At 38.5% G+C, this 72,089-nt stretch overlaps 2 protein-coding genes and 1 non-coding gene across 5 annotated transcripts in view; 2 read left to right on the top strand and 1 right to left on the bottom strand.

Moving 5' to 3' along the window:
• Positions 1-3,161, top strand: part of LOC107776611 (uncharacterized) — a 4,334-nt gene extending 1,173 nt beyond the window's left edge. The window contains exons 1-3 of one of the 3 annotated variants that reach the window (XR_012708832.1): positions 1-606; positions 1,413-1,471; positions 2,797-3,161. The exon at positions 1-606 is cut by the window's left edge and continues 1,167 nt beyond it. Coding sequence is in view for 2 of the 3 variants with exons in the window: in XM_016596523.2 (XP_016452009.1) it covers positions 1-593 (593 nt within the window). In the remaining variant the exon portion in view is untranslated. Of the gene's footprint in view, positions 607-872; positions 1,117-1,149 lie in introns of those variants that run through there. The other 2 variants (XM_016596523.2, XM_075252138.1) reach the window with 2 other exon arrangements.
• An 18,828-nt stretch (positions 3,162-21,989) lies between these two features.
• LOC142180559 (small nucleolar RNA R71) lies at positions 21,990-22,096 on the bottom strand. Its single transcript, XR_012709176.1, has one exon. It is a non-coding gene; the product is annotated as a small nucleolar RNA R71 (small nucleolar RNA).
• Positions 22,097-36,934: 14,838 nt separating this feature from the next.
• On the top strand, positions 36,935-37,715 carry LOC107776612 (uncharacterized). The gene is made up of 3 exons (XM_016596524.2): positions 36,935-37,343; positions 37,437-37,572; positions 37,676-37,715. Exons 1-3 carry the CDS (start codon positions 36,935-36,937, stop codon positions 37,713-37,715), a joined length of 585 nt encoding a protein of 194 aa, XP_016452010.2.
• Positions 37,716-72,089: the final 34,374 nt, after the last annotated feature.

Below are 72,089 nucleotides of genomic sequence, written 5' to 3'. Positions count from 1 at the left end.
AAGATGAGGTAAGGAAGAACCCGATGAACTATGACGCTTGGTTTGATTATATTCGGTTGGAAGAAAGTGTAGGGAATAAAGAGAGGATTAGAGAGGTTTACGAGAGAGCCATTGCTAATGTTCCTCCTTCTGAAGTGAAACATTATTGGCAGCGATACATTTACTTATGGATTTATTATGCATTATACGAAGAGATTGACACACAGGACATGGAAAGGACCAGAGAAATCTACAGGGAGTGTCTCAAGTTGATTCCTCATCAGAAATTTTCATTCACGAAGATCTGGTTGTTGGCTGCCCAGTTTGAAATCCGGCAGTTAAGACTCAGGGAGGCACGGTTATTACTTGGAGAAGCAATTGGAAGGGCTCCTAAGGACAAGATATTTAAGAAGTATATTGAAATGGAACTCCAACTCGGTAACATAGACCGTTGTCGGAAGCTTTACGAGAAGTACTTAGAGTGGTCACCAGAAAATTGCAATGCTTGGAGCAAATTCATTGAGCTAGAGAGCTCTTTGCATGAGACTGATCGAGCCAGGGCTATCATTGAGCTTGCAGTTAACCGAGCTGCATCACTGGATTATGCTGCCTGAGCTATTAGGCTAGGTATTTGCATTATTCTGCCTGCTTGATATGTAATTGACTTCAACCCATGTTCTTACTTGGTCCTTGCTGGTGGGACTTTTCACGCAGTCATATTCTAACATTTTACCTTGCAGCACACTATTTTCCAAAGATGTATTGCGTTTAGCATAGCAAACGAAACCTTTAAATTTTGCATGTCCTGTTTCAAGTAAATTGAAAATGGTCCTTTGAGTCAAAATTTGTTTTAAAAAAATTAATAAGATAAGTAGTTTTATCAATGAAAATAGGTGAAGTTGACGGTTAGAAGACGGGGATAGTGATGAGAATGTTGGGTCAGCCTATAGCACCAAGGCTGGATATTTTGAACAAGCCTATCCTGGGTAAGTTAGTGGACCTGACTGCTTGGTCAGATCTTATAAATTTCTTTATCGTAATGTCGGATTGATCATGCATATACAGTATTTCCTCTGGTCATTTATTGTTTTTCATATGGGTTTCGATGTGAATTTCTTTAAACTGGCACTGTGGCTGTTGTAATGAGATTTTGCATGTTTTTTCGTTCAGATTAACTGCTTTTTGTGAGTATCTGATCGATGGTGATCTAGAACACAAGCTCAGGAAATCCGTGTGAGAAACATGCCCAAAAGATCAAGAAAAATGTAAAAGATTAGCTATTAAATACTGTCAACATGCTATCTCATGTCTACTATAGCATGGAGCACCGTTTATTTTGTATGTCTAAGTTCTAGCTTACGACATCTTGCTTGATGTTCTTGCTTATACATAATGTACTTCCATCTTCTGAATCACTCAGTCCTTATTCCCAGTTACTCTGTTGCACAATATGGAGGTTTTATGTTCTTCATTTGGTGGGAATACCTAGCAGGTATGAATGAACTTGCTCTTCTGATTCATTTTTCTGTGGATTTCTAGCGTGGAATGACCGATTGATGTTCTTTGCCCAATCACCATTTACCGTCCAATTCCTTCCTCCATATTCCTTTATCATTCTCCCCAGGTTCCTTCAACAAAAATATAAGATCCTAAAGCTACTTACATAATTAGTTGATCTCAGAGCTGATATATGTGAGTTACATATCGTCAGTTTTTCTGAGCGTCAATGTAATGTGAATTGACTATTAGTTGCATTGCGCTTAAGTTTGCGAGTTTTATATATTTTTCATTTAGTGGGAATACCTAGCAGGTAGGAATAAACAGGCCCTTCCGATTCCATTTTGTGGACTTTTTGTGTTGATACCTGATTTACTACAAATATTGAATGTAGAGTTAAGCAGTTGATGTTATCCTGCCTCCCAACCAGGGGTAGTTTGTTATTCGTCTTCCTAGTGTGCTGTGTTTGGGTTGTTTGGTGTGCTTATATGGTTGTGCCTTTTGTACTTTGGAGAAAATGAGTGAAATCTTTTCGACTATTCCCTGGAGTTTCCTCCAGTTCCTTGAACAACTATAAAGATCCCAAAACTACTTACATAATTAGTTGATTGGAGTGAATTCTTATCTTCCAAAAAAGAAGGTTGATCTGAGCACTTATTTAATGTGTATAACATATTGTCAGCTGTTTTCAGTACCGATATGATGTGTTTTGACTATTCGTTGCATTCTGCTAAGTCCCCGGTTTAAACCATGATTTTTATTTGATATAATTCGGCATGTGGAGTCATTCTGTGCTAGTTAGCATACCACTCCACTTTCTCTGGATGTTTGAGAAGTGCGTTCATTTTTCCCAATAAAAAGTCAGATTGGTAAATAGTGAAGAGTTTGTTGAGTATCTTTTGATAAGGAAGAGTTTGTTCGCGTATTAATTTGTGAATTCAGATTAACTGGAGCATCCTCTATATGCTACCTCTGGCATTATTTTGTTAATCTCAATCCATTGTCTATAATCTGCCTCAATTATACTTGTGGTTCCTCAATTAAAATTAATTGTATGCAAAAAGTATTAGTTTTTTGGTGTAAACGACGTTTAGTTGAGAGTGCGGATCAGTATTTATAGTTTTTGGATTCGTTAGGAAACTTGTAACTGAAGTTCTGCTGTTGTAGGTGTTTGGCTGCTCTTGATGTAACCTTTTATACCGTCTTGGTACCTTTATTAATAAAATGTTTACCTTATCAGCCAAAAAAAAAAAAAAAATTAATCGAAATGAGTGCCGTATTGCTTGTCTGCATGAAGTGAGAATGGTCACGTTCTTGCAGATTGTGAGCATTTAGCGTTCTATGTTCTGTTCGTGCCAAAAGAGGACGTATGTTCAACTGCTTGGGAAACTCTAATCACAAAGTCGCCTAGAGTATTTATAGTTTAGTTGCTGCCTCATGAACTTCACTTTTTCTGGATGCTATATCAGGTCTTTTTGGTTCGTTCGTTTCATGTATCTTATCACGTTGCTATATCAGGTCTTTTTGGCTCTTCTTTCTTTTTTTTTCTTCTTTTTCTTGTAATACTTAGCTGTTAGGGTTTCTTTATATATATATATACCGTACTATTGTGTGCTTTATGGCGGATATCATCTCATCAGTATGTAATGATAAATCATAAAGTGGAATATAATAGTTCTCTCAAATTTGGTGCTAGCTTGTTCGCATTCTGAATCTCCCTATTAAGGTGTTCAACATGACCATTAGCCAACTAATATCATTAATCTCATACATCATCCCAGAATAGGAAAATTTGGAGTCGGCACCATTGAACTTCCGCCTGTTTATGGAGGCTCCTTCTCTTTTGGATATAATGTTCTTTAGGCTTATTTTGAGAATCGGATTCTGACCTCGATATCAAAAAGTCAACTCCCCGGTCAAACTTCCCAAAAATTCAACTTTCGGCAATTCACGCCAAATTCCACTACGGACCTCCAAATAATTTTTCGGACACGTTCCTAAGTCCAAAATCACCATACGGAGCTATTGGAATCATCAGAATTAAATTCCGAGGTTGTTTACACATAAGTCGACATCCGATTACTTATTTAACTTAAGCTTTAAACCTTGAAACTAAGTATTCCAATTCATTCCAAAACCTCACCGGACCCGAACCAATTACCCAGACAATTCACACAACAGCTGTAAAGTACAATTTGAGCAGTAAAGGAGGAAGCAAGGTTGTAATACTCAAAATGACCGGTCGGATCGTTACAATAAGATATTTCAGAGACTTTTTAATACAACTTTCTGAATCATCTTTTTCTCCTTCTATGATGGGTTTCTTTCTTGAATTTTTTGCTAGTTTTGTTCCCATTATAATAAATGGAAGAGCTTGTTGAATTTTGAGGGATACGCCTAATTATATTCTTTATTGTGTAGGCGAAATATTTTTAAAGATAGTATCCTTAACATGCGTCAAGCTTTGATAAATCCTATTCTCCATAATAAAATATTTTTCCAACAAAACTGAGGTTGAAAGAGAGTTGGTAGTATAAAAGAATAGAAGAACAAAATAAAAGAAAAAATAAAATAAAAACAAAAGCATCACCGGAGAAAACCAAAAGAATAGAAAAAAGGAATAAAAATGTAAAGAAAAGAAAAAGAAAAACAAAAGTTTAAAGCAGGGAGAGGGCAGGAAAGCCTCATACGTGGGTCGTGAAAAGCAAAAGAAAATTAGCCTTTAATTAGGTTCGAACTTGGTCTCTCTAAAAGATAGACTTTAGTAGCCCTTTTACCAAAGCTCCAGCTAGTTAATTGTGCCTACAGGGTCCGCAGGCAATAGAGTGCTAGTCTTGAAAATATTTACATGTATATATAGAACTTTTTCCAAAGTTTCAGGGAGCCCAAATAACTGTCAAACCACACTGGGGCAGATGCACGCTTAACGAAGCGGTATCGTGATACCGCTTGATCGAAAAGTTTTGTTAAATATATGTATTAATACTGCGAGAAAACGGATAAGGGGAAAAAATGACATCACTTGACATGAATTATCTCTTGATGTGTTAGTTATGCGCTTGATTTTGCTTTAAAGGGTCAGAGGTTCGAACCTCAACTAATACAATTGTTTGCAAATATTTGAAAGAGCTTGTATGGTTAGAACTTGTAATGAAGTAGAATTAAACCCATGACATTTTCTAACTTGAAACTCAATAAAACCAATGGATTACGAATATTTCTTGTCTAAAAGCATGATAATTGAAATTATTATTTTCGTATTTTTATAAATTTTGACACCGCATACAAAAATTACAGCGTACACCCCTGACCACACACCCACATAATCCTATGTTCAGGAATGTCATAGAGCTCAAAGAGGAAGAATAGTTTGTTATAAAATGTTCGAAAGCATGTGAGGTTTGTCTCAATCGATGGAAAGCATGTGAGGTTTGTTATAAAATGTTGGAAAGGCCACTTTTGGAGCCTTTTAAGTCCTTGTCGTTTTAGGTGTTTAATTTAGAATACATACTTTTATATGTGTACAAATACATATATATATATATATATATATATATATATATATATATATATATTAAATGTATCTGTTTGTGAAAGAACATATCTTTTGAAAAGGTCTGATGGTTGCTCTATAAATACAAGTACTTCAAACAAAGTGGATATAAAAAGATCTCCAAATATATTCATGGCTTGTTGTATTATGAAATGGATTGCTTGTATTTTTCCAATTTGTATATGGACAATATCTTCTTTAAAGAAAATCATTCTCAAGCGTGAAGCCTTCTTCAAATTTCGTTTTCAATTATTATTTTTTATAACAAAAGAGACTTCATACACATCCTAAGCCATTCTCAGTGATTAGTTCCATCAAGGTCTGAAAATTGATTTTAGCTTTTATAGGTTTGTGGGTGGATATATGTTCAGCAGAGTTAAAAGGGTGGGTAAAAGTAGTGAACTCGAAGAATAAATTGGGGCTTGAAAAAAGGAGAGCTAGAAAACAAAGTGCCGAAGGAAAATTAAAGCCACGGCCGACATGGTAAGTAGAAAGAGTGAAAAGAGTTTGAGTATTAGGGGAGAGAGTGAAAAGAGCTCGAGTATTAGTGAACGGAGACTTAGCATCTGAGGACTGACCCATTTCAAAAATAATTTGAACTATTTGTGCACTGACCAAAATGGAGTGTGAGCTTGGAGTAGTTGTAGTAGGTGGTAGTGTACCGGTTCAGCCCTTTTTTGCAAAATTCCAACTTCCATTCGTCTCTCTCACCTCGTTGAGCTGAGTTTGGAAATTGTTTTCGTTCGTTTTCATGGATTCAAACCTCTTTCCCGTCTCTTCAACGAAAGATGAAAGTTGAATTCGCATGGCTTTCATCTCGTCCTGCAAGTCTTCTAATTTCGGATTCTTCAACGTAGCTACGATTTCTAATAGCTTAGGCGACTCTGATACCATTTTGTAACAAAAGCTAAGCTCTGTTTCTAAGCAATGGCAACAATTCGAAGAAAAGATGAGAGGAAGAAGAAGAGAGAAAGAGATAAGAAGAATGGAAAGTTGTTTTTCATTAAACAATAAGATAAAATTCATTACACAAAAGAACTAGTAATATAAACGAATCCAACATAGGATTCTAACAACCTTACCTACACTTGACAGTTGTCCATTTTACTAACAACCTGGATGGACTTGATTGAAATAAAATAGCTAATCAACGGAACTAAATTGGTCATATCCTTCAATAAAAATTTAACAGGGAACTTAACTAAACATAACAAAAAGTACAAAATAATGCAGCAGCTGAAAATTTTGAACCAGGGTAAAGAAGATGGAAACCTAGCCCTTTAGCCATGGCACATAGTGCAACAATTGGATTTAACTTGAATTTTGTGAAAATAACACCCAAAATACTGCTGAAGTGTTTTGTAGTCTTTGCTATGTTTACTCCTTAGCAGCCAACTTTCGACACTAATTTATCCCTCATGTAATAACAAATTTTTACACATGATACGCCATTGGAAAGATCTTGAAAATATCTTTCCGATGATATATGGCTTTCTCTCTAAGACAGCCAGTGGTTGGAGAAAATTTCGTTTAAAGAGGGGGAGCTGAGAATGTCGCAAAACCGACACCTCGTGCGCAGAAGCGCAAGAAGAACTGCAGAGGCGGCCAGTTGCGCAAAAGCAGGCAATGGCCTCACACCTGCGATGTGCGCAGAAGCGGAAATTCTTCAGCATATGCGAGAGGGCAGTGTCCAGTGGACTTCGCAGAAGCGGGCATTTGCTCGCAAAAACGAGCTCGCAGGTGCGATAAATTTGTCCGGAGAAACGAAACTGGGCAGAATCATAAGAACCAAAAATGGTCATTTCGCCATTTTTGTTTTTGGACTTTTGGAGCTCGGATTTGGGCGATTTTGGAGAGATTTTTCACAAGCTTGTTTGGGGTAAGTGTTATATATCCTAAAGTATTTATATTTCATGAATCCATGATTATATTCATCATCTAATTCGGATTAAAATGTAAGAAACCAAGATTTTTGCAAAATCTTCCAAAACCGAAAATTTAAGATTTGGAGGTCGAGTTGTTATTGGAATTCGATAAAATTGGTATGGTTGAACTCGTATCAGAATGGGTGTTCCGATTTCATGAAAATTATGTCTGATTTTCGGGGGGCGAGCCCCGCGTTGACTTTTGTGACTTTTTAGAATAAATTCTTAGGTCGACGTATTACTATCCGAAATTATTTTCGATGAATTTTAATGAAATTATATAATTAATTTAGATAGATTTGAGCGGTAAGGAGGTCAATTCAAGCAAGAAGGCGATTTTGGAATATCGGCATAACTTCAAAAAGGTAAGTATCTTGCTTAAACTCGAGTGGGGGAATTACCCCATAGGCATTGAGTTTTTATGTGCCATTTCTGAAAAGTGAAAAGCCGTGTACGCGAGGTGACGAGTACATACTCGGGCTTATACGTGCAAAATTCATTGAATTAAAGTCTTAGGCATTATTGTGTAGTAAATTAAAAAATTATGAAAAATTATTAAATCATCTGTTTGCCATGCCTAAATCCTTATTGATGAATTTATTTTTATATGATAATTTGATGTGATTGTTACTTGAAATATTTATGAAATTTTGTGAGTATTTTTGATTTAATATGTCTTGGAAATTAATTTCAATATGAATTTTCTTATGCAAATAATTAAATTAAGCGAGTTTAAGAATAAGTGTTAATATAATTATCTAAATTTGCATTAATGAAGGTTTTGCTTTATGCTGAATAATTTCTATCTCTATTGATTATTTTTTTGGGTGTTATATATATTGTGTGGAGCCTTGGGCTATTTGTTGTGAAATTAATTGATTTTGTTATATCTTTGGAATTTTGTTGAGGCCATTGAGCAGATTTTGATATGAATTAACTTTATTATGTTTCCGTGTTAATTTTCCGCATAAATTATTATGTTGTGTGAGTTATTATTTTGGGGAGATAAGGGTGGCATTTCACCGTTAATATTATGGGGTATAAGAGTGGCATTTCACTGTTGTTATGTTTGTTGGAATATTGTCTGGGAGGAGCGATAAGGGTGGTAATAAGAGCGATAAGGGTGGCTATTGATATTGTCTTGGCGGAGCGATAATGGTGGCTATAGGATTGATAAGGGTGGCAATATGAGCGATAAGGGTGGTTATTGTCAGGGACGATATGTGATGATGTGGGGTTGTGATGTTGATTATTTTCATGTAACGTTGTGATTTTTTTATGTTTATTTTTATACCTTGTGCAATTTGTCTTGTTGATGGTAAATTGATAACAATCTGATTTATGTGAAAATTGAGAGCTTGTGGCTATTGCTAGGCGGATTATAAAATAAAATGTGGGCACGAGGTACCGTGAGTAAATAATGAGGATATTTGGCACGTGAATTGTCCGTGCAGTTGCGATATGAAATGTGGGCACGAGGTGTTGTGATGAAATGATAATGATATTTGGCACGCAAATTGTCCATGTAGTTGTGATATGAAATGAGGGCACGAGGTGCAGGGGAAATATGATGATTTAATTATGGGCACGAGATGCCGTGGAAATATGAAAAATGGGCTGAGACCCGTGTTTACGAAAAATATAAAAATGGGCTGAGACCCGTATTTTTTTTATTTTAAAATGAGGTATCACATGGTGACTCTTTAATTGAAAGAATTATATTCAAAATATTTATTTGAAAGGATTTTTATTCAAGAAGAATTATATGAAAGAATTATATTTGAAAGATATTTATTCGACAAAATTATATTTGAAAAAGAATTTAACTGGTAAGAATTATATATGAAATATATTTTATTGAAGAACTTGATTTAACTAGGTGTAATTGTATTTATTAATTGTTGAGCGATATTAAATGGTAATTTTATTGTCTTACTGTGCATATCATTGGTTGTTTTATGTTGCCTTGATGTTATTTGTTTCCTATTATTTTGTATATTATATTGCAAAGGTTATTAGACTAGTGAGTGTCTTGACTGTACCTCGTCTCTACTACATTGAGGTTAGTTTTGATACTTACTAGGTACCGACCGCGGTGTACTCATATTACACTTCTGTACATTTTTGTGCAGAGCCAGGTATTGGAGATATCGGACTTGAGCAGAGTTGAAGCGGGATCGTAAGGATTCAAGGTAGAGTTGCTTGGTTGTCGCAGTCCCTTGGGGTCTTTTTATTTCATTGTACTGTTAATTTATAATCAAACAGTATTGCATATTCAGTCCTCGTGATCATTCCATGTATTCAGTTAGAATTCGTGACTCAGTACTACCAGTCTTGGGAGGTTGTATATTCATATTTGTTCCGCTGTTAGTTTCAAAACAAAAGGGCTTCAAAAATGTAATTGAAATCGGCTTACCTAGTCTTAGAGACTAGGTGCCATCACGACGCCTGTGGTGGGATTTTGGGTCCTGACAAGTTGGTATCAGAGCTCTAAGTTCATAGGTTCTACGAGTCACGAACGAGTCTAGTAGAGGCAATAAAACGAGTCTAGTAGAGTCTAGTAGTCGGTACTGAGACGTTTGTACTTATCTTCGAGAGGCAATAAAACTGTTAGGAAATTTCCATTTCTTTCATTCCTGTCGTGCGGAATATATTGAATTTGGAATTTGAACCTTTGTATCTCCATTCTCTCACATACTGCTAGGGCTGCAAGAGTCCGGGGCCGAGGTAGAGGCCGAGGTAGAGGTCGAGGAAGGGCAAGTGCTGCGACTAGAGAACCTGTCAGAACAACAGTGAGAAGCCACCAGTAGTTCTAGTTGGGGACAGGTACCAGAAACACCTGTTATTACCCCCGGACTTCAGGAGACTTAGCACAGTTCCTGAGTATTTTTGGTACATTAACTCAGGCGGGATTGATCTCTTTTGCACCAAATATTCCACAAATTGATGGAGTAGCTTAGACTCCTATCTCAACTCCAGAGCAGCAGGTTCACGTTGGTCAGGTTCCGGGTGTAGTACCGGTACAACCTGTTATTCCGGTTCGGTCGGAGGTCAGGCCAGAGGCATCAAAAGAAGAACAAAAAAGGATTGAAAGGCTTAAGAGGTATAGTCCACCTACTTTTAGTGGCACATCTATAGAGGATGCCCAAGGATTTCTAGAAAATTGCCACTGTATTCTCCGCACCATGGGTATTGTGGAAGTGAGAGAAGTTGCTTTTACTACATTTCAACTGTCAGGCGCAGCGTATCGGTGGAGGCAGATCAATGAAGAAGGTAGACCAGCCGATGCAACACCACCAACTTGGGCTCAATTTTCGAAAATATTCTTGAAAGAGTTTGTTCCCCAGACTATTCGAGATGCGTGGCACACATAGTTTGAACGGTTGCGTCAGGACACTATGACAGAGTCAGAATATGCTATCAGGTTTAGTGAGTTAGTCCGTTATGCACCGATCTTGGTTCCTACAATCAGAGAGCGGGTCTGCAGATTCATTGAGGGGCTCGATTATGATATTAAAATATGCATGACTTGAGAATTGCAAACTAATACTCCATTTCAACAAGTAATGAGATTGCAAGGAAGATTGAAGGTGTTTTATGTGAGGAAATAGAGTCTAAGTAGGCCAAAAGGTCTCGAAGATCTGGAGGGTTCAGTGGATTTTACTCTTCAGCTAGGACCCATTATAGCAAAGGCTCGAGCAGTCGGTCAGCTCAGTCCGCACATCAGATTATTCGGGGTGCTCCAGTTTATAGTGCACTATCGACACGAGATTCTTACAGTGGTTATTCCAGTTATCCGGCACAAACTTAGTATGAGCAGCCACGACCTCAGAGGAGTTGTTATGAGTGTGGTGATACTAGGCACATCATGAGAGATTGTCCCACACTTAGGAAGGGTGGATTTCATCAGAGCACTCTGGTTACGAGCTTTATTCTAGTTAATACTCCACGTGTACAGTCACTAGGGGTGGAGGACATGTGGGTAGTGGGCACCTAAGAAGTGGAGGCCCGACCCATTGATTTAATCACTATGATTTGGCTGAGGCCAATACACCAGATAGTGTCGTTACAGGTACGATCCTGATTCTGTTATAAAAGAATATTTTTCTTTAATTTGATTCGGTTCTGAATATTGAGGTGAGACCTCCTATTATGCTCTGCTTATGGGTGAGCTTCGTAATTTTTGTAACCCACTTCTATATTTATCCCTGTTGGGAGATTTGAAGATGTGAGCATGTGTCTTTCATTTATTTTTGTACACCATTGAGGGCTATAAGTCCAAAAGTAATTTTTTATTATTTATTACAGTACATTTAATGTGTTTCGGAATAATTGATTCCAAGTTTTATGAATTATACGCCCTACCGGTATAAGGGTTCATTATGTGTTGTGAAAACTATTTATGAAATATATTGAAAACAAGAAAGAAAGGAAATTGAAATTTCAGTTGGCACAATGTGCAAAATACTTGTGATTCGGAGTTGAGGACGAGATCCTCGCATTTTATATATGATGTGAAATATTTAAACCGGGCTACAAGCCGCGGAGGAAGTTATATAAGGACGAGGTCCTTGTGGTGAAATATTTATGAGTTTAAAATTCTCCCTGTGTGAAATTTAATTTGTACCATAATATTAATAGAGAGTCATGCCTGTTAGGCTTATCTGATAATTCTTGCATATTTTTTCTGTTCATATACAACCATTTTCGTGTTGTAAACATTGAGTTTTAGACTATGAGGTGAGTGCCAAGGTGGCGTTAAATGTGACTCATTAATCCGAGTAAGTAATCATGAGGTCTTCATGCCTCACATTCTGTTGTCAGTATTGTGAAAATTCGAAATGAGGTGGTGGTTAATATGAGATTAATTGATGATGCTGGAATTAAGTATGAACAACTTTTAAGACCAGAGATGTGGTGATGAGCATGCATATGATGTGCTTCATGTCCTGATATTATTATGATAATGCAGTGCTTGTGATGGTGAGATTGGTGTTATTGATATATACCTTATGGTATTTTGTTGGGTTGTGGATGTGTTGTTAGTAGTTGTTTTGGTGTTACTCTTGCAGGTGGATAGGCCCAATTACAGGGGAGACTCTGCCGAAATTTCTGAAAAATTTGGGAGTTAGTAAAATTTGGAGGATTGAGATTTGCAAAGGAAGAGGTAAGTTATGTTATGTGCTTGAGGGCGAATGATCCTAAGCGGGGAAGAATGTAACACCCCAGAAAAAGTTTTAAAGTACTTCAACACTATCAAGAAAATTGATGTGTACATAGGCACGGGTTGCTATATCTAGTTAAGACTAATACCGTGCGTCGAAGTGAAAATCAGGTAATTTGGAAATGATTGGAGAGTTAGGGATTTTGCTCTAAAGCTTATAAGAATGGAGAAAAGAAATAATCTCAATTGAGATGATGTTGTCGGACCCGTGTTAAATTTTGGAAATGTAGAATCACCCACAACTATGCGTGCAAGAATATACTCAGTAATTTAAAGTCCTCATAAAGATTCTTAGCACGTTCGCGGATGAAAGTTTGTTTAAGAGGTGGAGAATATAACGATCCGACTTGTCGTTTTAAGAATTAGCGCCCCGTCTAATGGCTTAAGGTCTCGAGCAATTTTGCAGTATGTATTATGACCCGCGAGTGTGTTCGAGTTTGATTTACGGAAGATTCAGAATTTTATTAAAAGAGCAATTCTTATTTAGAAGCTTAAATGGAAAGAGTTGACCGGAGAGTTGAGTTTTAGCAAACGACCCCGGAATAGAATTTTGAGGATGGAAATAGTTTCGTATGATGGTTTCGGACTTAGGCGTATGTTCGGATTTGGATTTGGAAGTCCGTAGGACAATTCGACACATTTTAGCGAAAGTTGGAAAATATAAGATTTTGGAAAAGTCCGACCGAAGGATGAAGTTTTGATAACGAGGTCAGATTTCGATTCCGAAAATGGGAATAGCTCCATTAAGTCAATTATGACTTGTGTGCAAAATTTAAAGTCATTCCGGATTGATTTGATACGTTTCGGCGCAAAATATAGAAGTTGGAAGATTTGAAAACTTATAATTCGATTTGATGCGCGATTCATAATTTCGGCGTTGTTTGACGTGGTTTGAAGGCTCGACTAAGTTTGTATTGTATTTTGGGACATGTTGGTATATTTGATTAAAGTACCAAGGGCCTCAGGTCGATTATGGATGGCTAACGAACCAATTTGGACTTGAAGAAAGCTGCTGGAATTTTGGACTTGCTGGTGTGATCGCTTCTGCGGAAGCTTGATCGCAGAAACGACCTCGCACAAGCGAGATGCTTATCGCAGAAGCAACTGAATAGGGAGAGCTGAGAATGTCTCAGAAGCGACACCTCGTGCGCAGAAGCGCAAGAAGAACCGTAGAAGCGGCCAGTTGCGCAAAAGCGGGCAATGGCCTCGCACCTGCGATGTGCGCAGAAGCGGAAATTCTTCCGCATGTGCGAGAGGGCAGTGGCCAGTGGACTTCGCAAAAGCGGGCATTTTCTCGCAAAATCGAGCTCGCAGGTGCGATAAATTTATCTGCAGAAGCGAAACTGGGCAGAATCATAATGACCAAAAATGGTCATTTCGCCATTTTCGTTTTTGGACTTTTGGAGCTCGGATTTGGGCGATTTTGGAAAACATTTTCACAAGATTGTTTGGGGTAAGTGTTATATATCCTAAAGTGTTTATATTTCATGAATCAATGATTATATTCATCATTTATTTCGGATTGAAATGGAAGAAATCAAGTTTTTTGCAAAATCTTTCAAAAACGAAAATTTAAGATTTGGAGGTCGAGTTGTTATTGGAATTCGATAAAATTGGTATGGTTGAACTCGTATCAGAATGGGTATTCGAATTTCATGAAAATTATGTTGTATTTCGAGGGGCGGGCCCCGCGTTAACTTTTGTTGACTTTTTAGAATAAATTTTTAAGTCGACGTATTATTATCCGAAATTATTTTCGATGAATTTTAATGAAGTTATACAATTAATTTGGATAGATTTGAGCAGTTCGGAGGTCAATTCAAGCAAGGAGGAGATTTTGGAATATCGGCATAACTTCAAAAAGGTAAGTGTCTTGCTTAAGCTCGAGTGGGGGAATTATCCCTTAGGCATTGAGTCTTTATGTGCCATTTGTGAAATGTGAAAAGCCGTGTACGCGAGGTGACGAGTACGTATTCGGGCTTATACGTGCAAATTTTATTGAATTAAAGTCTTAGGGATTATTGTGTAGCAAATTGGGAAATTGTGAAAAATTATTAAATCATCTGTTTGCCATGCCTAAATCCTTATTGTTGATTTTGTTTTTATATGATAATTTGATGTGATTGTTACTTGAAACATTTATGAAATTTTGTGAGTATTGTTGGTTTAATATTTCTTAGAAATTAATTTCAATATGAATTTTCTTATGCAAATAATTAATTTAAGCGAGTTTAAGAATAAGTGTTAATATAATTATCTAAATTTGCATTAATGAAGGTTTTGCTTTATGCTGAATAATTTCTATCTCTATTGATTATTTTTTGGGTGTTATATATATTGTGTGGAGTCTTGGGCTATTTATTGTGAAATTATTTGATTTTGTTATATCTTTGGAATTTGGTTGTGGCCATTGGGCAAATTGTGATATGAATTGATTTTGTTATGTTGCCGTGTTAATTTCCTGCGTAAATTATTGTGTTGTGTGAGTTATTATTTTGGGGAGATAAGGGTAAAATTTTATCGTTGATATTATATGGGTATAAGGGTGGCATTTCACTATTGTTGTGTTTGTTGGAATATTGTTTGAGCAGAGCGATAAGAGTGGTTATAGGAGCAATAAGGGTGGCAATATGAGCGATAAGGGTGGCTATTGATATTGTCTGGGCGGAGCGATAAGGGTGGCTATAGGAGTGATAAGGGTGGCAATATGAGCGATAAGGGTGGCTATTGTCAGGGACGATATGTGATGATGTGGGGTTGTGGTGTTGATTATTTTCATGTAACATTGTGATTTTTTTGTGTTTATTTTTATACCTTGTGCAATTTGTCTTGTTGATGGTAAATTGATAACAATCTGATTTATGTGAAAATTGAGAGCTTGTGGCTATTGCTAGGCGGATTATAAAATGAAATGTGGGCGCGAGGTGCCGTGAGTAAATAATGAGGATATTTGGCACGTGAATTGTCCGTGCAGTTGCGATATGAAATATGGGCACGAGGTGTTGTGATGAAATGATAATGATATTTGGCACGTGAATAGTCCATGTAGTTGTGATATGAAATGAGGGCACGAGGTGTAGAAAAAATATGATGATTTAATTATGGGCACGAGATGCCGTGGAAATATGAAAAATGGGCTGAGACCCGTGTTTACGAAAAATATAAAAATGGGCTGTGACCCGTATTTTTTTGATTTTGAAATGAGGTATCACATGGTGACTCTTTAATCGAAAGAATTATATTCAAAATATTTATTTGAAAGGATTTTTATTCAAGAAGAATTATATGAAAGAATTGTATTTGAAAGATATTTATTCGACGAAATTATATTTGAAAAAGAATTTAATTGGTAAGAATTATATGTGAAAGATATTTAATTGAAGAACTTGATTTAACTGAGTGTAATTATATTTATTAATTGTTGAGCGTTATTAAATGGTGATTTTATTGTCTTACTGTGCATATCATTGGTTGTTTTATGTTGACTTGATGTTATTTGTTTCCTATTATTTTGTCTATTATATTGCAAAGGTTATTAGACTAGTGAGTGTCTTGACTGTACCTCGTCTCTACTACATTGAGGTTAGTTTTGATACTTATTAGGTACCGACCGCGGTGTACTCATACTACACTTCTGCATATTTTTGTGCAGAGCCATATATTGGAGATATCGGACTTGAGCAGAGTTGAAGCGGGATCGTAAGGATTCAAGGTAGAGCTGCTTGGTCGTCGCAGTCCCTAGCGGTCTTTTCATTTTATTGTATTGTTAATTTGTAATCAAACAGAATTGTATATTCGGTCCTCGTGATCATTCCATGTATTCAGTTAGAGTTCGTGACTCAGTACTACCAGTCTTGGAATATTGTATATTCATATTTGTTCCGCTGTTAGTTTAAAAAAAAAAAAAAGAATTCAAAAATATAATTGAAATCGGCTTACCAAGTCTTAGAGACTAGGTGCATTCACGACGCATGTGGTGAGATTTTGAGCCACCCCTGGCGCTCGTGCAGAAATTCCCAGATTTCTTTCTGTTCCGAGCATTTGACTTTCGGCGCTCATATCTCCCTCATCTATTAATAAAATTTTACAAGTAATATATATTTGGAAAGCTCTCCAATAGATCTTTCCAGTGATATAAGGCCTGCACATTTAGGCAGCCTATACAAGGAGATAACACTGTTGAACTTATGGATGTAGATCATATTTTTCACAAATATTTTGACAGCAATATCTCTTAAAATGGATAAACTGATTTTCACCAAATTTTAGCCAAACAATGGTGGAAGAATAAGCATATAAACCATGTTCTTACACCTTCAATTGCCTTAGTGGTTTCTTACAAGATCACTTGTGGAGTCTCGTCAATTTTTCAGAGCAGACACACTCATTAATCTAAAGGATTTAACTCTCAATTGTGGTATATGGAATTATCTCAAATCACTCTCTTTTATAGGAGAATAGTGTGACCTTATTGAACTCCCACTCTATTAAAGAGTTACATACTTTAACTCTCACTTTATTGAACTGACATTATTCATGAACTTGGTACATTCTAACACTACAGTAAAAAGGACAATCTAAACTCTTACTTGTTCTTGTTACTAATGCTATTTGTTAAGCCTTGGAATTAAATGGTTTGCTGATTTTCTTCCTAATTGTACAGTTAATATCATAGGGAAACTAGTTATCATGAACTTGAAAGCTATATCTTTGACCAAAATTCATTATTCATGCGGAAAGGATTGCTAAGAGCATCATAATACACGAAGTTAAGGTTTATGTGGGGTTGATCTTACCTTATCAAAACAAAAAATAAAAGTTGTGGGATTGATTAGGATTCTTTTTATTTAATAAAAAATAAAAATAATAGGTAACGGAAAGTCCTCTTATGCAGGTTATCGGTGTTAGTTCTAATTTGTTCTCATTCTTTTCAATCCCTAATTGATGGTTCAACCATTTTTTGGATAAGCAAGTTGGATTGTTGTCTAAGTTAGATAGACCACAATGTCTTATTTTTCTTTTTGTAATCTTTAACAAAAGAACTGCAAGAAGCATGGGCATAGCCGCTCTCTCTCTCTCTCTCTCTCTCTCTCTCTCTCTCTCTCTCTCTATATATATATATATATATATATATATATATATATATATATATATATATATATATATATATATATTCTTGACTATTATTGGTTCTAGTTTCCATCTGTCACTCAAAGATTTAGATTCTGCAATTGTTTCCATCTCTTGTTCAACTGTACTTAGAGCTTGATTTTTCATCTTGGGGTTTTCACCAACACCACCTACACAAAAGAAAGAAAACTTGTCAATCGTGAATGTAACACTTTCAATGTTCAAAATTGAGAAAAAGCCAATAACTTGTCACGATCCGAAATTTTCACCTTCGGACCGTGATGGCGCCTAATATTTCACTTGCTAAGCAAGCCAACGTTAAAATAATATTATCCATTGTAAAATAATTTTTAAATTTATTAATAACAAAGGAACAAATACGAAGGTAAGGTCTGAAATATAGTGAATAATCCAGAAGAACAACGGTGTCTAAATACCATCCCAGAATTAGTGTCACAAGTGCACGAGCTTCTAGAATAATACAAATAAGGGCCTGAATAAAATAAAGCTGTCTCGAAATAAACACACATCTAAAGTAAAATAGACGGGGACTTCAAAACTGCGGACGTCGTGCAGTTATACCTCAAGTCTCCTCTGAGTAGCTGAAATCCGAGCAAGTCTATGGTACGCTGCTGGGATCAACTCCAAAATCTGCACAAGAAGTGCAGAGTGTACTATCAGTACAACCGACCCCATGTACTGGTAAGTGCTGAGCCTAACCTCGACGAAGTAGTGACGAGGCTAAGGCGGGTCACTTACATTACATGTACGCAATATTAATAACAACAACAATAATAGAAATAAATCAGGTAACTCATTAATAATAATTGAAGCCAATTCAGCAGTCATAACCAATTATCATTTCCATCAATTCTGTTACAGCGTGCAACCCGCTCTTACAATATATTCACATTCAATTCGGTTGCAGCGTGCAACCCGCTCTCACAATATATTTACATTCAATTCTGTTGCAGCGTGCAACCCGTTCTCACAAAGTATTCACATTCAATCCTCTCATATAATTATTTTTAATCAAGTATATATATTGACTTTTAAATAAGTCTATTGCGGTGTGCAATCCGATCCCCCAAATATTGATTTTTAATAAGTCTGTTGCGGCGTACAACCCGATCCTCCAATATATCCATTTCAATCAATTCTGTTGCGGCGTGAAACCCGATTTTCCTATATATCCATTTATCAATTCTTATAGAAGAAATTTTCCCAATAAATGCAACATTTAATATAAAATTATAAGGCAACAAGCATACAATAATTATGATTTAATTATGAAACAAACAATGACAAATAGCGAATTAATATGAAAATCAGGGAGAAAATAGACAGTTTTAATATTTAATATGCTAAATGTCAAATAACAATTAAGACACATAATTCAAATAGCATGTAACAATTAATGCAGGAATTCAATAATTAATATTTGACAAAGAATAGGAGAGAAAAAAATTATTATAATAATTAATTCATGATTTAAAACGATTTATGATTTTTCAAGTAATTATGCAAATAATTAATTTGACGGCGTATAGGCACTCGCCACCTCGCCTATACGTCGTTCACATGCATTTCACATAACAAATAATTTAAGGGTTCTATTCCCTCAAATCAAGGTTAACAACGACACTTACCTCGCTTCGAAATCAAATTTTAAGTTTTCAATATACCCTTGCCTCGCGAATTAGTGTCCGAAATCCTCAAATCCAATTCAAAGTCGTGAAAATCGCTTTGGAATCGCCAAAATCCGAGACTTAAAACTCAAAAATGAGTAAAAATGGTTAAGACCCGATTTTATGTATTCTGCCCAGCATTTTTGCATCTGCGGGCTATATTTTCGCACCTGCGGCCTCTCATATGCGAGACAAAGCTCGCATTTGTGGAACATAGCAGCTTGTCCATTGGCCGCATCTGCGCCCAAAAATATCGCACCTGTGACATCGCAGAAGCGCACTAGTGACCGTAGAAGCGGTCTTCCTCGCAGAAGCGGCTCGTCCATCGCGGATGCGGTTTCGCACCTGCGCTCATTTCTCCGCAGAAGCGGAGCTCGGCAAGGCTTTCCAATGTCGCAGAAGCAACTGGAATTCCGCAGGAGCGACCACGCACTTGTGCACAAAATGTCGCAGGTGCGACACACAAGAACAAGCACTAGGCAGCAAGTTCCAATTGCTCCGTGGCTCGTCCGAAACTCATCCGAACCACTCGGGATCTCGTCCGAATATTTCAACAAGTCCCAAAACATAAAACAGACTTACTCGGAGTTTCACTTCACGTCAAAAAATATCAAAATTACAATTCACACCTCGATTCGAACTTTTAAGCTTCAAACTTTTCAATTTACAAAACCTGTGGCAAAACATATTAAATAAATCCGGAATGACTTCAAATTTGGCACACAAGTCATAAATGACATAACAGAGCTATTCAAATTTTCAGAATCGGATTCTGGCTCAGATATCAAAAAGTCAACCCCGTGGTCAAACTTGAAAATCTTTAACCTTTAAATTACAAGTTTCCGTTAAATGGTCATAACTTGAGTTAGGGACCTCCAAATTAAATTTCGGGCATACGCTCAAGTCCCAAATAACGATACGGAGCTACCAGAACTGTCAAAATACTTATCTGGGTTCGTCTGCTCAAAATATTGACCAAAGTCAACTCAGTTGAGTTTTAAGGCTCTATTTCATATTTTAATCCATTTTCTGCATAAAATTTTTTCGGAAAATTGTAATTCTCACGAAGCAAAATTAATATATAATAACCAATGAATAAAATAGTAGAGTGAGAGTAATATTTAGTAATCTATTATTCCAAGTTTGTAATCTTGCTTGCCTCAGTTTTAATTCTCACAGAGGAATTGTTGTAGGCAAGATTATTGATTTTTTAGTAAAAATATTCTCACGAAGTTTTTACTACCACTTAGCACAATTTAAGCAAGAAAAATATTTCGGTTTAATCGTCACTAGTTTTAACTCAATTAATCACATAGCCTCACGGAGTGCTATTAATTGACTACTTCTTAGTGAGCTAAATATAATTGTATTAGCAATAAGCAATTATTCCTCAGAGAAATACATGTAAAAATTGAGATTTTATTGTAATATATTATCAAGTGAATTCAACGATTCCCAACTCTTTTAAATTATAAATCTTCCGAAAGTTCTTGGTTTTTGTTTAAGTAATTAATAAGTTTTAAACCTCACTCACTTTTCATTAAATTAATTCTCTCAAATAGTAGTTGAAATATTAAAAGTCTGTAGCATAGATGTTCCAATCTCTATGGGACGATATCATAAACTATACTAGAATTTGACAAAGCACGAGCAGGAAAATCCTATACACATTGGCCACGTCAATGTTTTGGCGCCGTTGCCGGGGATTGGCATACATCTACTTCAGATTAAATATTTTGTTACTAATTTGAGATGTTATTTATCTGTTACTATTATCACTATTTACTAAGTAGTACTATAACTACTACTGTCATATTAATATTATTTCCTTTTTGTAACAGCACTGTAAAAAAAAATATATTAGTACTTCTTCCTATTGTTGCTATCATTAGCTTTCCTCCATTATATTTAGTGTAATTATTATTAATACTATCAGATTTGTATTATTATTTTTCTCATTGCCAGTACTTCGGCGTATATTTCTATTTTTCAATATAGTTTGTTGTTATATATTATTATTTTCTTATCATTGTTTATTTATTATTATTATTTGTAATATTATATTATTATTATTATTAGTAGTACTTCTACAATGTTATTCTTACTGATCACTATTATTCACTAGTACAACTTTTGTTTTTACTTAATAATACTATACTATCTCAATTCGTTATTAGTATTACTACTGACGCTTACTTGTTAGTCTCATTGTTTATTTTTTATTTTATTTTATTTTATTATTAGACTAATTACTAGTATTATTATCCACAATATTGTGATATTGTTTTTCTTCACTAACTATCTATATTATCTTTGAAATTTACTTTAGTTTAGTTATTAATTACTAATACTTCACTAGGAATTAATGTTATTTTTTTAATTATTTTTTTTACTTTCAAAATTTTAAGTAGTGTATGACCCGCTCTTCTATAAAAGAGTTGGCTAATTACGATCCTGAAATTGAAAGATTTCTTCGATTGCGCAGGAAAGACCAAACATCGTCTTCTCAAGGAGAAACTTGTAAAGAAATGGAAAATCAGGAAGCAAAGGACATTAACCCACTTGAGATCCCACCACCAGTCCATGTAGAGCAGCAATTTGATGAAGTGGCGTCAAGGCTAGCAAACAGAATCCTTAGGGATTATGCTAGACCTGATCGCTTCAACTGTGAATCTAGTGTCAGGAATTCTCCAGTGACAGCCAATAACTTTGAAATCAGGACCGACCTGATTCAAACAATTCAACAATCTTGTATCTTCATTGGTGATACAAGTGAAAATTCACATAGTCATTTAATTGATTTTTTACAAATTGTGAAAACTGCTAAATACAATGGAGTACCTCCTGAAGCTATCAAGTTAAAGCTATTTCCTTTTTCTTTAAAAGGAGATACCAAGACTTGGTTGTGAAGTTTGCCTCAAGGGTCCATTACGACATGGGACTATATGATTCAGAAGTTTTTAAACAAATATTTTTTCCTTGCTAAAACCACAAAGTTAAGACAAGGTATATCTAATTTCTTACAGACCGACACTGAGTCAGTTTATCAAGCTTTGGAAAGATTAAAAGCAATGTTAATAAAATGCCCACACCATGACATTCCTGAACATATGCGATTGTACATTTTCTATCACGGATTAAAACCCTCTGCTAGAAATGTGATAGATGCAGCTGCGGGAGGTCCTGTAATGGGAAAAACCACAGAGGAAGCATTGCAACTGTTTAATGAAATTTCTGAGAACGCTATCCAATGGCCATCCGAGCGTGTAATCATTAAAAAGGCTGCTACGGTAAATCGGGTTGATGTCTTGAATACACTAACACAACATATTATTTATGGCACAAAAGTTTGAATTTTTTTAGGTGAATACATAACAATCAAACCAATCTGAGGCTTGTGACATGTGTGGAGGAAATCACCAGAACCATGAATGTCAAGCAACCAATCAAACAGATGAACAGGTTAATGTCATTGGTTACAAGCCATATCATTTTGGGATTCCAATGGCACAAAAGCATCCAGGATTTCAGTGGAGTAACCCAAATGGTGCAGAAAACTCTCAAAGCTTCCAGAAACAACAGGTGCAAGGCCCGCCGGGATACCAGAATCAAAATCGTTGGCAACCGAATTACAGACCTTATCAGCAAGCAGGACCATACCAGCAGAGGCCTCAACAAGCTCATCCAAGTCTTGATGACCTTTTGTACAAGTATATTAAGGTCACTGATGAAAAGATGGAAAGCCAAAATTCATCCCTCAAAAATCTGAAAATTCAGTTAAGCTAATTGGCACCTCTTGTGTCAGAAAAGATTCAGGGTCCCTTACCAAGCAATACAGAGAAAAATTCAAAGGAGCACCTTAAGGCCATCACTTTACGGTCAGGTAAGGAACTTGATGAACCTTATGCAGACAGACAAGAAAAGAACCAGACAGAACAACATGTAGACAAAGGTAAGAATATTAAAAAACCATCTGAATCATCAAAGGAGAAAGAAATAAAGAATAAGGAAGAAAATATTTCTGAAAAAATGACTGCCCTACCTGTGACAATTCCTTTTTCACATAAAATGAAACGAGAAAAACTTGATGGTCAATTTGCAAAGTTTTTGGAAATCTTGAAACAGATTTACATTAATATTCCTTTCACTGATGCTTTGTTGAAAATGCATTCATATGCTAAATTTTTAAAAACAATTTTGTCAAGAAAAAGTGTCACAACCCAAAATCTTAACCTGTCGTGATGGCGCATATCTCAATACTAGGCAAGCCGACAACATCAATAACTCACAATTTCTTTTAAATACTGAAAATATAATAATTAAGTTTAAGAGTAAATCCCACAAACATTGGAAATAAAGACACTCTCAAAATCCGGTGTTACTGAGTACATGAGCATCTATACATTACAAGTCTGAAAAATATGATCTGTAATAATCTGAGACCAAATACAATAAACAAAAGGATAGGGAAGGAGAAACAAGGTCTGCGAAATATGGCAGCTACCTCTGAATGTCCGAAAAATCGACTGTGTGAAAGAATCAATACCCACTTTATCCGGGATCATCTGGATCTACACATGAAGTGCAGGGTATAGTATGAGTACAACCAACTCAGTAAGTAACAATAATAAATAAAGAACTGAAAGTAGTGATGAGCTTCTCAGCTAAGTCCAAATACAGTACTTTCCAATATAAAAGGGTAGGCATGCTCTCAAGTTCAACATTTAAGATTTCACTGAAATTTCATATCAACTTTGACCGAAACAGAAAATAATATTTTTTCCGTAATTTTCAAAATAGTGATATATGACAGCTGAAATACAACAAATAATGAAATCAATGCATACTCTCAGAGTAACAGTCACTCAGTCCTCCCATTCACTCCAACCTCACAGTCACTCTTTCCTCATAGTCGCTCATCACTCGGCACTCGCACTCAGTAGGTACCTGCGCTCATTAGGGGTGTGTACAAACTCCGGAGGGGCTCCTTTAGCCCAAGCGCTATATCAAGCCAATCATGGCATAAATCAATTGAAACATGCTGCGACGTACAGCCCGATCCATAAATATCCTCACAATCAGGCCTCAGCCTCACTTAGTCATCAAGCTCTCCAGTCTCTCGAGCTCTCAGAAATCATGATAAGTAGCCCAACAACAATGATATGATGCATCAATAATGAATAAGAGAGACTGAGGTAAAAATGTGCAAATAGAAATATGACTGAGTGCAAAACAGCAATTTAGTAAATAATTTCACAAGCACACGACCTATGTGGGTCCCAACAGTGTAAACATATGATTTAAACATGATTCATAGATCAATTTCTCTAATACGGGGAAACATGTACGGATATTAACAGATTTTTCAACTACACAGTTCCATGGAATTGACCATGTCATAATTCTTACGGTGTACGCCCACACGCCCATCACCTTGCATGTGCGTCACCTCAAAACCAATCACATAATATATATTTCGGGGTTTCATACCCTCAAGACCAAATTTAGAACTGTTACTTACCTCAAGCCGTGTGTCACGACCCAAAATCCATTAAGGTCGTGATGGCACCGGACACCACTGTCAGGCAAGCCAACAATAAATACTAAATTTGGTCCTCATCTTTAATATTTTTGAAATCATATTTTTCTTCAAATTAAATAGTAAAGGATAAAATTTTCAAAATAAATAATAATGTTTTTATCAATTTCAATACTAAACGCCCATAATCAATCCCAAAACCCGATGTCACAAGTGCATGAGCATTTGTTAGGAAATAAAATAAAATACAATAACTGTCCGGAATACAAATTTGGACAGAAAAAAATACAAATACTCTGAAGGAGACTCTGTTGGCTGCGAATCGTCTCAAAAATGCAACTCACCTAAGTCCCCATATCAACCACGCCGTTGCGCCCACAAGGCCAATAATATATATGTGTACCTGCACAAAAATATGCTGCAAGTGTAGCATGAGTAAGTAAATCAACGAGTACCTAATAAGTGTCTCGCCTAACCTCGAAAAAGCAGTGACGAGGGGTCGACTCAGACACTTACTATGAGCTATAATTAATATCAGGTACAGTAAAGAAGTGAATAGATATGAAGCCGAGTAAATATATGAAATAACATGTATAAAATACGTGGCATAATTTTTCTCTTTACAATTTTACTCGAGCTCTCAACTAGCAAGTTCCCTCTGTAACCAGAGCATATATAGAGATGGTGGATTTCGTCAAAGAGATGGTCATAATTTAAATCAGGGAAAAACCTCAGACACACCGGCTTCTTGCCAATATTATGCACGATTCCATGAGGATAATATATATAGGAAATGCCGAGACGTACGGCCCGATCCAACATAAAAGTAAACTGTGTAATGCTGAGGGTTGAACAGCGCGAACCATAGATGCATCTATTAATCTACCGAGGCGAACGGCCCGCTCACATGAGAGTATGGAACATAAATCCTGCCGAGACGAACGTCCCGATCCTATAAGAGTGGTAGAAGGAAATACCCCACTCGCGAATCATACATGCGACGCGGTCAAATATAAATTTAAGGAAATCTCCCCGCTCGCAGATCATACTTGCGACGCGGTCAAATATAATTTAACATTAAATATCCTATCTCTTTCTTGATTCTTTTCAAAATGAGGGAAATTTAGCTTGTAGCTTTTTAAGGAAATTACCCCGCTCGCGAAAGATACATGCGATGCGGTTACACATAGATTTCTTAAGCTATTATGGTATTCCTCAATCCTTTTCGAAATTACGAAGTTCAAATGAAACCTTTTAAATCTTAAGTTCTTCAATTTCAACTCCTTTCAAAAAATTTAATAAGCAAACTCAATCTCGCTCCCTCTCGAGGCAAACAATTAAACATAAATCAATAACAATATCAACAAGGCATGATGTGAGCCTAAAACTACCCGGACATAGGCATAGCTAGTAGCTACGCACGGACTCTCGTCAACTCGTGCGTACATAACCCCCACAAATAGAAGCACACAATAATTTATTTCACCTATGGGGTTAATTTCCTCTTACAAGATTAGAAATGAGATTTACCTCGCTCCGAAATTACATAACCGGCTCCAAAGCCTTTCTAACACCTCAAACCGACGCCAGTCGCTCCAAAACTAGTCAAATAAGTTGCAACCCAATCTAAATATGTTCTAATACTAATAATTAATCAATTTATAACAATTTCTAACTCCGCTCGAAAAATCTATAAAACAACCCTTGGGCCTACGTGCCCGGATTCCAAAACGTTTCGAAGATAAACTTTACCCATAACCTCACGAACTCAAATATATAGTTCATTTCCAATTCCATGCCCAAATTCGTGGTCAAAATCCACAAATACCAAATTCTAGGTTTTCCTCTTAAAATCCCAAATTTCTACAAATTTTCATGTCTAAATCCATACAAAATCCAAGTATTTAACTTGCAATAGGTGGGAACCACTTACCTTGACATAGATGACGAAAATCTTTCTTCCAAGAGCTCCAAAAATCTCCCAACCAAATGAAAAGTGGAGGAAAAATGGCCAAACCCCGTCTCTAAAACAATCTGCCCAGGCCAGGCCCTTCTTCGCGTTCACGAAGGACAAAAACCCAGCTACCTCGAGTTCCTCTTCGCGTTCGCGAAGGCTAAGCACTTCCAGGCCTAGCTCCATTCCTTCTTCGCGTTCGCGACCACTGCGTCGTGTTCACGAAAGCTTGACCAGTTCTTGCCACACGTTCGCGTTACACACTTCGCGTTCACGAAGGCCAATGACGTCGGTCCTATCTTCTCCTTTCTTCTTCGCGTTCCCATCGCCTAGGCCGCGTTCGCAAAGGCTTGCCCAGCTCCTGCCTCGCGTTCGCGTCAACTGCTTCGCATTCGCGAAGGCCAAATCCAGCACCCCCAAAATTTCTTCTTCGCGAACGCAGGACTTCCTTCGCGTTCGCGGTGAAGGAAACCAGATACCCGCAACAACAGTCCAAAACAACCCGAAATGATCTGAAACCACCCCTAAACACACCCGAGGCCCCTGGGACCCCGTTCAATCATACCAACCAGTCCCATAACATAACACAAACTTGCTCGAGACCTAAAATCACATCAAACAACATCAAAATCATGAATCACACCCCAATTCAAACTTAATGAACTTTGAAACTTCAACTTCTACAATCGATGCCGATACCTATCAAATCACGTCTGATTGTTCTCAAATTTTGTACACAAGTGACATTTGACATTATGGACCTACTCTAAATTCCGGAATCGAAATCCGACCCCGATATCGAAAAGTCCACTTCCGGTCAAACTTCTCAAAAACCTTCAAATTTCTAACTTTGGCCAAATGGCCCCAAAATGACCTACAAACCTCCGAATCCATTTTCAGACACGCTCCCAACACCAGAATCACCATACAACGCTATTCTCGGGTTCGAAATCCCATACGGACATTGATAACATTAAAATGCACTTCAACTCAAATTTAAGAAATTCTTCTAAAAATGCCAACTTTCATAATAGGTGCCGAAACGTTCCCGGGTCATCCAAAATTCGACCCGGATATACGCCCAAGTCCAAAATCATCATACGAACCTGTTGGAACCTTCAAATCCCGATTCCGAGGTCATTTACTCAAAAATCCAAACTTAGTCAATTCTTCCAACTTAAGGCTTCCAAAATGAGAGTTTCTTTCCAAATCAACTCTAAACTTCCGAAATTCAATTCTGATCACGGTACAAGTCATAATACCCGAAGTGAAGCTACCCATGTCCTCAAACCACCGAACAATGCACTAGGGCTCAAAACGACGGCTGGGTCGTTACATTCTCTCCCACTTAAACATATGTTCGTCCTCGAACGTGCTAAGAACTATGCTGGAGTTGTCTGAAATCACTGTTTAACACCTCGTGCACCTACCCGTGCTACTACAACTCTGTTGAGCACATTAGCTCGATCAAATCTGAAGATATTCTCTTTTATTTAGGCAAATAAGTCTTAGAGCCCAGTTCTAACATCCAGAATTCTTTGTCAGGCCTGCTTCCAACATATGAACACCACATCAATCACCATACGATGTACCAGAACACGACTGCATACCTTTGACGAATTCACACCATGCACCGCAACATTCACATGACCATAATAACATTCTCTGATCATAATAGCCGACATTCCCCGAATCTGATGCTCACCATGCACCTTATGACATATATATAAGTTTGGTTCCAACTCTTGCAATACCGCCACGACATGAGAGACGTGTAGAAATTCATAACCGACTATCGAGTCAACAAATCAGCGAGTCTCTCCTCCTGACTAGAATCATCACCCGTTATAACCAAATAATGGTATTTGCTCTTTACTATACTTCATATAATCCGATCGCACTGATCCTGGATCCAATAATCTCGTCTCACCCAGAACAAGCTGCTTAAGCAATAAGCCACCTCATACACGATCAAAAGTCTCATGTGATGCCACAATGTGCCAACAAGCTACCAACTTGAATGTAATACATAAGGAAAATGAACTCTGGAAGGGACTACTCAACCCACGTAACTAATTAGACAACCGAAAAGGTGTCATGAACCTTCCTCAGAAAATGGGACACCAAACACGCAAAATAGAATATAGGGGACTACACTCAACATCACATTGTTGCGGCATGCAACCCGATCCAAACAACATACCCGTGGCGGCGTGCCACCCTATCCTCACAAAAGAAATCTATAAGGAAATACTTACTGAGCTAGAATGCTCATTGCTACAAAATATCTGAATATCGGACACAAGCACGCTAAGTGCATAATACCACCCCTGGGAGGACCGACAACGCCATATGCTACAAAACCCAAGTACAACTAAGGTGCGATATATGATTTGAATCTCGAGAGCCATCCTGCTCACATAACACCATCGCAACGCAGAACCTTAACACATAAGAAATTTATCAATCCGTTTCACAGCTCACATGGCACAATATAGTATTACATGAAATAGCCATCGATGAAATGACGTCCAACGTCCGAATACTCATCCATAAGGAGCGCTATGCTGAAATGAACCCATCCGGCCTGATATAGAGCCCATATTCATATTTAAATACATCCACAGACCTCAAGCCTATTCTGATCGCACCATACTAGGCTAATAACCTTTCAAGGATCCATAATAATCCTTTTTCCCGTAATATACAAGAACAACCATCATAACCGGAACACAATTACACAGTCCACAACCAAATAGACCGAGCGCCCTCCAGGCATAAATTCTCGAATTAGCGATATTGCCACAATCTTCATACTTGGTTTCAATATTCACTCAATCAAGTGACTACACGCCACACTTATACCTTCTTCCCGTGGGATACGCTCCCACGACCTTCCGCACTATGTAATAAGTCTGCACATCCATACCACCGACCGCACTAAAGTTGTAAAGCAAATAAAGAATCCACAAATCAATACACAAGGCCTCTTACATATGACATCGACCCTAGGTGATGCCGAAAACAATACCATCTTACTTTAAACATCTAAATACTCTTTCCTGCTCATCCGAGCTCATGACATCCTTGTCAACACCGAACCACAATCTCGAATCCTCAACTTTCGAATCCCATGCTACTTGATGCACTAAATCACGCCAATGTGCAAGAGTATAAGAATTTCATCATAACTCCTGAACCACTAATATCGTAAACACTTAATCATATAGAAACCTTCTACTTAACTCATTTCAAGAGAACCATTGCAACACATGACTGAATTCTCATATCCGTAGAAAATACCAACCTCAAGTAGTGGTCTAAACCACCATAACTCTTCCGGGATCCATCTACACATAATATGCCATAATACTTGAATTCCTCCAAATAAAATCAATTACGGTGGCCGTCAAGCTTCGCACGTACCGCCACAAATCACATGCATAACTTAATATGCTGAAAGAACTGATCATTGCCACCATCATGCCAATTCAACCATTGTTAGCCGACCCGTCCTTTCCCAATTTATTCTTAACTCACCTTAGAAATAATAATAACTCCAATCATTACATCACAAATCTAATTTCGCACTCATCCCCAGTGACCTTATTTCACGAGACCACGCTGTCTCAAATCCCACGAACCATCTTATACCCTCCTTGTGCGCATGTTCGCATCTTCAACTGGTACACCTATTCTGGAAAATCCCTCTATGAATCCAAAGTTATTTTTCTTCCATTCCTCCAATGCTACACCGCAACCCGAAGATAATGTAGAACACTCCAAGCCCCTTTCATAATCTGCTGCAAAAGTTTGATACTTAACCATACTACAAGCTCGAAATCCTTAGACACCGCACTTTAACTTTTGAATCCACTAGGACCATGGTTGAGAGTCACCCAGTCCGACCTGGTCCCTAATATAATCAACTCCGAGGCTTTGCTAGCACATGAACACTCTCTCAACAAGTACCCAGCTGAATCACTTTCCTTTTACATCACATCTGCACGAAACATAAACTCTGAGTCTTCGCAAAGCCTGAACATGAATCGATAAGGCCAAATATAGCATACATTGATCAATTTCTCTACTCGAATTACCCATGATGTTCCCTTTCCTTAGTCGTAATAACCCATCAATATGCTGATAACCAAAAATCTTACAAATAGATGACCATGCAATCCAACTGTAGATGGTGGGACTCTCCCACTTAGCTTGAAGCTACCATTGCATAACTCTGGAACCGGCCAAGATTCTTTCTTCATCGTTGACATGATCTTGCACAATCAACCCACCAAATTCCTCGAAACCTTTCTTATAAACGCTTCATAGCCACTCTGAATCACTAGCCACATACACATATTCGACCTCTTCCTGAATAGTCAGTAGAAATTCTTCATAGAAGCTTCATCAACACCATGCGACCGCTAACCTGCTCACAAGAGATAACCCGCCTATGAAAACTCCATGCCGACACCATCCAATGCCGCTGCACTAGGTACAATTACTATGAAATCAGTAACCCATATGCTACTCTGCCACTCTCCCACTTTGGTCAAACTCTCTCCTTTAAGCAACTACCTGATTTCTGCTTCTCACACTTGGCCTTCTAGAAACTTAACCGCGACAAGACACTTCCCACATGTTCTTTCTCATCTTTCACTGCCCAGTTGTTGCCTTAAATAAAAATCTACCTCTGTAGCACTTGAACCCATCGATCGCTACCGACTTTAACCTTTCCGAAGATCATCTTCCTTGAGCCATCAATACTAGAAGTACTAATTTGATTCCGAAACTGCTACACTCCGTTATCTCTGACAACCGCATCTCAAGCACCATTTCACAGTACCCTGCCTCAAAGGCAAATTGAAGAAGGCCATAACATTGGAGAACCTTAACGCGTTCAACAAGGACGATGACACCATATCACAGTTTGAGAACTCTACTATGCTCGAAAATACCAAGCCTCGTTACTCCATCAACCCAAATCTGGACATTCATTGGCCAATTGCTTTTGCTCCGCCTGAAATAAGACACTGAATCTCGGAACCATACGCTGAGTAAACCTCCTTCCAAGTCATTCACTACCTCGACACATAGGCAAGAATCCTACCATCACATCAATACCGTGTGATTACAACTCATGAGCATCATAGCAACCTGTGCACAACCTCAAAGCATCTCAGAAGAATAGTTACTGAGCTAAAATGACAGAATATCCTTCCGCAAGGCGACGACAATAGCCCAAACAACTACGCATGGCGAAACATCCCGCACCACATCCGTAGTACCATTACAATTCCTCAATTCTCGATTTATAACCAGCGCTTCACGTCGCATAAGATTGAATGGGAAGGAAATGAAGGCATAAGCCTCAAAGGAATCAAATCGCACGATGAGGAATCAAGAAGGGAAGTGCTCCTAACAGTCCTGTAGCCTTTCAAAGATAAGTATAGATATCTCCGTACCGATCCGCAAGACTCTACTAGACTTGCTCATGACTCGTGAAACCTAAGAGAACCTAGTGCTCTGATACCATGTTGTGACGACCCACAATCCATTAAGGTCGTGATGGCACCAGACACCACTATCAGGCTAGCCAACTATAATTACTAAATTTGGTCCTTGTCTTTAATATTTTTGAAATCATATTTTCCTTCCAATTAAATAGTAAAGGATGAATTTTTTAGAATAAATAATAATGTTTTTTATCAATTTCAATACTAAACGCCTATTATCAATCCCAAAACCCAGTGTCACAAGTGCATGAGCATTTGCTAGAAAATAAAATAAAATATAATAACTTTCCGGAATACAAATTTGGATAGAAAAGAAAAATACAAATACTCTGAAGGAGACTCTGCCGGCTGCGAATCGTCTTAAAAATGCAACTCACCTAATTCCCCATATCAACCACGTCGCTGCGACCACAAGGCCAATAATATATATGTGTACCTGCACAAAAATGTGCAGCAAGTGTAGCATGAGTACGTAAATCAACGCGTATCCAATAAGTATCCCGCCTAACCTCGAAGAAGTAGTGACGAGGGGTCGACTCGGACACTTACTATGGGCTATAATTAATATCAGGTACAGTAAAGAAGTGAATAGATATGAAATCGAGTAAATATATGAAATAACATGTATAAAATACGTGGCATAATTCCCCTCTTTACAATTTTACTCGAGCTCTCAACTAGCAAGTTCCCTCCGTAACCGGAGCATATATAGAGATGGTGGATTTCATCAACGAGATGGTCATAATTCAAATTAGGGAAAAACCTCAGATACACCGGCTTCTTGCCAATATTACGCACGATTCCATGAGGATAATATATATAGGAAATGCTGAGGTGTACGGCCCGATCCAACATAAAAGTAAACTGTGCACTACCGAGGGTTGAACGGCGCGAACCATAGATGCATCTATTAACCTGTCGAGGCGAATGGATCACTCCCATGAGAGTGTGGTACATAAATCCTGCCGAGGTGAACGGCCCGATCCCATAAGAGTGGTAGAAAGAAAATACCCTGCTCGCGAATCACACGTGCGACATAGTCAAATATAAATTTAAGGAAATCTCCCCGCTCGCGGATCATACTTGCGACGCGGTCAAATATAATTTAACATTAAAAATCCTATCTCTTTCTTAGTTCTTTTCAAAATGAGGGAAACTCAGCTTGTAGTTTTTTAAGGAAATTACCCCGCTCGCGAAACATACATGCGACGCGGTTACACATAGATTTCTTAAGCTATTATGGTATTCCTCAATCCTTTTCGAAATTACAATGTTCAAATGAAACCTTTTAAATCTTAAGTTCTTTAATTTCAACTCCTTTCAAAACATTTAATAAGAAAACTCAATCTCGTTCCCTCTCGAGGCAAACAGTTAAACATAAATCAATAACAACATCAACAAGGCATGATGTGAGCCTAAAACTACCAGGACATAGTCATAGCTAGTAGCTACGCACAGACTCTCGTCACCTCGTGCGTACGTAGCCCCCACAAATAGAAGCACACAATAATTTAGTTCACATATGGGGTTAATTCCCTCTTACAAGGTTAGAAAGGAGACTTAGTTTGCTCCGAAATTCCATAACCGGCTCCAAAGCCTTTCTAACACCTCAAACCAACGCCCGTCGCTCCAAAAATAGTCAAATAAGTTGCAACCCAATCAAAATATGCTCTAATACTCATAATTAATCAATTTATAACAATTTCTAACTCCGATCGAAAAATCGATAAAGCAACCCTCGGGCCCACGTGCCCGGATTCCAAAACTTTTAGAAGATAAACTCTACCCATAACCTCACAAACTCAAATATATAGTTCATTTCCAATTCCATGCCCAAATTCGTGGTCAAAATTCACAAATACCAAATTCTAGGTTTTCCTCTTAAAATCCCAAATTTCTATAACTTTTCATGTCTAAATCCATACAAAATTAAATTATTTAACTTGCAATAAGTGGGAATTACTTACCTTGACATAGATGACGAAAATCTCCCTTCCAAGAGCTCCAAAAATCGCCCAACCAAATGAAAAGTGGAGGAAAAATGGCCAAACCATGTCTTTAAAATAATCTCCCCAGGCCAGGCCCTTCTTCGTGTTTGCGACCTCTGTCTCGCGTTCGTGAAGGACAAAAACCCACCTGCCTCAAATTCCTCTTCGCGTTCGCGGTACCACACCCGCGTTCGTGAAGGCTAAGCACTTCCAGGCCCAGCTCCATTCCTTCTTCGCGTTCGCGACCACTGCGTCGTGTTCGCGAAAGCTTGACCAGTTCTTGCCACGCGTTCGCGTTACACACTTCGCGTTCACGAAGGCCAATGACCTCGGACCTATCTTCTCCTTTCTTCTTCGCATTCGCGTTGCCTTGGCCGCGTTCGCGAAGGCTTGCCCAGCTCCTGCCTCGCGTTCGCGTCCACTGCTTCGCGTTCGCGAAGGCCAAATCCAGCACCCCCAAAATTTCTTCTTCGCGAGCACGATGAAGGAAACCACATACCAGCAACAACAGTCCAAAAAAACCCGAAATGATCTGAAACCACCCCTAAACACACCCGAGGCCCCGGGGACCCCGTCCAATCATACCAACCAGTCCCATAACATAACACAAACTTGCTCGAGACCTCAAATCAAATCAAACAACATCAAAATCATGAATTGTACCCTAATTCAAACTTAATGAACTTTGAAACTTCAACTTCTACAATCGATGCCGAAACCTATCAAATCACGTCCGATTGTCCTCAAATTTTGCACACAAGTGACATTTGACATTAGGACCTACTCTAAATTCCGGAATCGAAATCCGACTCCGATATCGAAAAGTTCACTTCCGGTAAAACTTCTCAAAAACTTTCAAAAGTCTAACGTTAGCCAAATGACTCCAAAATGACCTACGGACCTCCGAATCCACTTCCGGACGCGCTTCCAACACCGGAATCACCTTATGGAGCTATTCCCAGGCTCGGAATCCCAAACAGACATTGATAAAATTGAAATGCACTTCAACTCAAATTTAAGAAATCCTTCTAAAAATCCCAACTTCCATAATAGGTGCCGAAATGTTCCCCGGTCATCCAAAATTCGACCCGGACATACGCCCAAGTCCAAAATCATCATACGAACCTGTTGGAACCTTCAAATCCCAATTCCGAGGTCATTTACTCAAAAATCTAACCTTAGTCAATTCTTCCAACTTAAAGCTTTCGAAATGAGAGTTTTCTTTCATAATCAACTCTGAACTTCCGAAATTCATTCCGACCATGCGGGCAAGTCATAATACCCAAAGTGAAGCTACCCATGGCCTCAAACCACAGAATGACGCACTAGGACTCAAAACGACCGGCCGGGTCATTACACCGTATAATTCTTTATTCTGCAATGTCTTTTTCTCGTGAATTAGCCTCCAAATGCCTCGAAGCTAGCCACAAATAATTTGATTCAGTCAATAAAATTTATTGGAATTAATTCCATAAGAAAATACTAATTTTCCAACAAAATCCGAAATTTAGCTCAAAAATCGCCAGTGGGGCCCACGTCTCGGAACCCGACAAAAGTTACAGAATCTGAAATCCCATTCAACCACGAGTCTAATCGTACCAATTTTACCAAAATCCGATCTCAACTCGACTCTCAAATCTTCAATTTAAACCGAGAGGGTTTTCTAAATCTTCCAACTTAATTCTCTAATTAAATGTCAAAAATAACCATGGATTCGGGTAATTTAACTAATATTGAGTTAAGAAGACTTACCCCGTTGTTTTCCTTGAAAACCTCCAGAATATTCTCTCTGTCTGAGCTCCAAATCGGTAAAAATGGAGTCCCATTTTCAGAACTTAATCTCTCTGCCCAGTCATTTGCTCTATGCGATCGCAGACAACCACACGCGATCGCGAAGCACAAATTTTCACTGCCCAGATTTAACCCTATGCGATCGCGGACCTTTCCACACGATCGTGAAGCTCACTCTCACAGGCCTACACGATCGGGGACTCATCCACGAGATCGCGAAACACAAAACGTGTGACCTCTACTTCTGCTCCACTTACACTACGCGAACGCGACCTTCTTCAAGCGTTCGCGAATAACAAACTCGCACAGCTATGCGATCGTGGCCCTCTTCACACGATCGCGAAGAACTAAATCATCACTACCTCAAACAAGCCTATGCGATCGTGGACATTCCCATGTGATCGCGTAGAAGGAAAACCAGTGACAGAAAACCAACATTCTTCAGTTGGAATGCCAAGCCCAAAATTGATCCGTTAACCATCCGAAACTCACCCGAGGCCCCCCGGGACCTCAACCAAACATACCGTCAAGTCCCATAACATCATACGAACTTAGTCTAACCCTCAAATTACCTTATACAACGCTAAAATCACAAATCATTCCCCAATTCAAGCCTAATAAACTTTGAAATTTCAAATTTTTACAAATAACGTCGAAACCTATCAAATCACGTCCGATTGACCTCAAATTTTTCACACAAGTCATAAATGATATAATGGAGGTATTCTTATTTTCAGAATCAGATTCTGACCTCGATATCAAAAAGTCAACCCCCGGTCAAACTTTCCAAAAATTTGACTTTCGCCATTTCAAGCCTAATTCTACTACGCTCCTCCAAATAATTTTGCAGACACGCTCCTAAGTTCAAAATCACGATATGGAGCTGTTGGAATCATCAGAATTAAATTCCGAGGTCATTTACATATAAGTCAATATCCGGTCAACTTTTCCAACTTAAGTTTTTAATTAAGAGACTAAGTGTCTCATTTCAATTTGAAATCCTTCCGGACCCGAACCAACTAACTTGGTAAGTCATAAAACGACTGTAAAGCATAAATTAAGCACTAAATGGGGGAACGGGATTATAATATTCAAAATAACCGGCCGGGTCATTACAAAAAGGAAATTAGAAGAAGTTTATGTGGTAATGCTTACTGAAAAATATAGTGCTATACTTCCACAAAAACTTGATGATCCTGGTAGTTTTACCATTCCATGCATTTTGGGAGGAGTATATCTTGAAAAAGCACTTTGTGATTCTGGAGCTTCAATAAATTTGATGCCATTTTCTATCTTTAGAAAATTGGATCTTGGTGAAATGAAGGACATAGGTATTTCTCTTCAGTTTGCAAATCAAAGTACTAAGAAACCTAAGGGAATAATTGAAAATGTGCTTGTAAGAGTAGATACGTTTGTGTTCCCTGTAGATTTTATAGTGCTTGAAATGAAAGAATGTCCTAATGAACCAATAATTTTAGGTAGACCATTTCTTGCTACAGGAAGAGCAATCATAGATCTTCATCAAGGACAACTAATTTTGAGGGTTGATAAAGAAAGTGTCATTTTTGATATGTAAAAGATACTAAGATTTTCAGGAGATGAGGCATCATCTTTATGCTTTTCTATTGATATGATTAGTGATCTTGCAGATGAATTCAAAGATGATCAATTAATTTCTGACTCAATTGAAAGATGTTTGACCAAATCAGACACTACACAAGATGATGATCCCACAATCAGGAAAGAAGCTGAAAGACTAGAAAACGATTCTAAGGATAAAGAGATGTAATCAGAAGAAGTTCAACCGAAAATTGAACTCAAAGTTCTCCCTTTTCATTTAAAATATGTTTATCTTGAGCAATAATTATTTTATCTTCTTTGACTGCAGAATAAGAAGAAAGACTAATTCAAGTCTTAAAAGCACATAAAGGAGCTTTAGGGTGAACTGTAGAGGAAATCAAAGGAATTAGTCCAACAATTTGTACGCATAGAATCCTCATGGAGGATATCTACAAGCCAATAATCTAACCCCAAGGGAGATTGAATCCTACAATGCATGAAGTGGTGAAAAAGGAGATTGTCATGCTTTTAGCAGCAGGTATTATTTACACAATTTCAGACAATCCTTGGTTAAGTCTAGTTCAGGTAGTACCAAAGAAACGAGGTATGACAATTATAAAGAATGAAAATAATGAACTCATACCTATGAGAATTGTTAAAGGATGGAGAGTCTGTATTGATTATAGACGTCTCAATGATGCTACCAGAAAAGATCATTTTCTTTTACCATTTGTTGATCAAATGTTGGAAAGAACTGCAGGATATGATTTTTACTGTTTTCTTGATGGCGATTCAGGGTATAACCCAATACCAATTGCACCCGAAGATCAGGAGAAGATAACTTTCACATATCCTCACGGAACATATGCCTATAGGAGAATGCCATTTGGTCTGTGCAACGCCCCTGCTACATTTCAGCGTTTTGCATATCAACAATTTTTTCTGACATGACGGAAAAATTTCGTGAACTTTTTATGGATGATTTTACACTCTTTGGCAAAGCATTTAAAAATTATCTTTACCACTTGACTTTAGTTCTTAAGAGATGTGAAGAGATAAACTTGATTCTGAATTAGAAAAAATATTATTTTATGGTTATAGAGGGAATTGTTTTAGGACATAAAATCACTGCCAATGAAATAGAAGTTGATAAGGCTAAAATTAATCTTATAGAAGGATTACCCCCTCCCACAACTGTTAAAGGTATCAGAAGCTTTCTAGGTCATGCAGGTTTTTACAAATGGTTCATAAAGGATTTTTCAAAGATTTCAAAATCTCTAACTAACCTCTTGATGAAACATGTTAAGTTTGATTTTTCAGGTGATTGTATGATAGCTTTTGACACCCTTAAGGAGAAATTATCAACTGCCCATGTAGTTGTGTCCCCTGATTGAAGTCAATCTTTTGATGTTATGTGTGATGCTAGTGATATGACAGTTGGAGCTGTTTTAGGCTAGACAAAGGATAAAATTTTTTGTCTCATTTACTATGCCAGTAGAACACTAAATGAGGCTCAACTGAATTATGCCACAACAGAAAAAGAGTGACTGGCAGTAGTATTTGCATTTGATAAATGTCGTTCTTATTTGATAGGAACGAAGGTCACTGTTTTTACTGACCATGCAACTTTAAAATACCTCTTAGCTAAAAAGGATGCTCGACCTAGATTATTAAGATGGATTTTACTTCTGCAAGAATTTGACCTTGAGATAAAAGACAAAAAAGGAACAGAGAATCAGGTAGCTGACCATTTGTCTAGACTAGAAGACCCTCCCCTTGAGTTCAGCGAGATAAAAGAAGAATTTTCTGATGAACACATTTTTTCAGTTGACTCTATTGTGACTCAACCACCCTAGTTCGCAGATATTGCTAACTACTTGGTTGGAAGATGGACACCCCAAGATCTCTCTTACCAACTGAGAAAAAAGCTTATTTCTGATGCTAAGTATTATTTGTGGAATGAACCTTACTTTTTCAAAATTTGTGCAGATAATACCATCAGGAGGTATGTACCTGAAGAAGAGATGACCAAAATTCTGTATCACTGCCATGATGGAAAAATTGGAGGTCATTATGCTGCAAACCGTACGACATTTAAAGTATTGGAGGCCGGATTTTCTGGCCAACACTCTTCAAAGATGCCCGAGCATATGTCGCACAATATGATAGGTGTCAGAAAATAGGTAATATGACTAAGAGAGATGAGATGCCATTACAATCAATACATGTATGTGAAATATTTGTTGTTTGGGAATAGATTTTATGGGCCCTTTTCCTTCTTCTCATTCTTTTGAATATATCCTTGTGGATGTGGATTATGTATCAAGATGGGTTGAAGCCATCCCCACAAGGAAGAATGATACTCATACAGTGTGTAATTTTCTTAGAAAAAATATTTTTGCTAGAGTTGGTATACCTCGAGTCATCATTAGTGATCAAGGAACTCATTTCATGAATAGGTAATTTTCTGCTTTGCTATCAAAATATGGTGTGACTCACAAAACTGGAACACCATATCATGCTCAAACACAAGGGCAAGTTGAAGTTTTCAACCGTGAGTTAAAAAGAATTCTTGAAAAGACGGTTGAAATTTCAAGAAAAAACTGGTCTTTAAAATTAGATGATGCATTATGGGCATACCGAACGACGTTCAAAATTCCAATTGGAACATCCCAATATAAATTAGTCTTTGAAAAGGCTTGCCATTTGCCAGTTGAATTAGAACACAAAGTTTTTTGGGAACTGAAAGCATTAAACTTTGAATTAACTTCTGCTGGTAAAAAGAATTGAGGTTGGAAGCATATGAAAATACAAAAATTTTCAAGGAAAAAACAAAAAAAATGGCATGACAATTTGATCTGACAAAAAAGTTTTAAAATTGGAGATCAAGTACTTCTTTACAATAGCAGGCTAAGGCTATTTCCAGGAAAATTAAAATTCAGGTGGACAGGTCCTTATAATGTTACAGATGTTACTCCTTATGGAGCAATTAAAATTCAACAGAACAGTGGAGGAGACAAATTTAAGATAAATGGTCGAAGACTCAAATTGTACTTTGGAGGATATTTTGAGCAACATCCATCAGTCACTCTGATAGACTGATGAATTCCATACTCAATAAGTCGAGCTGAAGACGTTAAACTCAGAACTATGGTACGTACCCGTAGCTGTTAAGGGAGAAGCAATGGAGCCTCATAAGTCCAACATAGATTTGAGTAATTAAGTGCTTAACTAATTGATCTGGTTAACATCCAGATTATTGTACAATCGGAACATATCATTAAGGTCTCTACAAAAACAGAGTCATCTACACGGGAGCAACTCTATGGTGATCGGTATGCCTAAATGACTGGTTAGTTAACCAATTAATGATACAATTCAAATGGAGGCACATGTAAATTTTGGTTTATATTTAAACTCGGACCCTATGACTGTTAAGGTGTTAAATTAGTTCAGTCTATTACACATATAACATGTGTGACCACAGTTTCTTTCAAGCTTTCTTCTGTGACTGTAAATTTGAAAGCTAAAAAGATTTTTATTTTATTTCTTTTATAAAAGTTCTTTAGTACTTTATGTATTTACAAATTTAAAAAAAACAAAGGGAAAAAAGTGAGCTGGAACCAAATGCACAAAGTGAGATGGTAAAGAGTCCTAGAATAGGGGAGATGAATTCTCAAAAAAAAAAAAAAAAACAATTGGTTGTTCCGGTGACACAACGTGGTTCCTCACAGCCAAGAGAGGAGAATTTTGCTGATTATAATGTAGGAGGCACAAATAAGCTTCATAATGAGATTTAATCCAGGAGGATGAAAGATTTAAGTGTTGGGGGGTCAATGTTTTGGAGAAAGAATATGGGAAGTTCATGCCTTTTACTGTTTAGCCTATATAGTATTAGGCTATATTGGCTGTTGTTACTAATGTCGTCTTTTTTTTTGTATTATTTTTAAAAGTATTCTGGGAAGTTTTTGTATATATATACATATACATATATATGTATAACTGGTGTAACATATATGTAAAATATGTTGCTGCTTTAACATATTGATAACGTAATTTTTTTATTAGTATTGAAGGAACAGGTTATAGAGCTGGATGTTTAAGCAACAAAGCACTCTTCAATGCTTGGGTAGTACCTATCAAGTGCAACAGTTAAATAACCATAAAAGAAAAGAAAAAAAGAATTTCAATTTCCGTAAATAAAGTACTACTTATATATAATTCTCTTTCATGGATTATTGTTTTATTGCGGGTATTAAATTCATAATATAAGATCTCTTCATTTTTTTAAAATATTAACTCTTTTCTTCTTGAATCACATAACTTCCGAGTTTATTATTCTAATTTTGTGAAAGTAAGGATTTGCATCTTCAACTCAAGAATTCATTGGAATTGAGAAGAGTTATGAACATCAACAGTTAGATTCAGTAATTCTTTAGTAGAACTTGCTCTGAATGTTTATCAAGGCGAAATAATATTTGACACTAATTTTTGAAAAATGAATTAGGCTTTCTTTGATTTCTTCCTTTTAGCCTGAAAATGCAACCAAAACAATCCAAAAAATAATTGTATCCCTAGTACCCAACTTTGAAGCCTGTAAATCATTCATTCTAGTCACACCATAGTCTGAACCAGTAAATTATAAATACCCGTATATCTGTAATTACTTCTTCCTAATTGTTTCTCTTTAGCTGAAAATTCAAAGATGAAGCTTAATAAAAAAAAATGGAAAAAATGGCGGCAGAAAAGGCAAAGAAGCAGTATACATATGGATTCTTTCTATATAGAGAAAATCTCTATTGTACAGAAAGTATTGTTCTAAAAAAAAGGAGAAAATTACTTCAAAATTTCAGAATATATATTGCTTCAATAGCTACAAAAAAAGTCACTATAAATATTCCCTTTATCCTACCAGCTTGAAACTTAACATTACAAACCGAAAAAGCACTAAAAGGTTTTAAAAAATAGTGTTTAAACTACATTAGTGGTGATTTACATAATGAGTAAGCCTATGGATAAAGAAATATAATTCTTAGTGAAGATGGTCATAAATTTATCAATTCTTAAGAGTCATAGGGAGAAGAAATGCAAGTTCTTGCCAAACAAAGATGGAATCATAAGCAAGGTAAATGTTTTGTAAGGTTGAAAAGGTTAATCAGTTTTGGGAAATGAGGAAACCCTTATCTTGAATAAATTTTCTCTCCACAAGGCAAACAATGATTTTTGAAGAGAGTTGTTCAAAAAACAAAATTGTTTTTTCCTCGAAGACGAGTAAAAGTTCAAGTGTGGGGAATTTGATGAATATAAATTATTCATATATTTTCATACGTATAAATAAGGATTTTTAAATAAAACATGAATAAATATATTCGATTCTCCTATATTTTTGTATACGGTCAAAACCGAGTTTTGCCCATCGTATGATTAACAGAGATTGGAACATGATGGTCCGAGGTTCATCATTGTAATATCGATCCATGGTGCGAAGTATATGTTGTTGAGCTCAAAGACCCAGAGACCGATCAAGATTGAGATCGGCCAGGATCAAGATCGAGCCAAGAAATAAAAAAGCCGTTATAGCCGCAATTAGGGGAAAAATCTCGGCAGAAATCATGGCACAAATCAAAGAGAGATTAACTAGCCAATCATGGGATTCTTACTGTATTTAAAATTGTACCATAAGTAGGACTCCCCTACTATATAAAGGGGGTCTAATAATTGGTAAAGGGGGGATATTTCACGTAATAAAAAGCAATATACTATTCTTTTCTTTAGGTTCTCAATACTCTGTTACTCCGCACATATCTCATTTGCTATTTCATTTGGTTCGAGGGTAACTCCGCTCGAGGGCCAAAGCAGCACATCTCATTTGGTTTTCTTTTATTTTTCTTTACAGTCAATTTCAATATCAATTTGCATATTTTCTCAGTTTGTGCCAAGTAAAATCACGTGTCCTTAAAACCACAAATAATAGGGTAAACAGTTTGGTGCCCACCGTGAGGCTAAGGTTAATAGGGATTGCCTGGTGCTAATTTTCATAACACACACTGCTTTATACTTGTTCTTGTAAGTATTTTTTGTTCCAGGATCAACATGTCAAACTCTCAAGCAGTACCCACACACATCGACAACGACCTTGGTTTTCATGGAGAAAACGACATCATAGCTGCCCCAGGAAACGAACAGCTTGATGAATCATGGGCGCATGCCTGGATGCAAATCTGGGCGTCGACCCCAAAAATAGCGTCCGCAGAGACGTTCGATCAGCCGGTCAGAACGCACAGGACGGCGAAGAAGGCGGAATCAGCCTTCGAATAATATTCGAAATGCTGCAGGCTCAACAAGCTGCAATAGCAAAACTTCAAAATCATAACCACGCACCGAGTAGGGTCGAACCCGAGCTATCACAGGACATTGTTCACAGGTCTGAACCAGTGCCGGGGAGGTCAAATGTGAATGAGTCAGGGACTGACCCCGCTATCTTGAAAATGTTCGAGGAGATGACAAAGTGAATTCAATCGGGAGAGAAGAAGATTGAAGCGAATGACAAAAAAGTGGAAACATATAACTCCCGAGTTGATCAAATTCCGGGAGCACCACTGGTTTTGAAGGGTTTGGATTCAAAGAAGTTCGTACAAAATCCCTTCCCCCCGAGCGCGACTCCTAAGCCTATTCCGAAGAAATTACGCATGCCAGAAATTCCCAAGTATAATGGAACTACCGACCCCAATGAGCATGTCACTTCTTACACGTGCGCAATAAAGGGGAACAATCTAAAGGACGATGAGATTGAGTCCGCACTGCTAAAGAAATTCGGAGAAACTTTATCAAAGGGGTCGATGATATGGTACCATAATTTACCACCTAACTTCATAGATTCTTTTGCCATGCTTACAGATTCCTTCATCAAAGCGCACGCCGAAGCGATAAAGGTTGAGACTAGAAAGTCGGACCTCTTCAAAGTAAAACAGAAAGACAACGAGATACTCAGAGAGTTCCTATCTCGGTTCCAAGTGGAGCTTATGGATGTGCTCCCGGTCGCCAATGATTGGGCCGTCCAGGCTTTCACTCAAGGTCTAAACATACGAAGTTTGGTAGCCTCACAACAGTTGAAGCAGAACTTGATCGAATATCCAGCTATAACTTGGGCCGATGTGCATAATCGGTATCAGTCAAAGATTAGGGTCGAGGATGACCAGCTGGGGACTCCTTCCGGATCCGTTTATCCAAACAGGACCGTAGACAGAGTTGAAAGGGATATTGACCGGGAACAACGATCAAACAAAGATCGATATCAGCCATATGGTGGAGATCGAAGAAATAACGGGCCTGGATGCAACCCCATTCGAATTCATAGAAGAAGTGATCGAGGATAGATCTCTCGAGGGCTCATGAGTAAGAGTGGCTTCGACAGAAATGTCAAACCCAAAGAAGCACCACGACTATCGGAATACAACTTCAACATTGATGCATCAGTTATTGTATCGGCCATTGGACGCATCAAAGACACCAGGTGGCCCCGACCTCTACAGACTGATCCGGCCCAGAGAAATCGTAATCAAATGTGCAAATATCATGGCACTCATGATCATAGAACAGAAGATTGCAGACAGCTGAGGGAGGAGGTAGCCCGTTTGTTCAACAAAGGGAATCTTCAATCATTCTTAAGCGATCGGGCTAAAAACCATTTCAAGAACAGAGATTCAAACAGACAGAATGAGCAAGAAGAGCCGCAACACGTGATCCACATAATTGTTGGAGGGGTCGATATTCCTCAGGGGCACGTGATCCACATGATTGCTGGAAGGGACTTTGTCTTTCAATGACGAGGATGCAGAGGGGATCTTACAACCCCACAACGACGCGCTAGTAATATCTGTCCTTATGAATAAAATTCAAGTTAAACGTGTTTTGATTGATCCAGGTAGCTCAGCCAACATTATTCGATCGATGGTTGTAGAACAACTCGGCCTACAAGATCAAATTGTGCTCGCAGCCCGAGTACTTAACGGGTTCAACATGGCAAGCGAAACCACCAAAGGTGAAATTACTTTACCAGTGAACGTAGCCGAGACCATCCAAGAAACAAAGTTCCATGTGATCGATGGTGACATGAGGCACAATGCCCTGCTCGGAAGGCCTTGGATCTATAACATGAGGTCAGTACCCTCGACCCTTCACCAAGTTCTAAAGTTCCCGACATCAGAAGGAGTCAAAATAGTACACGGGGAGCAACCCGCCGCCAAGGAAATGCTTTTAGTCGATGAAGGGATACTATTATCGACACTCTCATCAACGAAGGGATCGGAGGGAAAGCAGGAGGCCAAATATCAACCACAGATACCGGCCTCGACCCAATTGCATGAGAAAGGGATCGACGATGATGACGACTACTTTATCCCTCGATCCTTCATAATTCCCGATGACTTCGATGCCACCAATTGAACGGTCGAAGAGCTGGAACAAGTCACACTGGCCACACATCAGCCCGAACGAAAGGTATACCTGGGCACGAGGCTAACCCCGAGCTCAGGAACAAACTTATTCATTTCCTTAAAACTAACACGATTTGCTTTGCTTGGTCCCACCTCGATATGACATGGATCCCACCAGAAATTACCACTCACCAACTAAGACTGGACCTTAAATTCTGCCCGGTGAAGCAAAAAAGAAGGCCCCAGTCCGAGGTCAAACATACCTTCATCAAGGACGAGGTAACTAAACTTCTCAAAATAGGATCCATTCGGGAAGTAAAGTACCCTGAATAGTTAGCAAACGTAGTAGTAGTCCCTAAGAAGGGAAACAAACTTAGAATGTGTATAGATTATAAAGACTTGAATAAAGCATGCCCTAAGGATTATTTTCCTTTGCCTAATATCAATCGTATGATCGATGCCATGGCCGGCTACGAGACTCTCAGTTTTCTCGATACCTACTCCGGGTACAACCAGATACAGATGAACCCTTAGGATTAGGAAAAAACCCCGTTTATCACCAAGTACGGCACCTACTGTTATAATGTTATGCCATTCAGTCTAAACAATGCTGGTGCACCTTATCAACACCTAGTAAACCAAATGTTCGAAGAACAAATAGGAAAATCAATGGAAGTTTATATTGATGACATGTTAATTAAGTTTCTACGAGCAGAGGACCATTTAAAGCATTTGCAGGAGACTTTCGATATACTGAGGAAGTACAATATGAAGCTCAACCCCAAAAAGTGTGCATTCAGGGTTGGCTTTGGCAAGTTTCTTGGTTTCATGGTGTCCAACCGGGGAATCGAGATCAACCCCGATAAAATCAAAGCTATCGAGGATATCACTGTAGTGGATAATGTAAAGGCCGTGGAGAGGCTGATGGGGTGGATAGCCGCCCTAGGATGATTCATTTCGAGATTCTTAGATAGGAGCCACCGATTCTTCTCGCTGCTTAAGAAGAAGAGAAATTTTGCATGGACTCCGGAATACCAGCAGGCCTTGGAGGAACTAAAGCGGTATTTATCGAGCCCGCCACTGCTTCACACCCCGAAAGTGGATGAACAACTTTACCTGTACTTGGCAGTCTCAGAGATAGCGGTAAGTGGAGTCCTGGTTCGAGAAGAACAAGGTACGCAATTCCCTGTCTATTATGTTAGTCGGACTTTAGGTGAGGTGGAAACTAGATATCCACACTTAGAAATATTAGCGCTTGTTTTAATAAGCGACGCTAGGAAACTAAAACCGTATTTCTAATGTCATCCAATATATGTTGTAAGAATTTATCCTCTTCGAAATATTTTGCACAAACCTGAGCTTTCGGGTCGATTGGCCAAATGGGCCATATAAATTAGTAGGTACGATATTGAGTATCGACCCCGAACCGTCATCAAGTATCAAATCTTGGCGGACTTTATGGCTGAATTTATGCCGGCCCTCGTATCCGAGGTTGAAAAAGAACTGCTGATAAAATCGGGTACATCTTCGGGAGTCTGGACCCTCTTTACGGATGGTGCTTCGAACGCGAAGGGGTCTAGACTAGGCATCATATTAAAATCACCCACAGGTAATGTAGTTAGATAGTCTATCAAAACTACTAAATTGACTAACAATGAGGCCGAGTATGAGGCCATGATTGCAGGTCTCGAACTAGCTAGAATCTTGGGAGCAGAGGTTAAAGAGGCTAAGTGTGATTCCCTCCTCGTGGTAAACCAAGTTAATGGGACTTTTGAAGTCCAAGAAGACCGAATAAAGAGGTACTTGGATAAACTACAGGTGACTCTACATCAATTTAAGGAATGGACCTTCCAACATGTACCTCGAGAATAGAACAGCTAGGCTGACGCTCTTGTGAACTTAGGTTCGTCAGTCGAGGACGACGAACTCAACTCGGGGACTGTCGTACAACTCATGAGATTAGTAATCGAAGAAGGTCACGCCGAGATAAACTCTACAAGTTTAACCTAGGATTGGAGAAACAAGTACATAGAGTACTTAAAGAACGGGAAGCTTCCATCGGATCCAAAGGAGTCGAGAACTCTACGCACAAAGGTGGTATGGTTCACTTTGTCCGAAGACGGAACGCTGTTTAGAAGGACGTTCGATGGACTGTTGGCAATATGTTTGGGAACGGAAGATACCGACTACATCCTACGAGAAGTTCACAAGGGCACTTGTGGAAATCATTATGGTGCCGAGTCGCTGGTCACAAAGTAATTAGAGCAGGGTACTATTGGACCGATATGGGGAAGTATGCAAGGGAGTTCATTCGAAAATGCGACAAATGCCAAAGGAATGCGCCCATGATTCATCAACCCGGGGAACTACTCCACTCGGTCATGTCCCCATGGCCCTTCATGAAATGGGGAATGGACATCCTTGGCCCTCTCCCATTGGCCCCAGGTAAAGTTCAATTTATTTTTTTTATGACTGATTATTTCTCTAAATCGGTTGAAGCACAGGCTTTCGAGAAAGTCAAAGAAAAGGAAGTCATAGATTTCATTTGGGACCACATCATATATCGATTCAGGATGCCCTCCGAGACTGTATATGATAATGGAAAACAATTCATCAGTAGCAAAGTAACTAAATTTCTCGAGGATCGCAAGATCAAAAGGGTCATATCAACACCTTCTCATCCCAGCAGGAACAGACAAGCCGAATCGACCAACAAAACCATCATCCAAAATCTTAAGAAGAGATTGACCGACGCCAAAGGAAAATTAAGAGAAATACTACCCGAGGTTCTATGGGCATGTTGTCACGAACCCAAATTCCCTCCATAGGAGATCGCGATGGCACCTAGTTTCTAAGACTAGGTAAGCCTATCAATGCAGAATAATAATAAATATCCGAAATAAATAAAATACAATTCAAATAATTACAACTCCCAAAACTCGGTAGAAATAAGTCACAAGCTTCTAAGAATTTATTCTCTATGTCTCTATACATCAGAGTCTAAAACAAATAAGGAAGCAACATAGTAAGATAGAAGGGGACTCCGAAGTCTACGGTTGCTGGCAGATATACCTCGAAGTCTCCTCGTACATCTAGTTTACTGATGCCTAGTCTGATAAGATGGACCTGGATCTGCACAAAAAGATGTGCAGAAGTGTAGTATGAGTACACCACAGCGGTACCCAGTAAGTGCCAAGCCTAACCTCGGTAGAGTAGTGACGAGGTCACGTCAGGCTCTACTGGAAAATAATAATAACATGGAAAAATGTTTAACAATATAATAAAATAAATGATAATGGAAATGAATCAAGTACCGGGTCACCATTTAATTATACAAAATAATGGCAAATAATATCTCGTAGAAACCAACAAAATTTCCTTTCAACTTAAGAAAATCACAATAAATAATCAAAGGCAACTACGGACATAAATCAATATCAACAAGGGCACTCCCGAGGTACAGCCTCGTAGACCCAAATCATAAATAAATTCACATTATCTCATTTTCCTTATCTCACCGCGGGAGCCTTCACAATTCACTTTAAAGAAAATTATTTTTTTTTCGAAATAGCATCCCGCATTTTAGCCATCCTTATCATACCGCATGACTTCTAGTAGTTTCCCCTACTAGCCACGTGTATCAAGCCACCCTTATCTCACCGCATGCGTTTCAATACCCAGACCTTATACCACATCATGCGTATCAACATCACAATATATCACAATTTGCACCTCAAGTGCTCAAATAATTTAATTTGCCAAAATAATTCAACAACAATATTTTTCCACAATAAAGAGCTCACGGCTCCATCACAATGAGTACGAAAATCTTACAAAAATATTCAGAAATAAATAATTCAGCAAAATAATATTTCAAATATTTAATACCTTGCTTCAATACCAAATTTAAAAATATCCAATACTTCATATTAATAATATTTAATTTAAAGGAAATCAACCTGCAAATAATGCACAAAATAAAAAAAAAAACCAAGTTCCAACTAAACAGGTAAAACAATTAGCAGGAAAAGATCAAGAAAATTTAAAGTATATGAATCAAATCAATGATGGAGTATATAACAAGATTTAATAATTTAATTAACATGCAACAATGATCTACACAATTTAAAAACATAATCCTTCACATTTAAGCACGTGTACACACTCGTCACCTCGTATACACGACGTTCATCACATTACAATTAATACCAATCCTAGGGGAAATTTCTCCCACACAAAGTTAGACAAGTCACTTACCTCGACTTGCTCCGATTTAATCACGTAGTATGCTTTTTTCTCGATTTTCCGACTCCGATCGACTCGAATCTAGTCATAATTAATTCGATATAGTCAACAAAAATTATAGAATCAATTCCATAAGAAAATAGTACATTTTTCAATAAAATCCGAAATTAACTCAAAAATGGACCATGGGACCTATGTCTCGGAACCCGACAAAAGTTATAAAATTCGACAACCCATTCAATTACGAGTTCAGTCATACTAATTTCACTCAAATCCGACTCCGAATCGGTGTTCAAATCACGAAAAATCATTTTTATGAAGTTTCTACAATCTTTCCCAAATTTTCACCTCAAAGTACTAATCAAATGATGAAATCATTGATATATTCATGTATATTAACCAAATTCGAGTTAGAATCACTTTCCCCGATGAATTTCTTGAAAAACCCACGAAAAATCATCTCCAACCGAGCTCCCAAAGTCCAAAAATGAAATAATAACCTAAACCTCGGATATATAGTACATCCTCTGAACTCAAATTTCGCGGTCAGCGAAATTCCAAGCGCGGCCGCAGCCGCGCCCCAGATCCCGCGGTCTCGAAAAAATGGTGCGGCCAAGAAATTCTTGGGGCTGGACTTCCATGCTTTAATATTTTGGCCATAACATTCTCTACAGACGTCCAAATGATGACTTCTTTACCTTTCTGAAAACTAGACACGAAGGGTTAAAACTTACGTTATTTAATCAACTCAAAAATCCTTGTAGATCAAATGATATAGGCTTCCGAAGTTGGACTAGCGGATCTGTAGAACTTCATGGAGCACGACCGCGAACAGAATTACGTGGTCCACAAAATTTTGAGCACGGCCTCAAAATTCTGCTGCGGTCCGCTCCCCTCCTTCTCCTCAACACCCAAAAATGTGCGGTCCGCACCCCCAAAAATGCCAAAACAATAATAGAGTGCCGAAATGCCCGGGCTCGTTCAAAACTCACCCTGAAACTCATCAGGAACCTCCCGGACAGAAACCATTTATGAATTTCAATCATAAAATACGCTACGAACCTGGTCGCGTGATCAAATTACACAAATAACACCTAAAACTACGAATCGGACACCAAATCAAAGTAAATATTCAAGAAAACTTTAAAACTTATATTTTTACAACCGGGCATCCGAATCACGTCAAATCAACTCTGTTTCTCACCAAATTTGGCAGACAAGTCATAAATATTATAGTGGATATATATCAGACTCCAAAACCAAAATACGGACCCGGTGTCCATAAATTCAACATTATTAATTTCTTAAAACTCACAAGCTTTCAAACTTTTAAGTTTTCACAAAAATTCCATATCTCGGGCTAGGGACCTCGGAATTCGATTCTAGGCATACGCCCAAGTCCCAAATCACGATACGGACCTATTGGAACTGTCAAAATACTGATCCGAATCTATTTGCTAAAAATGTTGACCAAAGTCAACTCAGTTGAGTTTTAAAGCTCTAATTCACATTTTAATCCATTTTTACATAAAAAACTTTTCAGAAAATTTTACGGACTGCGCACGCAAGTCAATGAATGATAAATAGTGCTTTTTGAGGTCTTAAAATACAGAATTAATTATTAAATTTGAAGATGACATTTTGGGTCATCACACATACCGTATAACATCAAAATCCAGTACCGGAGCAACACCGTTCTCGTTAGTTTATGGCGCTGAAGCTATGATCCCGGTCGAGGTCGGAGAACCTAGCATCAGGTTTCGATATGCAACAGAGGAGTCGAGTAATGAGATTATGAATACGATCCTAGATTTGTTGGACGAAAGACGCGAAGCCGCTCTCGCCCGATTGGCCGCCCAAAAATAGCGGATCGAAAGGTACTACAATCGAAGAGCCAATCTTCGACATTTTAACATTGGGGACTTGGTGCTAATCAAAGTCACCCTCAACACCGGAAATCCAAATAAAGGGAAACTGGGTCCGAACTAGGAAGGACCGTACCGGGTTCTCGAAATCATCAGAAAAGGATCCTACAAGCTCAGCACGATGAATAGCGAACAACTGCCGAGCAATTGGAATGTATCGCACCTAAAAGGGTACTACTGATATGGTACGACCCCTTCCATTTTCATTTATATTTTAAACTAACCCTTGCAAGTGTTCAGCAAGAAATAACAATGGATTCTTCGACATATAAGCCTTTAGGTCTGAAAGCACGTGTTGCACTCTTTTTCCCTTAGACTGGTTTTGTCCCAAATGGGTTTTCTGGCGAGGTTTTTAATGAGGCAAATGTCGATCGTGTTAAGTTAGAACAATTCGACAGTATCCGAGGTCTTTTTTACGATCAACCTCGAATACTGGGGGGCATTGCCCTCGAATGTCAACTTTGATGTAAGGAAGTTACTTTATGGAAGCAGGGTCTCGATAGGAAATATTTGTAAGGGCCAAACGGTCAAAAGAATCATGCCCGCGTAGTTTGCTCGAGCCCTGGCATAGAACATGTACGCATGTATAATCATTTATAAAGAGAAGTATTTTTCTTTACCGATATCTCATGCCTTAGAAATATTTTTCAACTATAGAATTTCATACTCTCGATCTATTATGTAAACAGGCTTAAGGGCCGACCATACCCAGAGTTCGGATAATTACCCCCACGCTCGGGGATTGCCGTCCGAAAAATAAACGAGATCGAATTATTAAAATTTTGAGATCATAAGACCTTTTTGGCAACCCTCGATTTTTATAAGCCACGGCCAACCCACTCGGGGACTAACACTTCAGGCAAGCTTGAAGTAAAAGGGGAAAATAAGGCCAAGGGGAAAATCCTGAACTAAAGAGGCTACGACCGAATTAACACGGGTCGGAGACGTCCGAATTCCTTTACAAAACAGGCCTTCGAATTCTTTCATAAACCGGTTAAAAAGGCTACCCCCGGCGAAATCATAAAAGGCTTTGATAATATCAAGCCTCAAAAACTCTAATGAGTACAAAATTGTTCGAGCTCTTGAACGATTCCTTATTTCGAGCTAAGGCATAATGAGTTTTTTGCAAATATAAATGATAAAAAATATTTTCAAGCCGAAAAGGGGAGAAATCCATAAACAACTTTTCTTACAAAATCCTAAGGGCTACATTACTTCGAGTTCGAGCAAGCACTCACTCGATCAAAAAACCTAAGGGCTATACTAGTTCGGTTCCACTAAAATTGTCTAAACCTCAGACACAATTTTATGCTAAGGCATTTTCGACCTTCGTAAAATACAGAAAAGCAAAAGGAAAACACAAGAATCAAAAGAGCACGAAAAGCCTTATATATATAATATATATTCAATTTTTTTTACAAAAGGCCGAATCGGCCCCAGAAAAGATACAAAAGAAAAACAAGAAACCTAATATCCTAAGTGGCTTAGTATTCATCGGAGGCTGCATCCTCGGGATTTTCTCCGTCCTCAGATTCGCACGAGCTCTCGGAGTCTTCCTCAGGGAAGGCCAGCCTTCGGGCTATGGTTTCCTTCGTCTTGGCATTTTTAATTTCGGACGTATTATCGAAGCCCAGAGCGCTGACCTCCTCGAGATCTTCCCTACGAGCCTGCCATTTAGCATGTTCGACCATGCTCTTGGCCTTGGCCTGGTTGACCTCAACATCGATCCTGAACTGGGCCACTTTAGCATCAGCTCTTTTATTAGCCTCGGCCACCTCAGATCTGGCCACTTCGAGTTCATCAACCAAGCCTGCCTTATCAGAAGTGGCCAAATCCAATTGATGTTGAAGCTTCTTAATCTTCTCGATCTGCAATGAGGCATTTTCTTCTATAGCCCGAAGCTGGGTCTCAACCAACTCCAATTGCGCTTGGACAACCTCCTTTTTAGAGGCAATGACGTCCATATTCTCTTTGAATTTTTCTGTCTCGGCCAGTAGCTCATCTACCTGCGAATTGAGCCGTCTAACCTGTTCGAGCCTCTGCCGAACCTGCAGAATCATATCGTTAGTGGTTATCTCCAATTCATCTTCACAATCGTGAAGAATTCGGAATACCTGCTCAGCTATTTCCTCATTCGCATCTCGAGTCGTTGCCAAATCTGGTCGAAGCTTCTCACTAAGAAGTTTGTCGGAGTCACTCTTCTCAGTGAGGTTCCGAACTTCGGCCTCATGCTTCTCCCAAATTCAGAGGAAAGCCTCGTGATGCAACACCGAAGCCTACAAACATGGAAAAAGATGTTAGAATTATCTACAACTCTAAGTGTAAAAGAAATGATAGAGATACCATCGAAGTTACCTGATTCAGAGCATGTTGAGCCTCGTTGTCCTATCGCATTAATCACGGTTTGATCCTCTTCGGTCACCAAGGAACAAAGGTAACTAGCAATCCCCACAGGGGGAGAAATATTTGGGAATCCTCCAAGACGGAGAGCAATATCTTCCGCTTACGATCAGGATTAACACTCAGGATCGGGAGTCGGTCTACTAGTTTTGGAACCGATGAAGATACGGTAGAGCCCGACCATGATGCTTTCTTCGGTACCAGTAATCCACCGAACCCGATAATCTTCTCCAAGGCAGCTGAATTGAGCCCATCCAGAAAGTCGTGGATATCAGTCGACTCCTGAATACCCTCATACGATCGACCTTCCAGCATGTTGGCCTCACGGATCATATCATCCAAAATATTAGGGGATCCGCTAATGTCGATTACCCCGATATCGTCCCTCGAGATATATTTTTCTGCCCTAGAATTATTGCCCTCAGTCTCCCCTTCAAACATCTCAGCACGAGATGGGATAGTCTCGGCTTTTTCTTGTTCAGGAATTATGGCCAGGGTTCCCTTATCTACCTTCACCGATTCAGAGGATTGTTGTATCACAACATTAGCCCGTACACAGGCTAATTCCTCTTCTCCTTCTTTGGGCTCATACCTTAATCGGCGGATCGAGTCCGAAGGCATGATACCGGAGCCCCCCTTGGTCTTGCGAGATTTCTTCACCGGTTTTTTCTATTCCGAGACCGGGGAACTCGGTGCATCTTTTCTCTTCTTCTCTTTAACCTGTTTTGGGGTAGGGGCCTCTTCATCACCAGATGGGGGCCTCATGGAAACATCCTTCCCAAGTCCTACAAAGGGAAAAAGGAGGTTCTTGGCAAGTGAAGAAAAATAAATGACAAACAAACTAAGAAAGAGACTTACCATGATTGCGGGCCTCCCATCGAACCTTTGATAGTTCCACCCAAGCGTGCTCGGAGTACGGTCTCTATAGCACCAGACCTTCAACCCATTGTTTAAGACTTGTAATCAGTTCCGGCATCCGAGCCACAGCTGTAACAAGAAAGAAAAAGTGGATCAAGAAAATGAAAGGCATTCACATATTAAAACACTCGAAGGGAAATAAGTACTCACGGTTCATATTCCGTTTCTCAGGAAATGACATGTCATCGGCAGGGATCAGGTCCGAGGTTTTGACTCAAACAAATCGGCCCATCTAACGTCGATCACGAGTTTCATCTGTACTTGAGAACGACGCTTTGGTGGCTCGGCGAGCAAGCTTGATTAACCCTCCTCGATAGATTTGAGGACTATAAAGGCGCATAAGGTGATCGAAGGTTAAAATACACCCCTCGATTTTGCTTGAGAAGAATCAAAGAAGAATCACTATTATCCAAAAATAAGGGTGGATTTGGCCAAAGATCACGTCGTATCTCTTACAAAAGGCGACGATGACAGGGTCTAATGAACCCAATGTGAAAGGATAAGTATAAACACTTAATAACCCTTTCTCGTGGGTAGTAATTGATTCTTCAGGCGATGGGACTACCACGTGTTTGTCTCCTTAGTTGCATTCATATTTTACTTTATCGAGAATTTTCTCGGTGATTGAACACTGGTACCTCGAGATCGGCTCACATCGTCCCGGTACCGAAGAAGGTTTATCAACCTTAAAATCGATGACAGTTGAGCACCCTACCGTAACAAATTCCTCAGGGCGAGGCTCCGCTGCATCCTCGCCACCGGCGGGTCGTGATGAAGAAGCGGCCTCTTTTTGTGGCATCGTTTTGGAGGTTTTCGCCATTGATGAACAAAGGGAACGAGAATTTGGGTTGTATGCGATGTAAAATGTATGAAGCAAAGGAATTTTTTGAAGAAGATGCAAGAGTAGAGAAAACGCTTTTGAGTGAAAAGTTTGGATGAGGATGAAAGTGTGAATATTTATAGCATGGTGATCACGGTTCAGAACCGGTAGTGGCTGACCAACGACTGACATGCATTTAATGCCTTGGTAACTGGACCGATGGGACGTTTGTTACATACATCATAATCGGGCTCGTCACTGACATCGTCATCCATCAAGGCACTCATATTGTATTGTGAGGGGGGAGTCTTGGGCAGAGAAAACTACTCTTTGGTCTCTCTCTTTTGTCTTTAGTATTTTCTCCTAGTTGTCTTTCTTTTAGAAGAATAATATTTCTTCATAAGTTCTTTGTTCCTAAATTTATTTTTCTTACTTCGTAATGGAGTAACTTCTTTTGTTGGGATAGTTGATGAAACTTGATATATATATATATATATATATATATATATATATATATATATATATATATATATATATATATATAATACTATATCAGTTTAATACATCATTGGCTTGAAACTTTCTTTTTATATTTTGTACTGTGCCGTAATAATAGTTTTAATTAATCATTATTATCATTTCTACATATTTTATCGCTAAGTTATTCTTATATTGATTTTGTAATTCTCACGAAGATAAATTGATATATAATAACCAATGAATAAAATAGTAGAGTGAGAGTAATTTTTAGTAATCTATTATTCCAAGTTCGTAATCTTGCTTGCCTCATTTTTAATTCTCGCGAAGGAATTGTTGAAGGCAAGATTATTGATTTTTTTAGTAAACATACTCTCACGAAGTTTCTACTACCTCTTAGCACAATTCAAGCAAGAAAAATATTTCAGTTTAATCGTCACTAGTTTTAACTCAATTAATCACATAACCTCACAGAGTGCTATTAATTGACTACTTCTTAGTGAGCTAAATATAATTATATTAGCAATAAGCAATTATTCCTCAGAGAAATACATGTAAAAAATAAGATTTTATTGTAATATATTATCAAGTGAATTCAACGATACCCAACTCTTTTAAATTATAAATCTTCCAAAAGTTTTTTCGTTTTTGTTTAAATAATTAACAAGCTTTAAACCTCACTCACTTTTCATCAAATAAATTCTCTTAAATAGTAGTTGAAATATTAAAAGTCTGTAGCATAGATGTTCCAATCTCTATGGGACGATATCATAAACTACACTAGAATTTGACAAAGTGAATGTAACTTTGAAGTCACAACATCAAAATTTGAAGTCACAACATCAACTTTCGAAGTCACAACATCAAGACATAAAGTTGCAACATCATCTCACCTTTGCTACATATTTTCTATACGTAGGCACTCATATTGTATTTTAAGGGGGAGAGTCTTGGGCAGAGAAAATTACTCTTTGGTCTCTCTTTTGTCTTTAGTATTTTCTCCTAGTTGTCTTTTGTTTAGAAGAATAATATTTCTTCATAAGTTCTTTGTTCCTAAATTAATTTTTCTTACTTCGTAATGGAGTAACTTCTTTTGTTGGGATAGTTGATCAAGCTTGATATATATATTTATAATACTATCTCAGTTTAATACATCCTTGGCTTGAAACTTTCTTTTTATACTTTGTACTGTGCCGTAATAATAGTTTTAATTAATCATTGTTATCACTTCTACATATTTTATATCTAAGTTATTCTTATATTGATTTTATAATTCTCACGAAGCAAAATTGATATATAATAACCAATGAATAAAATAGTAGAGTGAGTAATTTTTAGTAATCTATTATTCCAAGTTTGTAATATTGCTTACCTCAGTTTTAATTCTCACGGAGGAATTGTTGTAGGCAAGATTATTGATTTTTTAGTAAAAATATTCTCACGAAGTTTCTACTATCACTTAGCACAATTCAAGCAAGAAAAATATTTCCGTTTAATCGTCATCAATTTTAACTCAGTTAATCACATAATCTCACAGAGTGCTATTAATTGACTACTTCTTAGTGAGCTAAATATAATTGTATTAGCAATAAGCAATTATTTCTCAGAGAAAATACATGTAAAAAGTGAGATTTTATTGTAATATATTATCAAGTGAATTCAACGATTCCCAACTCTTTTAAATTATAAATCTTCCGAAAGTTCTTGGTTTTTGTTTAAGTAATTAACAAGCTTTAAACCTCACTCACTTTTCATTAAATTAATTCTCTCAAACTATACTAGAATTTGACAAAGCATGAGCAGAAAAATCCTATACACACTGGCCTCGTCAGCAAGCAAACATTAGAATAATATTAGTCATTTTTAAATAATTTTAAATTAATCAATAACAAAGGAACAAAAGCGAAAACAAAGTCTGAAATAAAGTGAATAATCCATAATAATAGCGATGTCTAAATATCATCCCAGAACTAGAGTCACAAGTGCACGAGCTTCTAGAACAATACAAATAAGGGTCTGAATAAAATAAAGTTGTCTAGAGATCCCCTGTTGTTTACCCCTGTATGTTGTATTGTTGCCTTGCTGTGTTTCCTTTTGTTTAATTCTAGTCTTTTATTATACTATATATTCTCTTACCTTATTTATTATTTACCAGTAGGCCTGACCTGACCTCGTCACTACTCGACCGAAGTTAGGCTTGGCACTTACTGGGTACTATTGTGGTGTACTCATTCTACTCTTCTGCACATATTTTCGTGTGCAGATCCAGGTTCATCATACTAGCCTCGCTATTAGTTGTGCATTTACCGTTATTCTAGAGGCGTCAAGGTACATCTGCTCGCGTCCGGAGACCTAGGAGTCCTCCTCTATTCTCCCTTATGTCAAACACTTCATGTATTCCTTTTATTAGACTCTGCTGTATAGAGACGTTATTTTCCTTCTGTAGCTTGTGACTTACAGTGTTCTGGGTTTTGGGAAGACTGTGTATTTATAGAATATTGGTTATTGTACATGCCGAGCGGCATTGTTACTAGTTATTCAGTTATCAACTGTTGTTAGTTGCCAAGTTTTACTTTCGTTTTGTTATTTTTTTGCAATTTGTTAGGCTTACCTAGTCGTATAGACTAGGTGCTGTCACGACATTATACGGAGGGAGTTTGGGTCGTGATAGGCATGCAACCCGCTCCAACAATATAAACTTAAAACAAATCTGTTGTGGCGTACAACCCGCTTCAACAATATAATTAAACAACTACTAAATATAAAAATACTCCAATAAATATCACATTTAATAACAAATTATTAGGCAACAAAGCATACAATTATTATGATTTATTTAGAAAATAAGTAATGACAAGTAACAATTAATTGTGGAAATCGGGGAGAAAATAGGCAATTTAATAATTAGTATGTTAAATTTCAAGTAGCAATTAAGTCACATAAATCGAATACGCATGTAGCAATTATAGCATGGATTCAAGGCATAATATTGAGCAAGGTATATGAGAGAAATAATTAATATAATAATTAATTCATGATTTAAAATAATTTATTATTTTCAAATAATTAGAAAAATAATTAATTTGATGACGTATAGACACTCATCATCTCGACTATACGTCGTTCACATGAATTTCACATAACAAATAATTCAAAGGTTCTATTCCCTCAAGTTAAGGTTAACCACGATATTTACCTTGTTTCGCAACCAATTTCAAGATTTTAATAAACATTTGCCTCGCGAATTCGTATCCGAAAGCTTCAAATCTAATCACAACAATTCAATTTACTCAAGCCCTTTAATCAGAACTGTGAAAGGGAGCGAACTTTCATGCTGGAGCAAGAACTAGCATGAAAGTAACTCGAATCGTAGGAATTAATTCCATATGAATTTACTAATTTTTCCGGATTAAAATCCGAAATTCATTTTAAAAATCGACGGTGGGACTGTCACGACCCAAAATCCATTAAAGGCCGTGATAGCGCCGGACACCGCTGTCAGGCAAGCCAACACTAAATACTTAATTTAGTTCTCATTTAATATTTATGAAATCATAATTTCTTTCAATTAAATAATAAAATATGAACCTTACCGAGTAAATAATATTGTTTTTAACAATTTCAATACTGAAAAATTCACAATCACCCCCAAAACCCGGTGTCACAAGTGCATGAGCATCAACTAGGAATGTAAAATAAAATACAGCCTCTGTCCGGAATACAAATTTGGACAGGAGAAATATAAATACTCTGAAGGAGACTCTGCCGGCTGCGGGTCTTAATGTGGAATGCAGCTCACATAGGTCCCCGCATGCATACACGCCTCTGCTCTCACAAGACCACTAGTCACATATGTATATGCACAAAAAATGTGCAGCAAGTATTGCATGAGTACGTAATCAACGTGTACCCAGTAAGTATCTAGCCTAACCCCGGAGGAGTAGTGAGGAGGGGTTGACATAGACACTCATTAGTGGTCCAATAACATCGGGTACATTAAAGAGATAAGTAAATATGAGGCAGAGTAAATAAATGAAGTAAATAAGTAATAAATCACGTGGTACAAACAAGTAGTAAATATAGCATGATGTGAACCTAAGTCTACCCGAACAATAACATGAATGTAGCTACTTACAGGCTCTCGTCAACTCGCGTGTACGTAGCCCCCCACAACAAGTAGCACACATCAATATACAACACCTAGGGGTAATTTCCCCCTTACAGAGTTAGACAGGAGACTTACCTCGCTCTGAAATTCCATAACCGGCTCCAAAGACTCTCTAACACCTCAAACTGATGCTCGTCGCTCCAAATTAGTCAATTAAGATGCAACCCAATCAAAATGTACTCTAATACTCATAATTAATCAATTATAACAATTTCCAACTCCGCTCGAAAAATCGATAAAGCAACCCTCTGGCCCACGTGCCCAGATTCTGAAAATATTCGAAGACAAATACTACCTATAGTCGTGATCAAAATCCAAGAATACAAATTTTTAGGTTTTTCTTCAAAATCCCAAATTTCTACTAATTTCCATGTTTAAATCCATATATAAACCTTGTATCTAACTCACAACTAGAACAAATCACTTACCTCTTTATGATGATGGAAACCCCTCTCAAAATGCTCTCAAAAATCGCCTTCCAAGTGGGAAATGGGCTAAGTCTCTGAATAAAAAGCCCTTGGCTCCAGTCGCAAATTTCGCATTTGCGACATCTGGCTCGCAAATGCGATGGTCGCATTTGCGACCAAGAGCTTCGCAAATGCGAAGGGGACAGATCCACAAAAGCGACAAATTGTTCGTAAATGCAACCTCTCAGAAAATTCCCACCCTTCGCAAATGTGAACCCCTCCTCTCAAATGCGATGTTCGCATTTGCGACCATTACATCGCAAATGCGATCACACCAAAACCAGCAATCCAACTTCTTCACAAAACACTCTGAAGCTACTCCGAAACTCACCTAAGCCCCCAGGGCTCCAAACCAAACACCCACACAAGTCTAAAAATATAACACGAACTTGCTCGAGGCCTTAAATCACATCAAACAATGTCGTATTCATGAATCACACCCCAATTCAAGCTTAATGAACTTTAGAACTTCAAACTTATACATTCGATGTCGAAACCTATTAAATCACGTCCGGTTCACCTCAAATTTTGCAAACAAGTCACATTCGACATTACAGACCTACTCCAACTTCCGGAATAGAATCCGACCCCGATATCAAAAAGTCCACTCCCGGTCAAACCTTTTTAAAATTATCCAAATTTCTAACTTTCTCTAAACGACTCCAAAATGACCTACGGACCTCCAAATCCACATCCGGACGCACTCCCAAAACTAGGATCACCATACGGAGCTATTCCCAGATTCGGAATCCCAAACGGACATCGATAACATTGAAATTCACTTCAACCCAAATTTATGAATTTCTTCCAAAATGCCAATTTCCAAAACCCGATCCGGACATACGCCCAAGTCCAAAATCATCATACGAACCTGTTGGAACCGTCAAATCCTGATTCTAAGGTTATTTACTCCAAAGTCAAATCCTCCAACTTAAGGCTTCCGAAATTAGAATTCTCTTTCCAAATCAACTCCAAACTTCCCGAAATTCAATTTCGACCACACGAACATGTCATAATACCCAAAGTGAAGCTACTCATGGTCCCAAACCGTCGAACGACGCGCTATAGCTCAAAACGACCGGTCGGGTTGTTACATTCTCTCCTACTTAAACATAAGTTTGTCCGCGAATGTGCTAAGAACTGCTCTGGATTTGTCCGAAATCATCGTTTAACACCTCATGCACCTACCCGTGCTACCACAATTCAGTTGAGCACATTAGCTCGAGAAATCTGAAGATTATCCCTTTTATTTAGTCAAATTAGCCTTAGAGCCAAATTCTAACATCTGAAATTCTCCGCCAAGACTATTTCCAACATACGAACGCCGTATTAATCACTACATGATGCACCAATACATGTTTGCATACCTTCGTGGAATCCACACCATGCACTGCATAATTCACATGACCATAATAACATCCCCTGATAACAACAGCCAAAATCCCGCGAATCTGATGCTCACAACACACCTCATGACTCATATAAGCCCTGTTGCAATACTGCCACGACGGAAAAGATGTGTAGGAATTCATAACCAACTGCTGAGTTAACAAATCATTGAGTCTCTCCTCCAGACAAGAACCACTACCTCATTATGAACCAAATAATGATATTTGCTCTGTGATATGCTTCATATAAATTTGATCGCACTGATCCCAGGTCCAATAATCTCGTCTCACCCAGTACAAGCTGCTCAGGTAACAAGACACCTCAAACACTGCCAAAATCTCATATGATGCCACAATGTGCCAACAAGCTACAACCCCAAATGTGATACATAAGAAAACGAACTCTAGAAAGAACTACTCAACCCATGTAGCTAATTTAAATAACTGAAAAGATGGCATGAACCTTCCTTAGAAAATGAGAAGTAAATCACACAATAATAGATATGGGAAAATGTACTCAATATCACACTGTTGCGGTGTGCAACCCGATCGACATATGATACCGTTGCGGCATGCAACCCGATCCAACCATGATACCCGTGGCGGCGTGCCACCCGATCCAAACAACGTATCCATGGCGGCGTGCCACCCGATCCACACATAGTAATCGAAAGAAAACACACATTGAGCCGTAACGCTTATACTCACGAAATGATCGAATATCAACTATAAGCACGCCAAGTGCATAATATAAATCCTGGGAACGGGTAGCATCATACGCTATAAAACTCAAGCACAACTAAGGTGCACTAAATGATTTGCATCTCGAGAGCAATCCTGCTCATATAACACCACAAACTATACGGGATCTCAATACGAGTGCGAATAATCAAACCGCCTCACAACCCACATGGCACAATAGAGACTACACAAAAGGGTCGATAATATAAATAACATCCAAGGCCCGAAGACCCCTCCGAAAATAGCGCAATGGTGAAATGAACACATCCGGCCTGATATAGAGCCCACATTCACATCTAGATCCATCCACAGACCTCAGTTCGATTCTGATCGTATCGTACTGGGCTAATAACCTTTCAAGGATCCACAACAACCCTTTTTCCCATGACACACAAGAATAGCTGCCAAATCCAGAACCAACTTCCACAATTCACAACCAACTAAATAGAGCGCCTTTCAGGCCTAAACTCTCACAATAGCGATAGTACCAAATCTCCATACTTGGTTTCAAATCTTTAATCAATCAAGTGACTACATGTCACACTTATACAATATTCCCGTGGGATACGCTCCCACGACCTTCCGCACCAGGTAACCAGCCTGCACATCCACACCAGCCACATAATGCTGTAAAGCAAATGAAGAAGCCGCAAATCAGTACACAAAGCCTCTTACATAGGACACTGATCTCAGGTGACGCCCAAGACAATACCATCTTACTCTAACTATCTGAATCCTTTCTTGCTCATCCGAGCTCGTAATATTCTCGCTAACACCAAACGGCAACCTGGATCCTCAACTTCAAATTCCCATGCCGCTCACTGTGCCTAGCATATCAATACGTGATAGTACAAGAATTTCACCATAACTCCTGAACCACTAATAGAATAAACACTTTATCATATAGAAACCTTGTACTTATCTCATCTCAGAAGAACCATTGTAACACGTGACTGAATTCCCATAACCGCAGAAAATACAAATCCTCAAGTAGTGGTCTAAACCACCATAACTCTTTCGGGATTCATATACATATAACAAGCCATAATACTCGAATGCCTCCAAATAAAATCAGTTACGGTGGCCGTCAAGCCTCGCACGCACCGCTACAAACCACATGTAGAACTTAACAAGCTGAAGGAACTGATCATTGCAACCATTATGCCAATTCAACCATTGCTAACTGATCCGACTTCTTCTAATTTACTCTGGACTTGCCTTAGGAATAATAATAGCTCCATTCAAAACATCATGAAACCAAATCCACACTTACCCTGAGTGACCTTATTCCACGAGACAATGTTGTCTCAAAACCCACGAACCATCTCATACCCTCCCTGTGCGCATATTCATATCTTCAACTGGTACACACATTCTGATAATTTCCCTATGATTTTGAAGTTATTTTCTCCCATTCTTCCACTGCTACACCGTATACCGGAGATAACATAGAACAGTCCAAGCCCCTTTCATAATCCGCTGCAATAGCTCGATACTTAACCATACCACAGACTCGAAATACTTAGGCACCACACTTTAACTTTTGAATCCACTAAGACCATTATTGAGAGTCACCCATTCTGACTTGGTCCCCAATATAATCAAACCCCAAAGCTCTGCTAGCACATGAACACCCTCTCAAAGAAGCACCCAGCTGAATCACTTTCCTTGTAAATCACCTTTACACAAAGCATACATTGTGAGTCTTCCCCAAGCCTGAATATGAATTGATAAGGCCAATTATAGCACACCTCAAATCCTTTGCTCAAATTACCACTGATGTTCTCTTTCCCTTGGTCGTAATAACCCACCAATATGCCGATAACCCGAAACCTCACAAGTAGACAACCATGCAATCCAATCGTAGGCGGTGGAGCTCTCCCACTTAGCTTGAAGCTACCATCTCATAACTCTGGAACCCACCAAGATTCCTTATCCTCCATTGATATTGATCTTTCACAATCAACCCGCCAAATTTCTCGAAATCCTTCTGTTAAATATTTTATGAACACTCTAAATCACTAGCCTCATTTACCTATTCAATCCCTTACTGGATAGCCGGTAGAATTCTTCGTAAAAGCTTCGTCGACACCACGCAACCGCCATCCTGCTCACAGGAGATAACTCGCATGTGGAAAGTCCATGTCGACACCTTCCAACGACGCTGCACTGAGTACCATTACTATGAAATCCTTAAACCATCCTGAGCCCATGCTCATTCACCAGCTGTACAAGCCCGTTCACTCCCCATTGACATCAACTAAATGTGTGACGATACATTCCAATCCAAAGTCATGTTATATCCTTCTTCATATCAAGAAACTCATTTCCGTCATATCCAACCTTCCTCTGTATAGTAGCTAATATTCCAAATTATGCCTGTAGACCTGGTCATTATCCACCATGAATCCCAAATAACTCTAAACTTTCCTCTAGGCATGTTGCTATCCTACCACAGAACCCATATGCTACTCTGCCACTCTCCCACTTTGGTCAAACCCTCTCCTTTAAGAAACTACCCGACTTCTGTTTCTCACACTTGGCCTTCTAGAAATTTAACCACCGCAAGGCACCTCCCACATGTCCTTCCTCATCCTTCGTTGCCCAGTTGTTGCCTTAACTCAATATCTATCTCTGTAGCACTTGAACCAATAGATCGCTACTAACTTTAAACCTCCCCGAAGATCATCTTCCTTGAGCCCTCAACACCCAGACCACCGAATAAGTCCTGAACCACCGCACACTACGATATATGACAGCCTCTTCCCCGGCACTATTTCACAGTACCTTGCCCCGAAGACAAAATTGATGAAAACCATAACACCGGAGAACTTAACACATTCAATCGAGGGCGACGACACCACATCACAAATGAAAATTCCACCATCCTCTAAATACCAAGTCTCGTTACTCCGTCAACCCAAACCTGAACATTCTCAATCCGATTGCCTTTCCTTGCCGGAAATAAAATACTGAATCTCTGAATCATGCACTGAGTAAAACCTCCTTTCAAGTTATTCACTGTCTCAACGCATAGGCAAGTGTCCTACCATTACATGAACACTGTGCGATAGCAACACACGAATTGTCATAACAATCAATGTCGAATCTCAAAAACCTTAGATAATACTAATACAGAACTGAAATGACAGAACGACCTTCCGCAAGGCGACGAGTCTAGCCCAATCAAATACACAGGGAGACACATCCTACACCACATTTGTAGTCCCATTACAATTCCTCGATTCCCAATTTATGACAAGCGCTTCATGTCACATAAGATTGAATAGGAAGGAGATAAAGGCATAAGCCTCAAAGGAATCAAATCGCACGATGAGGAATCAAGAAGGGAAGTGTTCCTAATAGCCCTGTAGCCTCTCGACGATAAGTACAGACGTCTCCGTACCGATCCACAAGACTCTACTAGACTTACAAGTGAACCTAGTGCTCTGATACCATGTTGTCACGACCCAAAATCCATTAAAGGCCGTGATGGCACCGGACACCGCTGTCAGGCAAGCCAACACTAAATACTTAATTTAGTTCTCATTTAATATTTTTGAAATCATAGTTTTCTTCAATTAAATAATAAAAGATGAACTTTACCGAGTAAATAATAATGTTTTTAACAATTTCAATACTGAAAAATCCATAATCAACTAGGAATGTAAAATAAAATACAGCCTCTGTCCGGAATACAAATTTGGACAGGAGAAATATAAATACTCTGAAGGAGACTCTGTCCGCTGCGGGTCATAATGTGTAATGCATCTCACGTAGGTCCCCGCATGCATACACGCCTCTACTCTCACAAAGCCACTAGTCACATATGTACCTGCACAAAAAATGTGCAGCAAGTGTAGCATGAGTACGTAATCAACGTGTACCTTGTAAGTATCTAGCCTAATCCCGGAGGAGTAGTGACGAGGGGTTGACATAGACACTCACTAGTGGTCCAATAACATCAAGTATAGTAAAGAGATAAGTAAATATGAGGCAGAGTAAATAAATGAGGTAAACAAGTAATAAATCACGTGGTACAAATCCCCCTCTTTACGAAGAACTCAAGCTCTCCAATAGATATACATATATAGTGGATCTCATCAGATAGATCATCATAACTCAAATCGGGAAAACTCACAGATACACTGGCTGTTTTCCAAATATTACGCACGAATCCATGAAGATATGATAAAGGAAATATCAAGGCGTACGGCCCGATCCAACATAAAAGTTTAAACTGTGCACTGCCGAGGGTCGATTGGCCCGAACCATAGATACATCTATTAAACTGCCGAGGCAAACGGCCCGCTCCCATGAAAGTGTGGTACATAAATACTGTCGAGGCGAACGATCCGATCCCATAAGAGTGTGGTACATAAATTCTGCCGAGGCGAAAGGCCCGATCCCATAAGAGTGTGGTACATAAATCCTGCTGAGGCGAATGACCCGATCCCATAAGAGTAAGAAGCTTTGACGGGTCCTTGACCCCACTCACGAATAAACGTGTGAGTTGTAATGTTTTTAACAAAAACCTTTCAATGAAACATATATACCACATAAATATGCCGTAAGAGAAGTAAATTTATTCGGTGACTAATCAAGTCTAGTCTCAAGTAGTAAAGTAAAACAGAGGAATTTAATAGGCGAGAGACTGCTCAAAAAGTACATCTATAGCATTATGTGAACCTAAGTCTACCCGAACAATAACATGAATGTAATTACGTACGGGCTCTTGTCACCTCGCGCGTACGTAGCCCCCCACAACAAGTAGCACACATCAATATACAACACCTAGGGGTAATTTCCCCCTCACAGAGTTAGATAGAAGACTTACCTCGCTCTGAAATTCCATAAACGGCTCCAAAGCCTCTCTAACACCTCAAATTGATGCTTGTTGCTCCAAACTAGTCAATTAAGATGCAACCCAATCAAAATGTACTCTAATACTCATAATTAATCAATTTATAACAATTTCGAACTCTGCTCGAAAAATCGATAAAGCAGCCTCCGGGCCTACGTGCCCGGATTCCGAAAATATTCGAAGACAAACACTACCCATAGCACTACGAACACAAATATATAATTTATTCTCAATTTCATGCCCAAATTCGTGATCGAAATCCAAGAATACCAATTTCTAGGGTTTTCTTCAAAATCTCAAATTTTTACTAATTTCCATGTTTAAATCCATATATAAACCTTGTATTTAACTCACAACTAGAAGAAATCACTTATCTCTTGATGATGATGGAACCCCCTCTCAAAATGCTCTCAAAAATTGCCCAAGTCCAAGTGGGAAATGAGGGAAATGGGCTAAGTCTCGGAATAAAAAGCCCTTGGCTCCAGTCACATTTGCGACATCTGGCTCGCAAATGCGATAGTCGCATTTGCGACAAATGCATCGCAATTGTGAAGCCAAGTTGCCCCTGCTCAGGTCGCATTTGCGACCAAGATCTTTGCAAATGCGAAGGGGACAGATCCGCAAAAGCGACAAATTGTTCGCAAATGCGAACCCCTCAGAAAATTCCCACCCTTCGCAAATGCGAACCCCTCCTTGCAAATGCGATGTTCGCATTTGTGACCATTACATTGTAAATGCGATCACACCAGAATCAGCTATCCAACTTCTTCAGAAAACACTCAAAAGCTACTCTGAAACTCACCCGAGCCCCTGGGCTCCAAACCAAACACCCACACAAGTCTAAAAACATAACACGAACTTGCTTGAGGCCTTAAATCACATCAAACAACGTCGATTTCATGAATCACACCCCAATTCAAGCTTAATGAACTTTAGAACTTCAAACTTCTACATTTGATGCCGAAACCTATTAAATCACGTCTGATTGACCTCAAATTGTGCACACAAGTCACATTCGATATTACGGACCTACTCCAACTTCCGGAATCGGAATCTGACCCCGATATTAAAAAGTCCACTTCCGGTCAAACCTCTTTAAAATTATCCAAATTTCTAACTTTTGCCAAACGACTCCAAAATGACCTATGGACCTCCAAATCCACATCTGGACGCGCTCCCAATACTAGGATCATCATACGGAGCTATTCCCAAACTCGAAATCCCAAACGGACATCGATAACATTGAAATGCACTTCTACACAAATTTATGAATTTTTCCAAAATTCCAACTTCCACAATAGGCGCTGAAATGCACCCGGGTCATCCAAAACCCGATCCGGACATACGCCCAAGTCCAAAATCATCATATGAACCTGTTGGAACTAACAAGTCCTGATTCTGAGGTCGTTTACTCCAAAGTCAAATCCTCCAACTGAAGGCTTCCAAAATTATAATTTTCTTTCCAAATTAACTCCGAACTTCCCGAAATTCAATTCTAACCACATGTACAAGTCATAATACCTGAAGTGAAGCTATACATGGTCTCAAACTGTCAAACGACGTACTAGAGCTCAAAATGACCGGTCGGGTCGTTACAGGGTCCCACATCTCGAATCCCAAAAAAACTCGCGAAATCCGAAAATCCGTTCTGATACGAGTTCAACCATATAAATATTATCGAGTTCCGACATCAGATTGACCTTCAAATCTTCATTTTACATTTTTGGAAGATTTTATAAAAATCTGATTTTTCTTCCATAAATTCACGGATTCATGATGTAAATGAGTATGGAATCTTTAAATATAATCAATATTGGAAAAGGAACATTTACCCAAATATTTTCCCGTGAAAATCGCCTAAACCTAGCTCACCAAACTCAAAAACAAGTAAAAATGGCAAAACTCTCTGTTTTATGGGGTTTTTATGTCCGTGACGCCACAGGTAGTGTGGGCCACTGCATGTGGCGCCATTTCCAGTACCTCCAGAAGCCAGCGCCAGGGATAGCGCCCCACGCTACCCTGGACACTGACGACTAGGGAAATATTTCCCGACACAGAAATGGGCATAACTCTCTCATACGATATCCGAATTCGACGATTCTTTTTGCTATGTATCCGAAATTTCAATAGAGATCTAATAATTCAATCAAAACTGAAATTAGAGCTCATTAGATTAATGTGATACCACTTATTCTTGAAGAGACGACGTCAAAACATTCTAGAATATCCAAATTAAACTCTATTAACCATCCGGAATCCACCCGAGGCCCTCAGGACCTCAACCAAATATACCAACAAGTCCTAAAACATCATACAAACTTACTCAGAGTCTCAAATCATGTCAAATAACATCGAAATTATAATTCACTCCTCGATTCGGACTTATGAGTTTCAAACTTTTTCACATTACAAAACTCGTGCCGAAACGTATTAAATGAATCCGGAATGATTTCAAATTTGGCGCTCAAGTCATAAATAATATAACAGAGCTATTACAACTCTCGGAATCTCTATCCAAGTCCGATATCGATAAAGTCAAATTCACGGTCAAACTTTGGAAATCTTTAGCCTTTATATTTCTAGCTTCCGTTAAATGGCGATAATTTGAGCTAGGGACTTCCGAATATAATTCCGGGCATACGCCCAAGTCCCAAATCACTATACGACCTACAGGAACTGTCAAAATATTGATCCGAGTCTATTTTCTCAAAATATTGATCAAAGTCAACTCAGTTGAGTTTTAAAGCTCTATTTCATATTCTAATCCATTTTTCACCTAAAAACTTTCCGGAATAATTTACAGATTGCGCCCATAAGTCGAGGAATGATAAATAGTGATTTTTGAGGTCTTAGGGCACATAAATGAATGTTTAAATTAAAGATGACATTTTGGGTCATCACATTCTCCACCTCTAAAACAAACGTTTTTCCTCGAACGGAATTAGAAATGTACCTGAGCTGGTGAAAAGATGTGGATATTTACTCCGCATGTCCGACTCGGACTCCCAGGTAGCTGCCTCAATCGGTTGGTCTCTCCATTACACCCGAACTGAAGGATAACTATTAGATCTCAACTATCGGATATGCCGGGCTAGAATATCTACCGGCTCCTCTTCAAAAGTCATATCTTTATCCACTTGGACTGAGCTGAAATCTAACACATGGGATGGATCACCATGATATTTTCGGAGCATAGACACATGGAACACCGGATGAACTACTGATAAACTAGGTGGTAGTGCAAGCCTATAGGCTACTTCACCCACCCTTTCAAGAATTTCAAAGGGCCAGATATATCTAGGGCTCAACTTGCCTTTCTTTCCTAATCTCATTACACCTTTCATAGGTGAAACCTGGAGCAATACTCGTTCTCTTTCCATGAATGGAACGTCACGAACTTTACGATCGGCATAACGTTTTTGCCTAGACTGAGCTGTGCGAAGTTGATCCTGAATAATCTTGACCTTATCCAAGGCATCATGTACCAAATCTATACCCAATAACCATGCCTCTCCCGGTTCAAACCAGCCAACTGCCGAACGACACTGTCTCCCGTAAAATTCTTCATATGGAGCCATCTGAATACTCGACTGATGATTGTTATTATAGGCAAACTCCGCAAGTGGCAAGAACTGATCCCAAGAACCTCCAAATTTTATAACACAAGCGTGAAGCATATCTTTCAATATCTGAATAGTGCGCTCTGACTGTCCGTCTGTCTGTGGATGAAATATTGTACTCAATTCAACTCGCGTTCCTAACTCACGCTGTACAACCCTCCAAAAGTGCGAGGTGAACTGCGTACCTCGATCTGAAATAATAGACACGGGCACACCGTGAAGGAGGATAATCTCGTGGATGTAAATCTCCGCTAACCGCTCTGAAGATTAGGTA

Source organism: Nicotiana tabacum, chromosome 4 (genome assembly GCF_000715075.1).
Source record: "Nicotiana tabacum cultivar K326 chromosome 4, ASM71507v2, whole genome shotgun sequence".
In the NCBI taxonomy this organism is placed as follows: Eukaryota; Viridiplantae; Streptophyta; class Magnoliopsida; order Solanales; family Solanaceae; genus Nicotiana; species Nicotiana tabacum.
The sequence above is the reverse complement of the archived record's forward strand: the minus strand, read 5'-3'. Positions and strand labels throughout refer to the sequence as shown.

Coding starts and splice junctions, on each gene's coding strand:
- LOC107776612 (XM_016596524.2), top strand. CDS start 36,935: ATGCTTACTGAAAAATATAGTGCTATACTTCCACAAAAACTTGATGAT. Junction 37,344..37,436: donor TTTGAGGGTTGATAAAGAAA/GTGTCATTTTTG, acceptor GTGATCTTGCAG/ATGAATTCAAAGATGATCAA. Junction 37,573..37,675: donor GATTCTAAGGATAAAGAGAT/GTAATCAGAAGA, acceptor CTTTGACTGCAG/AATAAGAAGAAAGACTAATT.